Source organism: Apium graveolens, chromosome 3 (genome assembly GCF_009905375.1).
Source record: "Apium graveolens cultivar Ventura chromosome 3, ASM990537v1, whole genome shotgun sequence".
NCBI lineage: Eukaryota > Viridiplantae > Streptophyta > Magnoliopsida > Apiales > Apiaceae > Apium > Apium graveolens.
The window spans coordinates 74,452,608-74,524,696 of NC_133649.1; the positions used below are offsets into that span (position 1 = coordinate 74,452,608).

General features: G+C 30.6%; 1 protein-coding gene and 2 long non-coding RNA genes across 3 annotated transcripts; 2 read left to right on the forward strand and 1 right to left on the reverse strand.

Moving 5' to 3' along the window:
- The first annotated feature begins 10,810 nt into the window (after positions 1-10,810).
- Positions 10,811-13,808, forward strand: LOC141712445 (uncharacterized). The gene is made up of 4 exons (XR_012571599.1): positions 10,811-11,148; positions 12,248-12,317; positions 12,421-12,503; positions 13,267-13,808. It is a non-coding gene; the product is annotated as an uncharacterized LOC141712445 (long non-coding RNA).
- Positions 13,809-33,728: 19,920 nt separating this feature from the next.
- LOC141714341 (structural maintenance of chromosomes flexible hinge domain-containing protein GMI1-like) lies at positions 33,729-40,300 on the reverse strand. The gene is made up of 18 exons (XM_074517865.1): positions 40,237-40,300; positions 40,074-40,160; positions 39,925-39,969; positions 39,686-39,806; positions 39,496-39,563; positions 38,385-38,501; positions 38,206-38,296; positions 37,925-37,959; positions 37,708-37,783; positions 37,418-37,603; positions 37,112-37,270; positions 36,921-36,942; positions 36,709-36,829; positions 36,490-36,624; positions 36,021-36,094; positions 35,296-35,338; positions 35,102-35,164; positions 33,729-33,836 (listed from the first exon to the last, which is right to left on the reverse strand). Exons 1-18 carry the CDS (start codon positions 40,291-40,293, stop codon positions 33,729-33,731), a joined length of 1,608 nt encoding a protein of 535 aa, XP_074373966.1. The 5' UTR covers positions 40,294-40,300.
- Positions 40,301-67,957: 27,657 nt separating this feature from the next.
- LOC141712446 (uncharacterized) lies at positions 67,958-71,395 on the forward strand. Its single transcript, XR_012571600.1, has 4 exons — positions 67,958-68,635; positions 69,757-69,826; positions 69,930-70,012; positions 70,776-71,395. It is a non-coding gene; the product is annotated as an uncharacterized LOC141712446 (long non-coding RNA).
- Positions 71,396-72,089: the final 694 nt, after the last annotated feature.

Sequence of the window (72,089 nt, forward strand, 5' to 3'; positions counted from 1 at the left end):
GCTTCAGAAACTAGGATCAATGTAACCATTTACAACCAGTTCCCTATCTTCTCCATACACCAAAAATAAATCTTTAGTCCTCTTTAAGTACTTAAGAATATTCTTGATAACTATCCAGTGACCCTCACCTGGATTAGACCGGTATCTGCTCGTCATGCTAAAAGCATACAAAATATCAGGACAAATACATATCATGGCATACATTATAGATCCAATTGCTGAAGCATATGGAACTTTTCTAAGATGACCCTTATCATCTAATAATTTAGGGCAGTTATCCTATGAGATCATTATCTTATGATACATCGGGACGTATCCCCTATTTGCCTCTTGCATTCTAAAATGATGCAATATTTTGTCAATATTTGTACTATGACTTAGGCCAATTAATCTCCTTATCTGTCTATATATATCGTGATTCTCAATATTTAGCTAGCATCGCCTAAGTCTTTCATCGAGAAACTATTTCTCAACCAAGTCTTAACAGCCTGTAGAGAAGTTATGTCATTCCCTATTAATTATATGTCATCTATATAGAATAATAGGAATGTCACATGGTTCCCACTAACCTTCTTGTAAATACACGGTTCATCTGTATTTTGAATAAAGTAAACTCTTTGACTGTTTCATCAAAATGAATATTCCATCTCCTTTAGGCTTGCTTTAACCTATAAATAGATAAAAGCAACTTACAAACCATCTTAGCAAACTTTGGATCGACAAAACCCTCAAGTTGTATCATATATACATCCTCTTCAAGGCTCTCATATAAGAAAGCGGTTTTGACATCCATTTGCCAAATCTCGTAGTCAAAGTAAGCAGTTATTCCTAACAAAATCCTAATGGACTTGACCATAGCAACTGTTCAAAAAGTTTCATCATAATATATATCATGAATTTCTTTGAAACCTTTTGCCACTAGTCGCGCCTTATATGTATGTACTTTACCATCCATGTCAGTTTTTTACTTGCACCCTATAGGTTTTACTCCTTAGTGTGGATCAACAAAAGTCAATACTTTATTTTGATACATGGATTCCATCTCGGATTTCATGGCCTCCATCCATCTCTCGAAGTTTGGACCGTTCATAGAATCTTGATAGGTGAGAGGCTTATCATTATCCCTAAGCATCGCATTACCATCTCGAGTCAAAATAAATCCATATTTTTTCTCGGGGTCATGGTGAATCCTACTTGATCTATGAATAAACCGTGTTTCCTGAACATGATTAATTTCTACAGTTTGATGTACATCCTAATCTTGTTCCAACTGTGGTTCAATTTTATCATGTGGTTCTCGATTTTCACCAAGATGTATTGTCCTCCCACTAATTTTCTTAGAAAGTAGTTCTCCCTCAAAAAATACATCCGTCCAAGCAACAAACACTTTGTTCTCAGAAGAATTATAAAATTTTATACCCTAGTCTTACTTGGATATCCCACAATATAGCATCATCTAATTTTGGTCCAAACTTGTCAGAGGCTAAACGTTTTACAAATGCTTCACGTCCCTAAATTTTTATAAATGACATGCTATGAAGTTTATCAGTCCATATCTCATATGGAGTCTTTTGAACCGCTTTTTTTCGGAAATCAGTTAAACGTGTAAGCAGCCATTTCTAGAGCATAACCCCAGAAACTTATTGAAAGATCCGCTTGACTCATCATCGATCGCAACATGTCCAATAATGTACAGTTTCTTCTCTCAGAATCTCTATTCAATTGAGGTGTTCCAGAAGGAGTAAGTTTTGACACAATATCACACTCCTTCAATAAACTCTTGAATTTGAGGCTTAAGTATACTCCTCCACGACCTTATGGTAAAAATTTTATATTTTTCTCTGTTTGCGTTTCTACCTTATATTCTTTGAACATTTCAAAAGAATCAGAAACCAAATTTTAAGATATTTTTTTAATTATAATTTGATTTAAAAATGCTACATATAAATAACATACTATTTAAAGTTAAAAAAAATTATATTTTAAATACTTGAAAATATATTTTTAATTCTTTCTTATTAAAACAAATTTAAGATATATTTTAATAACAATTTGATTTAAAATATATATAAATAAAATACTATTTATAATTAAAAAATTGTATTTTTCATTATTTCGTATTTGTGACTACATTCGGTAGTAGATGTGCTTTGGTTGCTAATTAAATAGCGCGCCAAAACTTTAAACAACTTATAAAATAAAAAAATTATTGGCGACGGACCTCGATCGCAGAAAGCCACTGGTCGCCGCCTTTATTTGGTCTCCGGTTTAGCTATTGATTAAAGTCCTTGATATTGTTGCTGGTGTGGCATTTTCTGCAACCAACGTTGGTCGCAAATAAAAATCAATAGCTAATAAATTACCTCCAGTTTTTCACGGTTTTTTTAATGGAATGATTTAATATTTCTGTCCTATTAGCGACCACCGGCCGTCGCTAAAGTCCGGCTAACGACAACTTTGGCCGCGGTCGCTGAAACCCGTCGCTGATCCAAAAAAATAGCTACTGATTTTGCGGTCACTGATAAACTTGGTCGCAGATAGACATTTTTATAATATTAATTATAATATACTCCTCGTTACTGTTCTTTATTACTTGACATCCCATGTCATGCTGTGTATATATTCTCCTTTTCATTGATAAAAGAAATATAAACAAACTATAAAAAAATTATAAAAAAGCAAAAATATAGCAAAAAATATTATACTTATAATCGCGTACCTGCAAATAAAATAAGATTTCCCTTTGTAAAGCAAATAATTGAAGGAAAAAAGAAATAAAAAATAAGTCAGGCTTCTAATATTATTTTTTATTTTTATAATTAAGCATGCAGGTATTACCCATTTCTACTGTATAATAAAAAAATAAAGAGATTGTGAATTTAAGCATAAAGTTATTATATGGTAATGAGCTAATTACCCAAGTCTTAGAATAATATTAAATTATAGTATAAGTTTAGTTACCCAAAATAAAGAAACAAGTATATATGTAGCTCAGTGCTGATGTTATCAAAATATAATGAAATGGGCATTTAACTCAATTGATTGGGGTCATATGCTTGCACACATGTCACTACAAGAAAAACGGCTAAATACTACCGGCTCAAAACCGGTCGTATTTAATTAAATACGACCGCCATCGGTAGTATTTAGCTAAATACGACCGATTTTAGTCCATGTTATACATATGGGAGTGATATTTAGTAGTCGGTTGTATTTAGTATGAATACAACCGTCTAAATATGACCGGTTAAATTGTACCGCTAAATTCAACCGTCCAATTCAACCGACACCTGTCAAAATTGATTTTACACTTAAAATTTGAAAATCCCGCCCAAATAATTAAAATTTCTGAAATATTTTAAAAAGCCCGCCCAAATATTAAACTCGACCGTATCTTATCAAATATAAGATATTAAATTCGACCCCATCCAGACGAATTAAAAAACTCCATAATGTTACTTATTACATAAACCAGCAAAGCCATGAATTTCAAAAGGGAAAGTTAGCGACCGAAAGCTTGACCGATTTCGCGGAGGAGCCTCTGCCATCTCCGTCGTCCCACGACGGCTAAAAGACCAAGTCTGACCAGCTGACTTAAATAGTTATTGGAGAGAGAGGAGATAGGGGGGGCTAAATACATGAAAACAGAGGTGGAGAAGCTTCTTAAAATCTAAGGAAAACAGAGTTTGTAAAGGAGCTCCCACCATTCCCACCTCTCCCGACTTTAGTTGCACATCATCTTTCAAGGACACACATCAAAACTACAAATTGGAGAGAGAGATAGTAAATTACAAAATAGAAGAGAAGCAGCTGAACTCTAAATTAGGGTTTTATTAAGACAGAGAAAGATGTGCTTTTATTGATGTTAAACATCCTATTCAATCCAACAGTATAATATATAGCCTTTTGAATAGGCTTTGCAAATTTCCCAGACCAATTAAACATATTACTATTAAAATAAATTACTATATAATATAATATATATATATTAACATATAAATTATTATTATTAAAATTAGGATATTAAAAATAAATATTATTTAAAATATAAAAATGCATCTGATTTTTCCTCTCTTCCTTTTCCCTTTATAACATTGCCATTACCCAACTATTATTAATATAAAATACATATTTATTGAATATGTTTATATTTTATATTTGAATTTAAAATATGGATATCAATAGATATATATTAGTCATATAACCAAAGTTTCATATCCAAATAATTTTATTTGATTTGCCATTTTAATAGTCAAGCTTCACTGTAACTAGTACAACTAACTAGCGTTTATTCATGAAACGATGTTTGGATTTTTTAAACAATATTTTTCGACGATCCAACCGTATGGATGTCAATATATATATATATATATATATATATATATATATATATATATATATATTATTGATATAAGCAAAGTTTCAGATCAAAATTATTTTATTTGGTTTCCATCTTACCGGTCAAACTTCAGTTTGACTAGTCTAGCTAACTAGTGTTTAGTCCTGAATTTGTGTTTCAATTATTTTAAAAATATTTTTCATCGATCTAACCATATGGATGTCAATAAATATATATATTAGTGATATAACCAAAGTTTCATATCAAAATAATTTTATTTGGTTTGCCATCTTAACAGTCAAACTTGAGTTTGACTAGTCCAACTAACTAGTGTTTAGTCCTGAATTTGTATTTTGATTATTTTAAAAATATTTTGCATCGATCTATCCATATGGATGTCAACTAATATATATATTAGTGATATAACCAAAGTTTCATATAAAAATAATTTTATTCGGTTTTCCATTTTAACAGTCAAACTCTAGTTTGACTAGTCCAGTTAACTAGTGTTTAGTCCTGAATTTGTGTTTCCATTAATTTAAAATATTTTTCATCAATATAGATGTATGGATGTCAATAAATATATATAGTAATGATATAACAAAAGTTTCATATCAAAAAAATTTTATTTGGTTTGCCATTTTAACAGTCATATTTCAGTTTGACTAGTATAGCTAACCAACGTTTACTCCTGAATTTGTGTTTCAATTATTTTAAAAATATTTTTCGTCGATCTAACCGTATGGATGTCAATAAATATATATATTAGTGATATAACCAAAGTTTCATATCAAAATAATTTTATTTGGTTTGCCATTAAAGAGTCAAACTTCAGTTTGACTAGTAGCTAACTAGTGTTTAGTCCTGAATTTGTGTTTCGATTAATTTAAACATATTGTTTATCGATCCAACCATATCGATGCCAATAAATATTTTTAAAAATTGGTATCTTCACCGTTCTCTTCCTTTTCCTTTTTTAACATTGTCATTACCCAACTATTATTAATATAAAATACATATTTATTGAATATATTTATATTTTAAATTTGAATTTAAAATATGGATGTCAATAGATATATATTAGTCATGTAACCAAAGTTTCATATCCAAATAATTTAATTTGATTTTCCATTTAAATAGTCAAGCTTCACTGTAACTAGTACAACTAACTAGCGTTTATTCATGAAATGATGTTTGGATTTTTTAAACAATATGTTTCGACGATCCAACCGTATGGATGTCAGTATATATATATATATATATATATATATATATATATATATATATATTAGTGATATAAGCAAAATTTCATATCAAAATAATTTTATTTGGTTTGCCATCTTACCGCTCAAACTTCAGTTTGACTAGTCTAGCTAACTAGTGTTTAGTCCTGAATTTGTGTTTCGATTATTTTAAAAATATTTTTCATCGATCTAACCGTATGGATGTCAATAAATATATATATTAGTGATATAACCAAAGTTTCATATCAAAATATTTTATTTGGTTTGCCATCTTAACAGTCAAACTTCAGTTTGACTAGTCCAGCTAACTAGCGTTTAGTCCTGAATTTGTATTTTGATTATTTTAAAAATATTTTTCATCAATCTATCCATATGGATGTCAACTAATATAAATATTAGTGATATAACCAAAGTTTCATATAAAAATAATTTTATTCGGTTTTCCATTTTAACAGTCAAACTCTAGTTTGACTAGTTTAGCTAACTAGTGTTTAGTCCTGAATTTGTATTTTGATTATTTTAAAAATATTCTTTATCGATCTATCCATATGGATGTCAATAGATATATATATATATATTAGTGATATAACCAAAGTTTCATATCCAAATAATTTTATTTGGTTTGCCATTTTAACAGTCAAGCCGCAGTGTAACTAGTACAACTAAATAGCGTTTATTCATGAAATGATGTTTCGATTTTTTTAACAATATTTTTCAACGATTCAACCGTATGGATGTCAATATATATATATATATATATATATATATATTAGTGATATAAGCAAAGTTTCATATCAAAATAATTTTATTTGGTTTGGCATCTTAACAGTCAAACTTCAGTTTGACTAGTCCACCTAACTAGCGTTTAGTCCTGAATTAGTATTTTCATTATTTTAAAAATATTTTTCCTCGATCTATCCGTATGGATGTCAATTAACATATATATTAGTGATATAACCAAAGTTTCATATCAAAATAATTTTATTTGGTTTTCTATTTTAATAGTCAAACTTTAGTTTGACTAGTCAAGCTAACTAGTGTTTAGTCCAGAATTTGTGTTTCGATTAATTTAAAATATTTTTCACCAATCTAACCGTATGGATGTCAATAAATATATATAGTAATGATATAACCAAAGTTTCATATCAAAAAAAAATTATTTGGTTTGCCATTTTAACAGTCATATTGACTAGTATAGCTAACTAACGTTTAGTCCTGAATTTATGTTTCAATTATTTTAAAAATATTTTTCGTCTATCTAACTGTATAGATGTCAATAAATATATATTAGTGATATAACCAAAGTTTCATATCAAAATAATTTTATTTGATTTGCCATTAAAGAGTCAAACTTCAGTTTGACTACTAGCTAACTAGTGTTTAGTCCTGAATTTGTGTTTCGATTAATTTAAACAAATTGTTTATCGATCCAACCATATCGATGCCAATAAATATATATATATATATATATATATATATATATATATATATATATATATATTAGTGATATATCCAAAGTTTCATATCAAAATAATGTTATTTGGTTTTCCATTTTAACAGTTAAACTTCAATTTTACTAGTCCAGCTAACTAGCGTTTAGTTCTGAATTTGTGTTTCGATTATTTTAAAAATATTTTTCACCATAAATATTTTTACATGTGATGAATGTTATCCTTATATATAAATATATAATCTACATTATACTAAAACAAAGTATAGATGACATCATCATATCTAATGTGTTAAGTTCTCATTTAAGAGTTTTAATCATCAAATCATATGTGTGAAACTCTCGTTAATTTTGTTGATATCATCTTCCACTAACAATCATCTCCTCATTTAATTTATTTTCAATCTTTCTTTTTTTTATTACCTCCACTAATTATATTTGTTACCCATTTCTCATTCTCTTTCTTCCTTTCTTATTAAAAATTTTCAATAGTTCCATTTTCTTCACTAATTTTTTCTTATTCAAAATTAATTTTATTTACACAAATATTCATCATTATAATTTTTATATTTAATAAAAAGTTGATAGCCAATATTTGTAGTTTGGAAAATATTATTTTTAAAATTTTTGTATTTATAATTTTATTCTTCTCTCATTATTATGTATTCAAAATATTATATTAATATATATAATTTAAATTAAGCTATTTTAAAATATCTTTTTAGAAAATATTTATATTATAACCGGGTATTGGCCCGGTAACTAATCTGGTTTTTTATTATATATAATACTATTTAGATTTTTAACTATTTTTTTGTATTTTTTCCTTTACTAAATACAACCGCTTGCAGTCACTTTAATTATTTCAACCGATTTCGATTGAAATCATTTTTTGCCATTTGAGCAAATTGAAACAAAAAGAGCGGGAAAATATCCCGCAATTTTGGTAAGGTTAATTTCGCCCGCTAGCAGTTGAATTTAGGAGCGTTCAAAAATTCAGTTGGCGGCTAAATTCCCTCCATTTTTGATGGAGTCAAATTCAACCGCACAAAAAATCCGGTCGCATTTATTACTAAATTCAACCGTGGGCGGTTGTATTTAGCCGTGCCCAAGAAACAACCGAAATCGGTCAAATTTAGACCGGTTGAATTTATTCGGTTAAATTTAGGCTTATTTTCTTGTAGTGTGTGTCATGGGTTCAATTCTTCAGGCCAACAATATATAATATATTAGTAACAAAATTTGTCGTCGTAACTAAATTATTCCCTAGCGGAATTACACTAAAATGAGCAAATCCGCACTTAAGTAGCAAATTTGAGCTATGTTGTTGAAATATGGTTTCAGTTTGTATTTTTTACATTATATAAGTAAATAGATTTTGGTAACTAAATCTAAAACAAAATTTTTTACCAGAACTAAAGATTTCATATGGCAGATTGCTGATATATATATATATATATATATTATAAATCAACAGTTGTCTTTTAAATAGTTTGACAATACTTTGGGGCACAACTCATCATACTCCTGCTGTGACTTAGCAAGTTTGGCTCTGAGTTCTTGCTCCTGTAAAAAAAATTGGACTTATGTAAGTTTTACTCAAAAGTTATGTACATTTAACATGGTAACTGAATTACTGGCATCTATCTCTATTAATTGATTTTTCTGTTTTTGCTAACATGCTAAGAAATATATACCCTTAAAATAACAGCTTCCTCACTTTCTAATAGTCAAGTAACCTACATAGAATAAATATTGAGATTAAAAGTTTAGCAGATTAAGAAATATCATCTAAAGAGGAACAAAACTTCAAAAATCTATTAAATTTGATATACAAATAAAGTAAAACTTACAAATTATAATTTATAGCTGAATTTAAACACACTTGAGGAGTTTATGCCTCATGTGTCAATGGCCACTAATATTTGGGAATCATAATTGGGTATATGATGCCCAAATATTAGCATCTAAGCTGATATCACAATGAGAATATAATCACTTTTAAGATGACATGAGTTGAATAGAGAATGTATATCCATTTCAACATATTGAACTAGCATTCACTATTGTAGTAGTCACTGCATTTGGCATCTAAATAAACAAATTCCAAGGTTAACGTCGAACAATCGGTTAACATGGTTAACATAATTAACATTGGCAGTGTAATTAACGTTGCAATAATATGGTAGAATTTGATATGTCTACTCTAATTAGTGGAGGAGGTTAAATTAGTAGTGGGGAATATTTTTCATGTAACTCCACTTTGCTTTTCACATTGTTGTATATATATATATCTACAACATAATAAGTTAACATGCCCTTTATTTAATACCATATATACTACAACAAAATAGGCCAATTACGACGGCCAACTTACGACGGAAAAAAATGCGCGCCCAACTTACGACGGAAAAAAGTAAAACGCCGTAATTATTTACGATGAAACCCAAAACCGTCGTAAGTTTAGTATTTTTTAATAAAATTATGCACGATACAATTAAAAAAAAATTATTTGAAGTTGCGACGCTTTAAAAATTTCGTCGTAAGTTAATTTTTTTTATTAAAATTTTAAATTGAAATTGATTAAAAAAATATTTAATCTAAATTTACAATGAAATATTTGCGACAAAAAAAATCGGATCGTCAAATTTACGACGGAAATTGAAATTCGTCGTAAGTTATCAAAGAGGGAAATTTAACTTTTTCCCAAAAAATTTGGCGGGAAAATAAAAATCATTTGAATTTGTGACGATTTGAACATTTCGTCGTAAGTTAAGTATTTTTATTAAAATTTTAACTTGAAATTAAATAAAAAAATATTTCATCTAAATTTACGACGAAATATTTGTGATGGAAAATATTGAAACATCTAATTTACGACGGAAATTCAAAGTCGTCGTAAGTTATCAAAGAGGGAAATTTAACCTTTTCCCCAAAATTTTGGCTGTAAATTTGACTTTTCTCAATTTTTTGATATGAAACTTTGGTTATATCACTAATATATATATCTACTGACATCCATACAGTTGGATCATCGAAAAATATTTTTAAAAAAATCGAAACACCAATTCACGAATAAACACTAGTTAGTTGTACTAGTCAAACTAATGATTGACTATAAAAATGTCAAACCAAATAAAATTATTTTGATTTGAAATTTTGGTTATATCATTAATATATATAACTATTTACAACCATAAGCAAAACATTAGCTAAATTATAGAAAAAAAATATCAGCTATTTAACACATGGGCCCATAAGCCTATTAATCATCTTAACCCTGTTTCCTCTCCACCTTACTCTTCCCCTAAACTTTGAATCTCCCCTTCTCAGCCTCCTTTACCTTCCTTCTTAATGCCATAAACAACGACGCTCCAAATACCTCTTCACCATAAATAACGACGACGGCACCCACCTCACTCAACTCGCCACCCACCTCAAAAGCCCCTTCCGATTCAATCCCACCTCCCAAACTACGCCTCATGCGTAGCTTCGGTGGCCACATAGTCCCTCTCCCTCACGACAAATCACTCTGTTACGTCGGTGGCGACACGCGTATCGTTGTCGTTGATAAACACGAGCTTGTCTGATTTGGTTTCAAAGGTGGGTAAAATTGTAATTAGTGGTGGTTTGAGTAATGGGGTTATGTTGAAGTATCAGTTGCCTAATGAGGATCTTGATTCTTTGATTTTGATTATAAGATATTAGGATTTTGGAGAATTTGGTTGAGGAGTATGATCGGTTGAATTTGTCGAATCTAGGGAATTTTTCGGGGGGGGGGGGGGGGGTTAGTAGAATTAGGTTGTTTTTGTTTCCGGCGAGAAGTAAGATGAGTGGTTCGAGTATTGGAAGTTTGTTTGGGAGAGGTCAAGTCGGAGGATTGATTTTTGAATGCTTTGAATGGGGGGAGTAGTGTAGGGGGTTATCGGTGAGTAATGCAGTTAATTCGTTGAAGGGGGATGGAGTTGTGTGTAGGGGTGTTTTTCCTGATGATGAGAACTTGGAGGTGGCTGTCAAGTGGTTTTCAAGGGAAAGTCTGAAGGGTGAGGATGATTTCTTGGCCGAGCTTACGATTATTAATCTTCTATGACACAAATATCTTGTTCGATTGCTTGGTGAGTTCTCCGAAATTTCTATTATTCGTTCTTGATTTCATTGAGAATTTTACATGTTTATGCTAGTTCTTAGTATTGCTTCCTTTGTTTGTGAAGGGTAAGAAATTGTTAGGATTAACATAGGAAAAAACAACTTATTTTCTGATCTTTTAGTTATTAGAATTGTGTTTGGTAATAGTTCTTTTTCCCCAACTAACATAAGGAGAGGTGTGTTTGCAATTAGGCTTTTCTTTTATGACAAGATTTGCCGATAACTTATCCTCATCTTAATTACAAGGGCAACATTCTATTTTTGTTCGAGTTATTTATGTTTATTTATACAGGAGTATGTGCTTCTAGAGTCTAAATCATGTAGTTGTTGCCTTGCTAAATGTGGATCTAGAGTTATTATAATCCTCCTCAATTCTTTTGGCATATTTGGAAACTAGCATTTAGGATGACTTATGGACCAAAATGTGAGAGTCAGTAATGGTGGCTAGGTGGAATAAGATGACAAAGAACCAAGCTGGACCGATAATATATTTGCAAAAAGCAACCAAAAACATTGGATACTTATCAAAAAGAACACATTAGATGTGCATTGATGGCAGTGTAAAATAAGACTTGAAAAATATAGATAACAAAAGAAAGAGTTCTTAATTGGAATATATAAATTTAGCTAATAAATGTTGGATAGAGACTTTCGTTTCATTTAGTTTGTGATGGCTGTTCTGTTTAGACAGAACAATATCGTCTCTGTTCAATAAGTTGAAAGTGAATTTGTTAACTTTCTATTTTACGTACATTTGCATTATGCAGTGTATCTAAAAAACAATGTATCTAAAAAGAACAAGTTAAGGGATGAATGATCCATTCTCGATATTTGAGCTCACAGTCCCTGTGAGTGCCAAGAGAATATACACCTACGGTGATTGTACAATTGCTGAATTCATAATAACAGAGTTACTCATTACATGTGGTCTAGTGACATGGATATCTGAATTTAACAGATCCTTGGTTACTACAATAATTTAAAACATAAATATATTTATTGTTCCTACTGGATGTCGTTGCTACTTTTAAGAATAATAATTTGGTTTCCACGTCCATATGTCACCAGATTTAATCCATATGTGCAAGCTAGAAGCAGGATTGACCAACTGAAGCGGTTGGGCCACAGTGTAGATAAGGTATGATAATTGTATTTGCATTCAAAGTATTTGAGGTTATAGAGATGCCTTTTGTCATAGTATCTTTAAGTCATAAAAACTTTGGCATGGCAATTGTTTTCAGGGACTTTAAGCGGGATGATTTCCGTACTGATTCGATCCCTTCATCAACCCTTGATCTAGAAGGCCACATATCAACAGTAAATGGTACACATCTATTTCCCTCAACTTCAAGCTGCTTTTTAAGATATGTATTTAGATTGAAGGATATTAACAGATTAAAGCAGAAATATGAAACGAACCTGAATATTTCAGTTAAAGAAATCACCCTTGAGATATGACTGTACTTTGAATGATATAAGCTTAAGTCTTTTTTGTGGTATGGTTAATAAGATCAATTCAGTGTGGAAGATCTCTTGTTTTATTTCGCTTACGTCAAAGTGTTAATCAGCGTAATACTTTTGGAAAATTTATAAAATAGTCCAAGAAGGTTTTAAAAACTCTTACCAATACGGTTTATTTACACATACATATATATATTGTGTAGGTGATGAGAATACAATAAGAAAGTGTATACCCTGTAAATGTTTTCAAGTTTAAATAGCTAATTCGTCATGCTTAGCCCCTAGGGAAAACTTTATCTAGTAGTAGGATGGGGGTAGGATTCGGCTAGGCCAAACAGGCCTCTGCTAGGCAGACTCTAGCCGAATCAATCCAGCCTTTTGGTTCATGTTTATTGTAGCCATGTTCTAGCGTATAGACCTAGCCTTATAGTTAGGATTGCTTTAAGGGTGTATGCTGCTTTTTTAAATAAGGTAAAGAAGCCTGATTAATGTTATGGTGGGTGGAAATTTTAAATATCTTATACCCCCGCCTCAAAGTCTATTGGTCCGTAGGCGCATGTTTGACATGATCTAAATAAGTGTTTAATGTCTACGTACACACATTAATGTTTTTCCCTCAAATGTAGATGCAAGCATTAAGCAGGCTGATTGGGATGTTTCGAAACTTCGGGATAAACGTTGTCGTGATATCGAGGTGCAAGCAGGTTCTATTAGTAATGAAAAGTTATCGGAACTAATAGCTAAGTATGAGGTAACTTACCTGGGATTCTATGGAAGCCACGGTTATTTGGCTTCTTCTTCTCTTATGTTGCTGTTGAAAGGTATCAGTGTCTTGTCAAAAGTTTATCAAACTTTTTCACTTTGCATAAAAAGCTTGAATTAGCTCCGTCTAAGCCAGTACAATTGCTTCTTGAATCTGGTGCAATAAAAACATGGGAGTCAATAAGGAATCTTTTAAAGCATGAAACTGGTGCTACCGTGGAAGGTCTTCGTGCTGCTGTTATTGGTTTTGAGTTGGACCAGTCAGCGTTTGACGAAATGGTGCAAAACTTGCGTGCCTATGCCAGAAGTGTGGTGGAATAGAAAGCAAGAGAGGATACGAAATTTCTACTTCTCTGTATACAAATTATTATGCCTAAATAAATGATTTGATTACAAATTTCTAACTTATTTAAGTGTAAATTGAATTTGGTTTGGTCAGTGTTTGTAGTTTGCTTTCTACTTTTGGATGTGAATTTTACGGATTTATGATATAACTAATATAAATTATTGTATTTTGACTTATATCATTAGTTTTATATTTTGATTTTGTGAGTTTGTGATTGGTAGCCAGAAATTAAATTAGACTCTGGCAGGTTTAGAGGTTGTGTTGAGTTTGTGATTGCATTAGAGTTTGCAGGTTTAGAATTTAAATTGGAAGCCGAAAATGTCTGAAACTGAAAAATCAAAATTTGGCTATTCTGGAAATACAAACTTACGACAGTTGTTCATAACATATTCCGTCATAAGTTGGCCCTAAAACCTAACATACGACAGTTTTTTCTGTCGGAAGTTACTAATTTACGACGTAAAGTTGCGTCATAAATTTACGCTTTATTTTATCAATTATGGGACCCATAAGAAAATATCCGACGATTCCTCCGTCGTAAGTAACTAACATACGACGATATTATTCGTCGTAAGTTTATAACATACGACGATATTTTCCGTCGTAAGTAGATTTATTATTTTATTGAGTATGTGGGCCCCCTTCTTCCTTACTTGCGACGCAATTTTATCTTGTGACCAGAAAAAACGAACTTACTACTCGACCAAAAATGACGATTTTTTTCCGTCGTAAATGGCTCAATTACGACGATTTCAGTTAAAAAAAACCGTCGTAAATGGCCAAATTTGTTATAGTGTATAGCTAAGTTAATAATTTATCGATGTAATAATCTTCAAAATACAATTGATCAGTTTAACTTATTCAAATATTCCAATCATTTGTTCCATTTACGGAGATTTGAGCCTTTGATTTTTTTTCCATATTTGTATGTCTCTCTATTTTGCGGTTGAAGTCCATTGTTAGAAGGCTGTAGCATATAAGCCAGGATAAGTTAGAATTTCCAAAGCATGATAGCACAATATATGTATTTGAACTTGGAAAAAGATACTTGGAAGAAGAAAATCATAAAATTATATCCTGCTATATCATCTGCAATATTTTTCTATAGATAAATTTAAGAAAGCTTTATAAAGATTTCATAGACGATTTTTTCACTAGAAAATAAGTTGCTGATAGAACCTAAACATATTTCAAAGTATTGCATGGCTTTTAAAAAGGTTATTTATAGTTATATATTATTGGATCTTATTATCAATTTATAATATATATGCTCTTTGTTGGTGATATAGCATAATATAAATAATTCAATAAAATACACATATTTTATAAGTATTCAAGTTTTGGAGACTACAAATTTGTTTTACCGTCTCTTCCCTTAAAAAAGGGAAAATGCCAATATCTAAGCACCGATGGCGTACCTACTATTTCTAGTAGTGGGATGCAGATTAGTTGGATGTGGTGATTTTAGGAGGAGCATTAGATTAGATTAATCTAATGGCTTAAATTAGTTGGTAATTTCTATTTTAAATTTGGTTTCTATTTGATCATTTGCCAATATAGATATATAAATAGAAAGTTAAATCAAGTATAAATCAAGGAAACGACGATGGTAGTGCAGTAAAAAGAGTGAAGAGATATAATGATCCAAAATCATATATAATTGAGGATGTAGAAGGAGAGAGAAAGCATGGGATCATATTGTTTAAAAAAACGAGGATGAAGAAACTATAATAATGAAAGGAAAAAAAAGACATCGCATATTTGAGATAAATTGGTAAAATGTGTGTTTTATAAATTCTATAATTTTAATTATATTTCATATTTGAATATGAGTTTATAGAATCTAAGGTAGAACTCAAGAAAAGTTTCATAAGCTAATCATTGATTTGTGTGTATTTTATTATGAATGTAAATATTCAATATCCTATTTTAAAATTAAAACAAAAGATGGTAAGTAAAAAATAACAAGATTCGGTATTTTACATTATTTTCTCGTAATCTGAGGAAAACTATTATAAGATAACCTTAGGATCCTTATTTTTTTATTTTATTGTAAAGTTTATCGATAATTATGGATCGGCGGTTCCGTGCGTAGCACATATAAAACTGTATCTTTTTAGTAGGTGGGGTCAAAGGTAATCTAGACTATTAAAGTGTAGAATCTTCTTTCCTGAACTTCAGTGAGATGAGAAATAGGTGTACAATTCTCTTTCTAACAGATCTATATTTTAGAAGTTAAGTCATCCTATATATTCAGAACAGATGGGGGACTTGCTTTTGCATATTATATCATTGAAACATCCATGAACAAGTAACATACCTTATGTATATTCAACATCGCATTACCGATCACCTTGAATGAATTCACTTCAGTGATTGCTCCATTTAAAAAAAAAATTTATCATTTATCATTTTATGTTGACGGAAAGAGAGACATCAGAAATTTCCCGTAGTAAAGAATTTAGAAACAATTTTAGACAAAGATATATCAATCCTCTTTTACAAGGACATCGGTTTTTACCCGATGTCTAAGTTCTATTTTCTAGAAGTGCTTGCAATATATGAGAGACTGGTAAAATATATATTGAAGGCATCCCAGAACTACAAACAGGGGCTAGGACAGTACCAGGCCAGTATAGGTCCGAGCCTTCCCTGAAATTGGGCCAATTTTTTTACCTATTTTCTACTTACAGTCCAAGTCCTTACTATCCAAAGCTCTAAACTTATATCAATTCATGGGTATTAAAACATAGTTCAAGGCCCATTAGGTTTGATTGTCAAATAAATGGGTCAAAGCATAGTCACTAACAGCAAGTTATGATACTAATCTAGTTATGTTTCTAGTTTTTGTTTGTTGCATCACAATTTTATTTTAAAGCTTGAAATCAACTTTTAAAACAGAACAAATATTATAGAATTTTCTTACAGAAAAAATTTGGCCCCTCCTCCTTCTGAGTATTGGCTCCGCCACTGACTACAAATGAGCCGTGCAACGAGTAGATATAAATTTACACAAACTACTTTGGAGCTCGGCATGGATAATTGCTAGTTTGTGTAGTAGATGGCTTATGGCAACCAAAAGTTATCATCAACCAAATAAATGATAATCAAAGAAAATGGATATAGCAAGTAGGCAATGAGCATTATCCAAACTGGGAACCTGGATAAGAAAGATGAAATAAGGCTCATTATAGCGCAAAAATAACTACAATCATCACTTCAACGGAGAAATGCCATATCAAATAACGAAAGTACGCAAGTGACAGAAGAACAAAATATCCAAGAACATTGTACATTGTTCATGAATAGCCCATCATAGATTTGCATTCACAAATTAGCATAATTAATTACTTTGTCAATCTTATAGGGAAAAACACTACATAAGGATTAGAACATCATATCCCAGTGATAATATTGTGTCACACTATTTTTATCTTTTTGACTTGTAAGATACTTGATGATATAATTAACAAAAAAAAAGTGACACAAACCTCAGAAAAAGTCAAACGGGTATTTTTTTGGTATCTTCTTCCTTAGTGTTCGAATTGATGAAATAGCTGTTCTAGCACTTGTAGCCAGCCAAACTAACACAGAAGCAACAAAAAATGATGGTATATTTGCAAATGTTGCAAATTTCTGAATTTTGTGTATCAGGGGCTCGACTAAAACTGCAAATATAACTATTCCAACCACTAGAGATACAACCTTTACCCAAGCTCTTATAAATCTATCCATCTGCACATTATTATACTTAAGAAATAACTGAAAAATATATCATTTAGAAACTATCAGCAGTGTGACTAGCTGAATAGCCTTGATAATAGATTTGATCTCATCATTTACTTACTTTATATTGTTGAGTATTACTGCTAGTTATTTTTCTCCATTTTTTGAGTTTCAAATATTTTTATCAGAGCCTCATGTTCAGCCATTTGCACCTTATCTGCACAATTATCTGAGAGCAATGCCTTCAATTTAGACTGCGTTAAAGATTTACTCTTGTCCACATCAAGTTTTTTAAATAACCTGAAAATATAATTTAATTGTTGGTTATTCATTTACAAGAAAGATATTAGAAAAAGTTAGACAAAGTATTAGAGCAACAATCAAGTGTTTGATTGTGAAGAGACTAAAAGAATGTATAGTTGACTAATTTAAGATAGAAGCTATGCAAGCTTACTCTATGATGGCGGACTCTTTAGATTCTCCATCTTTCATATTTCGAACGGGCTGACGAATTTTCTTCATCACATTCTTCAATTTCTTTGGTTCTTCTAGAACCAAATTAATTGCTAAAAACCATGTATAATAGCTTTATAATAGAAAATCTCAAAGCCAAGAAAAAAATATTAACATAAATAATGAAACATGCAAATGAACACACTATCTTCAAAAATCACTTAATTTTATATTAAAATCAAGTATGTCTTGCTACAAATTTATGGGTTCCTTGTTGATAAAGAACTCAGCTTCTTTTTTCAGAGAGTTACAAGATTTTCTAGATCTATTTGTTACAACTAAAATAAAGCATCCAGTGTTTACTTTATAGAACAGTAAACACGGGTTTTACACAACATGCAATAACATGTACTAAACCCTACTTTAAGTTAACTAAAACTTTCTATTTCTGGATCAGTGTATCTTTGTAAATCGTGCATGTATTTGACTTTACTTTTTCAGTTAATTTTGGCCTTTGATCTTGTACTCTTCAAGCTTCTTTTTGTAGACTTTTCAAATCAGTGATTAATTTGTTCGTTGATTGATAATCTTGGATCTTTAACTGGTCTGTATTTTGTACTTGAGTTTTATATCGAGATCTCCAGTTTATTATATAGGAAACTCGACATCTCGATAAGTATAATGGCTTATCGAGATCTCTTATTACTCTATAATTGTTTTGACTTATCGAAGTCTCTGAGTTCTTTATAAGATAATTTGACTTGCCAAGTTCTCTGAATTTCTGTATGTAGAAAAGACTTGTCGATACCTCTGAAATCTCTATAGGCATATTGACTTATCGATATCTCTGAGATCTCTAATGAGAGTTTGACTTGTCGATATCTCCAATCTTCACATCTTAAATATGACTTGTCGATATCTCTGCGTTCTCTATTGCAGATATAACTTATCGATATCTCCAATCTTCATATGTTCATTTTGGCTTGTCGATATCTCTGAAACTTCTCTATAAGCTATTTTTGATTTGTCGATAAGTCATTCTAGAGTTCTCGAATGACTTCTCTATATGACTTGATCTGTGACTTGTATATTTCTTGGCTTAGAATGTTTTTCTTAAAATAATTTTATTCAACTCCAAGCTTCTTCACACTTTCTCTGAGGCATGATCTTCATGATCTTCTTCTAGAGTTTATTCTTAGGCTTGAGACTGTTTACAGAAAAATACTTCAGTCTAATCTATTGACATTTTTATAGACTCAAGTAATAAAATACAAAATACAAACTTAGATTGTCATACAACTTACTTAGGGCTTGCAATTTGACTTAATCTTATCACTACAAGAAAAACGTAATCAGACAACACCGATCAGACAACACTCGACCAAAAAAGTGTTGCCCGAATTTTTCATACAACGGTTTTTCTGCAACCAAAAAATTGGTGTTGGCTGACGTTGATTACTACAAGCAATTAAAAAATGTTGTCTAGTAAAACAAATCAGACAAGTGTTTTCGAAATCAAGGTATTGTGCGAATGGGAAGGCTTTAGCATTAATACAATGCTTTAAAATCCATTGTCTAGTTGATGGAGACAGACAATCCTTTCTAAAGTAATGTTGTGCAAATGAGTAAGTTTGCACAACGAGTTTTAGAATGCATTGTCTAAAAATGATTGAGATAACGTCTAGTTTAACAGTTGTGGAAATGAGACAAGTGTTTTTTTATTGGTTATTTAAGCTTGAATCGCACAATGTACAAATTAGGTGTTGTCTAAATGATACCTCATAGACAAGTGTTTTACCTATATTGTATACCACCTATATCAGACAATGGTCAAATTCTTAAAATAGTTGTCTTTCTTACCAAATTTAAAAACATGTTGCATAACAAAATGTTCAAATAAACCGTTGTCTGATTTATTACAGTAAAAATAGTAAACAATTTAAAAAACAATTCCAAACAATTAATTTTAAATTTTTTTAAAACTACAAATTCTAATTAAATCCACTTTCATCCAGATTAAATATTTAAATTTTATATTTCAAAATAGTTTAATTATATACTTTATAATTAACAAAAAAAATAATCACAAGTACTTCAAATTTATATTGTTAATTGTTCAATTCAAACAAGTGTTTTTCGACAAAACACGTTGTATTAATCTACCTTATACAAGTTTTTTTAAAATAAAACACTTGTAACAGTCAGACAACCATTATCGATATTTATAATCTGTTGTAAAATTTATAATTCTTCAACAATCTTAAAGAAAAAATCGTTGTAGAATTCCAACAACGGTATTTCCTAAAAAACGCTTATGTAAAGTAACTTACCACAACAAGATTCTAGAAAAAACCGTTGTTTATACTTTTACTAGTTTTTATTTTTTTTTCGGAATAATTATATGCCACCGTTTATTAATTTATACGAGTAACCAATAACTTACACCAAATTAATTTGTGTTTATTAAGATTTGAAATCACCTTTTTCATAGAATTTTGAATTCTTTTACCTATTAGTATTAGACGTTAGACGAATATTAATAGCGTCAACAGATAATCACATTGATGAGGACATAACGTGTAGATTAAGTTAAAAATGTAACTCATAATATCTATTTGTTGGTTTTGTGGACTTCGTACGGACGTTAATAGCGTTAACTTACGAATATTACTCATAATAACATAAAGCAGCACATAATCTAAATACTAACTTACAGATATAAGTCATAATAACAATATTAGGATTTAGTTGACATTATCTACGAATGTTAATAGTGCTACTTTTCAGATATAACTCGTTATAATATTATTCAGCGTATCATATGTGTGCTAACCTACAAATATACCTAATAATTACACTTCAAATTTACATTGTTAATTGTTCAATTGACACAAGTATTTTTCGAAAAAGTACGTTGTATTAATCTACCTTATACAAGTATTTTTAAAATAAAACACTTGTAACATTCAGACAACCGTTATCGATATTTATAATCTGTTGTAAAACTTATAATACTACAACAATCTTAAAGAAAAAACCGTTGTAGAATTCCAACAACGGTATTTCCGAAAAAACACTTATGTAAAGTAACTTACCACAACATGATTTTAGAAAAAACCGTTGTCTATACTTTTACTAGTTTTTAAATTTTTTTCGGAATAATTATATGCCACCGTTTATTAATTTATATGAGTAACCAATAACTTACACCAAATTAATTTTTGTTTATTAAGATTTGAAATCATCTTTTTCATAGATTTTCTGAATTCTTTTACTTATTCGGATTAGACGTTACACGAATATTAATAGCGTCAACTAGATTATCACATTGATGAGGACATAACATGTAGATTAAGTTAAAAATATAACTCGTAATATCTATTTGTTGGTTTTGTAGACTTCATACAAACGTTAATGGCGTTAACTTACGAATATTACTCATAACAACATAAAGCAGCACATAATCTATATACTAACTTACAGATATAAGTCATGGTAACGATATCCGGATTTAGTTGACATTATATACGAATGTTAATAGCGCTACTTTTCAGATATAACTCGTTATAATATTATTCGGCGTATCATATGTGTGCTAACCTACAAATATACCTAATAATTACACTTCAAATTTACATTGTTAATTGTTCAATTCAAACAAGTGTTTTTCGAAAAAGCACGTTGTATTAATCTACCTTATACAAGTATTTTTAAAATAAAACACTTGTAACATTCAGACAACCGTTATCGATATTTATAATCTGTTGTAAAATTTATAATACTACAACAATCTTAAAGAAAAAACCGTTGTAGAATTCCAACAACGGTATTTCCTAAAAACACTTATGTAAAGTAACTTACCACAACATGTTTTTAGAAAAAAACTGTTGTCTATACTTTTACTAGTTTTTAAAAAAAAATTGGAATAATTATATGCCACCGTTTATTAATTTATACGAGTAACCGATAACTTACACCAAATTAATTTGTGTTTATTAAGATTTGAAATCATTTTTTTCATAGATTTTTGAATTCTTTTACCTATTTGGATTAGACGTTACATGAATATTAATAGCGTCAACTACATTATCACATTGATGAGGACATAACATGTAGATTAAGTTAAAAATATAACTCGTAATATCTATTTGTTGGTTTTGTAGACTTCATACAGACGTTAATGGCGTTAACTTACGAATATTACTCATAATAACATATAACAAAAAATAGTTTCATACATATTAAATTGTTGTACGGATATTGATATATATTGATTTTATTCATGTAAAAAAATAATTTAAATTTTTTAAATATATCTTGTATGAAATTATAACAAAAATCTAGTAGAAGGTGTACTTTCTCAAACAAGGTTCCTTCACGATATATCGATTTACAGGATTAATTTTTTAAAATAATTTTTCGACGATCCAACCGTACGGATGTTAAGATATATCGATTTTAGTCATAAGAAAAAATTATTAAAAAATTTGAAATTCATTTTGCATGTCAGGATTAGAAAAATCTGTTAAAAGTATCCCTCACGACAACGAGACTCGTTCCCGATTTACAAGATTAATTTTTTAAAATGATTTTTGAACGATCCAACCGTACGGATGTTAAGATATATAGATTTTAGTCATAATAACAAATTATTAAAAAATTCGAAATTTATTTTGCATGTCAGGATTAGAAAAATCTGGTAAAAGTACCCCTCCCGACAACGAGACTCGTTCCTGATTTACAGGATTAATTTTTTAAAATGATTTTTCGAGGATCCAACCATACGGATATTAAGATATATCGATTTTAGTCATAAGAAAAAATTATTATAAAATTTGAAATTCATTTTGCATGTCAGGATTAGAAAAATCTGGTAAAAGTACCCCTCCCGACAACGAGACCCCTCCCGACAACGAGACTCGTTCCCGATTTACGGGATTAATTTTTAAAATGATTTTTTCGATGATCCAATCGTACGGATGTTAGGATATATCAATTTTAGTCATATGAAAAAATTATTAAAAAATTTGAAATTCATTTTGCATGTCAGGATTAGAAAAATCTGGTAAAAGTACCCCTCCCGACAAGGAGACTCGTTCCCGATTTACAGGATTAATTTTTTAAAATGATTTTTTGACGATCCAACCGTACGGATTTTAAGATATATCGATTTTAGTCATAAGAAAAAATTATTAAAAAATTTGAAATTCATTTTGCATATCAGGATTAGAAAAATCTGGTAAAGTACCTTTCCCAACAACGAGACTCGTTCACGATTTACAGGATTAATTTTTTAAAATGATTTTTCGACGATCCAGCCGTACGGATGTTAAGATATATCGATTTTAGTCATAAGAAAAAATTATTAAAAAATTTGAAATTCATTTTGCATGTCAGGATTAGAAAAATCTGGTAAAAGTACCCCTCCCGACAACGAGACTCGTTCCCGATTTACAGGATTAATTTTTTAAAATGATTTTTCGACGATCCAACTGTACGGATGTTAAGATATATCGATTTTAGTCATAATAAAAAATTATTAAAAAATTTGAAATTCATTTTGCATGTCAGGATTAGAAAAATCTGGTAAAAGTACACCTCCCGACAACGAGACTCGTTCCCGATTTACAGGATTAATTTTTTAAAATGATTTTTCGACGATCCAACCGTACGGATGTTAAGATATATCGATTTTAGTGATAAAAAAAATTATTAAAAAATTTGAAATTCATTTTGCATGTTAGGATTAGAAAAATCTGGTAAAAGTACCACTTCAGACAACGAGACTCGTTTCCGATTTACAGGATTAATTTTTAAAATGATTTTTCAACGATCCAACCGTACGAATGTTAAGATATATCAATTTTAATCATAAGAAAAAATAATTAAAAAATTTGAAATTAATTTTGCATGTCAGGATTAGAAAAATCCGGTAAAAGTACCCCTCCCGACAACGAGACTCGTTCCCGATTTACAAGATTAATTTTTCAAATGATCTTTTCGACGATCCAGCCGTACGGATGTGAGGATATATCAATTTTAGTCATATGAAAAAATTATTAAAAAAATTGAAATTCATTTTGCATATCAGGATTAGAAAAATCCGGTAAAAGTACCCCTCCCGACAACGAGACTCCTTCCCGATTTACAAGATTAATTTTTAAAATGAATTTTTTGAATATCCATCCGTACAGATGTTAAGATATATCAATTTTAGTTACATGAAAAAATTATTGAGATAATTTCCTATCAACATGGTAATTTTTTTAAATGATATTTTCGAAGATCCAACTGTATTGAGATATATCGATTGTAATCATATAAAAAATTATTCAAAAACTTTTAAATTTATCTTGTATGATTTTATAATGAAAATCGAATAGAATTACAACTCCGAAAAATAAGAATCTTTCTTGATTAAATAATTAATTTCTTAAAATCTTTCTTGGTTAAATTTTCATTTTTCACACAATTTTTGGTTTTCCCCCTTTAATTTTCATTTCCCCCTCCCTTCTAATTTTCATTCCCTCCATTACCTCTCCCCTTCCCCTTTTTTAGATCTGACCGGTTCTCTCTCCCCCTACTCTTCCATCTCTCTCCCACGACTCTTCTCTCTCCTCTTTCTACCTGTTTTGCTTAAAATCACTTGGATTAAGTGTGTATTATGATGGGTTTAGGTTTTTGAGTTTTCAAACCCTAACCATCTCAATCACCCAATCTTGTTTCTCTTTCAAGCTCAGGGCATGACTGATGAGTAGTTGTTTATCATTTGCAAGGTTAGGTTCTATGTTTGTTGTGCTTAATTTACTCCATGGGTTTCGTCTTTTGAGGCCTTGGAGAAGAAAGGGAATGAGATTTTCCCTGTCCAAGATGGTACAAGTAAAATTCTCAAGCACACTGAGAGCCTGGTTTCAATTAGAGGATCCGAACAACTAGATGAAATGCTAAAGGAGTCGAAACAAAAAATCCGCACAGAAAAGTAAGCTAGATGTTGATTAAGCTCAGTTTCTTTTGATATATGGTTACTGCTGTATGTTTTTTCTTTTGAAATGTTAGTGTTTTCTGGTTGCAAGTGCTTGAAAAATTAGGGATTGCAATGGATACTTAATGTGATTGGTCTAACGGTTGTGTCCGCAGAAAATTATTAGATTGTGCGACTGGAGAAGGATTTATGAAACACTCGGGTATAAAGTTGCCTGACACAAGATATGCTTGGTATCACATGAAAATAAACCTGGAGGAATGCGAGAAGTTGTGCTTAAAGAACTGCTCATGTACAGCATATGCGAAGGCAGACATTAGAAAAGGTGGACGTGGATGCTACCTATGGTTTAATGACCTGATCGACATTGAAGGATACTCTGAAGATGGGCCAGATATTTACATAAGAATGGTAACATCTGAATTAGGTAACTCCCTCCTCTGTATATTAAGGGTCTTCACTTTTTACTAATAATAGTGAAGTTTCTTGAAGTTTTCTTTTAACTATCTGGCTGCACAGAGAAAACAGGGGGAACCAGATTACACAGGAAAGTATGGATCATTGTAGTCTCTGTAGTACTATTTGTACTACTTGTTGTGATACTTGTGTTCTTATTAAAGAACAAAAGGCTGAAGAGAGAAGGTACAAATTTTAATTAAAATTACTTTAAAAAGTCGAAAATACATTCAAAGAATGAAATGACTTTTGGCCAGTAAAGAACTAAACTACCTTCTATATTAATCTTATTCTTTTTTGCAGAAAGGTTGAAATTCAGTTCAGAAAGTATTGCCCTAACCAAGATTGAGAGCGAAGAGTTGGAACTGCCACTAATTAGCTTTGATTTTATTGAAAAGGCGACAAATTCGTTCTCCCACAATAATAAGCTTGGAGAGGGAGGTTTTGGACCTGTCTTCAAGGTAATAATATGAAACATAAACAACATATGAAGGATTCATGTTAACTGATATTCATCCATTAGTTTTATATTACTTGGATATACAGATTATTAAGTATGAGCTGAATGCTGATAATGAATGCACAGGCCGACGAGAGTGATTGCAAAAGAATAATAGATTTAGAATACCACCTCAATGCTCTGTTTCTTTTGATATATGGTTAATGCTGTATGTTTTTTCTTTTGAAATGCTAGTGTTTTCTGGTTGCAAGTGCTAGAAAAATTAGGGATTACAACGGATACTTAATGTGATTGTGAGGCATTCTTTTTGAAGCACTCGTTATAACCAGGGAAATCAGTAGTTATAATGGGCATACACTAAATGAGTTTGTTGCCCAAAGGACTTCTGCATATGTCAGTCAACGGGATCGGCACACTGCAGAAATGACAGTGAGGGAGACTCTTGAACTTTCAGGACGGTGTCAAGGATTTGGATTCAAGCAAGGTAAGCCTAAAGAAAATGGTGTAGATTTTGAATATATATTTATCTTTTATCTGTCGATTAGTTTCATTTTGTAAATTTTAGATCATGAATCTAACCATATAGAATTTGATACGGATATGCTAATGGAACTTTTGAGAAGAGAAAAGGATCTTGGAATAGAACCTGATGATGATCTTGATACTTTCGTGAAGGTTTGTATTAGCGGTCAAAAGTTTCTTAATTAGATACTGTAGTTTCTTGTTTAAGTATATACGATTTCTCTGACACGGTGACACCACTGTATTATTTCTTCTAGTCAATTGCAATGGGAGAGACCAGAGAACAGGTCTAGTTGTGGATTACATTATGAAGGTAAGTAAGCGTGAATCATTTTATTTTATATACATGCATAGATTAACCAAGCTATCAAGAACTAGACATTGGACTCAAACTGCATTCAATCACTGACTAGACTGTTGTTTGGTTAGTGACTGAACTAATGACTTCTATGCTAACAGTTACGAGAAATTATAACAACCATTGCTAGTTTCCAGAAAATAGTTTGTAGAGCCGTGTTTAAGGGTTTTTGAAACTATTTTTAGGTAATCAGCTAGCTACAAAGCAGCTGAACTATTTATGAAAAAAGAAGCATAATTATGGATTACTTTACAAATCTATGTGCCCTGGTTTACAAATTGCCTTCTGTATATGTTTGTGGCCTCCTTTTATTTGGAAATTTTGAGAACCTAGCATGTAGTTTGTCAATTTTATTTTAAGTGAATTTTATGTGTACTTCGACTTTCTCTACAGATTGTCGGGATAGATGATTTGAAAAAGGAGGTTGACAAAAGAGGAAAAGATGAAGTTGTTACAAGCAGGACCTCCCAATCTTGACCAAGAGAAACTGCGAGGAAAGGTGGTATCTTTAGAGAGCAGGACATTGACAGTCTCTTCATGGAAGTGAGCCAGGTGACACTATGGGCATTTATTTATTTTCTATTATGTCTTGGTTTGATTTCACTTTATATTAAGAGATCCAGTTCTTTGTTTTTCTTATAATGCAGGAAGGAAAAGAATATTAACTTAAGAGTGGTTGTCGATTTATTTTGAAGATTGTTTTCTCCAGATTGGGAAATTGCCTATCACATGCTATAATGATATTGCAAGGACAACATAGCTCTTGCGGAAGACGCGAAGAGAAGCTGAAAAGGCCAAGTGAGCTCTGAGTAGCCAACATCAAATCCTTGTAGACTCTATATTTTCTTTAATTTGTAGTAGAAATCTTAGACTCATGAAGGCAGTGATATCAATATGCTTTTAGTTTTTATATAACTATGTTGTTGTGATTTTCGATCATGGATTAACTTTAGAACTTTTGTTTAGATTTGCAAAGTTAATTTCATTTGATTACTTGTTATATTTTGTGTAAGACAAGCTTTTAAGAACCAAGCTTCATTAAAATATCATGTCTTTAATACTAAAATAATGCATTCAAACACAAAACTTTGGTGTAAAATTAACTCTCACAACACTAGTAAACCATTGTCTATATAATATTAAGATATTGTATCAAAGGTATTCATGCAATACGTTTGGACAAATAAACAGTTGTATGTATCTGATCATGCCATACATTAAAATCCAAAACTGTTGTGTGTAGAAATTTATTACAAGAGTTCTACGAGCTCAATTTCATTCTTGTTGTCTATCTGAATACACAACAACGTTTATACAACAATAAGTGTTGTAGGATTGGTTTATACACAACGGTTTTCTGAGTTTGTGAGAACCCTTGAGTAATGTCGCTTGTTACGACAAAAACAAGCAAAAAACGTTGTCTTTTTTGCATGTAATACAACGGGCTTAATCCATAATCATTGTCTGTATAATCTCAGACAATGTTTTTTAGCCGTTGTCTGATCCAACTAACAGACGGCGGCTCAATAGTCAACGGAAAAATAGGGTATCAGACAACGGACATAAACCGTTGTTGAAGCTTGTTTTCCTTGTAGTGTGTTATAGTACAGGCATGTCATGCACAACATCAAGTTCACAATTTAAGACGCCTTGTTACCCTGCATCTTGTACTCATAATTTTTGAATAAAAACCTATCCATCATTAAACATCTCATCATGTTATCATGTTTTGATCGACCCAACCATGTCACTAATATATACCTATTTAAATTAAGTATAACTTATAACTTTAGATATAATGCATTGTCATTCTTTTATTAGTCATTTAACTATTGGTTAAACACAAGATATAATAGTTTAATTTATTAGTTTTTGCCATCTACTTATATGTTATAATTTGTTTTTAATATATATAGAAAATTTGTGAAAATAACTATGTTAATAATATACATATAATCATAAATAATTCAAATAAATAAATAAATATAAATTTATATATTTTTTTTTCAAATTTTAGTCAAATTTATGAAAAAAAACTCGATCCAAAATAATATCACAAAGATAAGTAACCAATATAGGATGTTAAAAATATTTTTGTAAGGACTACGAAGGTTGAAGATAATTTTATAAGCATTGAATTCCTAAGTCCATGACACAAATTGGTCGTGGCATTGGAGACGCTGTTAACGCAGAAACAACATCTTTCTAATATGACCTCCTCAAGTAATATATAAAAAAAATTAATGCAAGATAGTGTAACAATGTACCATTCACATATCATGAAAATATTGTTGCTTAAGGAACTACATTTCTACCAACTTAGTTTGTCATGATTTATAAAATAATGGTACATGAAGTAATGCAACTGATAACCTTTTCAAATTTTTGGTTTGTACAAAATTTCCATTATTGGGTACCTCGCACATACGATATTTATGTAACCATTTTTAAGTCTATTATATTAAATAGTAACAACACAAACTAGCTACTAATATACACTAAAACTAAATTAATCTGTAGATAAATTTTTTTATCATGTGCAATGTATACACCCTTAACAAAATCCTATATACCACCATAAACATTTTAACATCTAGGTGATCAAGTTATATAGTTGGTCAATGCAGGGTTTGAAATTGCACATAGTTGTATTTTAGCGAAAGTTAGTTAGGATGCTAACTTTATGCACCTCATCTCTGGCATTAATTGGGTCTTCCATTAAAACACTCTAAATTACTCAAAAATATGTTTATATTTAACTAACATAGCTTATACAACCATCATGCATGCGTATCTTTGCCTTGAATAGAATTTTTTGGCTAACATAAATTTGTCTGATAAACGAACTTCATAATGTAATTAAAAACGAAAGTAGACCGTAATTCAAGAACGCGATTGGTTTGAATCAATATAGTTCTCAAAATTTGAATCAGTAGCCTCCATGTTTAGAATTTCCCATCCACCATCCTCAACCAACTTTGTATATCAGGGGCTCGGCTAAAACTCCTAATATAACTATTCCAACCACCAGCAGAGATATACAATCTTTACCCAAACTCTTTTAGATCTACCCATGTGCACATTATTATACTTAAGAAATAACTGAAAAATATATCATTTAGAAACTGTCAGCAATGTGACTAGCTGAATAGCCTTGATAATAGATTTGATCTCATCATTTACTTACTTTAGATTGTTGAGTATTACTACTAGTTATTTTTCTCCATATTTTGAGTTTCAAATATTTTTATCAGAGCCTCATGTTCAGCCATTTGCATCTTATCTGCACGATTATCTGAGAGCAATGCCTTCAATTCAGAATGCGTTCAAGATTTACTCCTGTCCACATCAAGTTTTTTAAATAACCTAAAAATATAATTTAATTGTTGATTATTCATTTACAAGAAAGATATTAAAAACAGTTAGACAAAGTATTAGAGCAACAATCAAGTGTTTGATTGTGAAGAGACTAAAAGAATGTATAGTTGACTAATTTAAGATAGAAGCTATGCAAGCTTACTCTATGATGGCGGACTCTTCAGATTCTCCATCTTTCAGATTTCGAACACTACAACAAATCCGGCCATTTACGACGGCCAACTTACGACGGAAAAAATGTTGCGCCTAATTTACGACGGAAATATTTTTTTGTCGTAATTAGTTACGACGAAAAACATACTCTGTCGTAAATTGATTATTTTATTATTAAAACTATCATCAATTGAATAAAAAAAGGATGGAGTTAGCCACGTGGAGGAACAACGCCATTCAGCTTACGACGACAGTCTAATTCCATCGTAAGTTAATTATTTTTATTAAAAAATTAACTTGAAATTAAATAAAAAATATTTAGGCTAAGTTTACGATGAAATATTTATGACGGAAAAGATCGGATCGTCCAATTTACGACGGAAATTAGAATTTGTCGTAAGTTATTAAAGAGGGAAATTCAACTTTTTCCCCAAAATTTTGGCGATAAATTTGATTTTTCTCAAATTTTTGGGAACCGGTAATTTATGACAGATTCCGTCGTAAATTAGCACATAATTTTTGATATTTTCAATTTTTATGAAATATTATTTTATGATCCAACCATATTAATGTCAGCATTTATTTGTTTGGGTGACATTTTAGAAATTTCAAAAAAAAAAATATTTTTATAAAAATTATTTAATGTGAAACATTGGTTATATCATTAATATATATATATTGTCATCAAGACTGATTGGATTGATAAAAAATATTTTTAAAATAATCGAAACACAAATTCAGAAGTAAACACTAGTTAGTTGTATTAGTCAAACCGATGCTTGACTTTTAAAATGACTAACCAAATAAAATTATTTGGAAACGAATTTTGGTTATATCACTAATATATATATATATATATATATATATATTGACATCCATACGGTTGGATCGTTGATAAATATTTTTAAAATAATCGAAACACCAATTCAGGATTAAACACTAGTTAGCCGTACTAGTCAAACTGATGCTTGACTATTAAAATGGTAAACCAAATAAAATTATTTTGATATGAAATTTTGGTTATATCACTAATATATATATATATATATATATATATATATATATCTATTAACATCCATACAGTTGGATCGTTCATAAGTATTTTTAAAATAATCGAAACATAAATTCAGAAGTAAACACTAGTTAGTTGTACTAGTCAAACTCACGCTTGGCTGTTAAAATGACAAACCAAATAAAATTATTTTAATACGAAATTTTGGTTATATCACTAATATATATATCTATTGACATCCATACGGTTGGATCATTGATAAATATTTTTAAAATAATCGAAACACCAATTCAGGATTAAACACTACTTAGCCGTGCTAGTCAAACTGATGCTTGACTGTTAAAATGGCAAACCAAATAAAATTATTTTGATATGAAATTTTGGTTATATCACTAATATATATATATTGACATCCATTTGATTGGATCGTTCAGATGTTTTTTTTTAAATAATCGAAAAATAAATTCAGAAGTAAACACTAGTTAGCTGTACTAGTCAAACTCATGCTTCACTGTTAAAATGACAAACCAAATAAAATTATTTTGATATGAAATTTTGGTTATATCGCTAATATATATATCTATTTACATCCATACGGTTGGATCGTTGATAAATATTTTTAAAATAATCGAAACACCAATTCAGGATTAAACACTAGTTAGCCGTACTAGTCAAACTGATGCTTAACTGTTAAAATGGAAAACCTAATAAAATTATTTTGATATAAAATTTTGGTTATATCACTAATATATATATCTATTGGCATCCATATGGTTGGATCGTTCAGAAGTATTTTTAAAATAATCGAAACATAAATTCAGAAGTAAACACGAGTTAGTTGTACTAGTCAAACTCATGCTTGATTGTTAAAATGGCAAACCAAATAAAATTATTTTGATATGAAATTATAAATAAGTTTTTTGAAGAGAATAAGAAAGTTTATATTTTAGTAACATAAATAATAAGCATGAGCTGGTTGAATTTAGAAATAGACACCCCTGAACACTTAAATTCAATGTATTGGTACTATAATTACTAGCTTAAATCCCGTGCGATGCACGGATTTCCGTTAATATTTAAAGTTTTTATTTATCCCGTCATTATATAATTTTAAAAATTATTCATATAAATATATAAGAATAATAAATTTATAAAAAATAGTAGAATAATATGTGGTCGTAGTTTAGTAGGATAAATATACTATATCTAATAATTTAACAATTCAGTAGTTTAGCGGATATATAACACTATTTTTTTATTTTTTTAATAATAGGATAAACTTTGGTTATAGTTTAGTAGTTTAATAATTTAGTAATTTAGCGGATATATAACACTATTTATTATTTTTTAAATAACCAAAATTAAGAAATAATATTATAATATAGATATAAATACTACTACGAACAAATGTTGAGGTTTGTGTGTGGACACATGGCAATATTTCATTTGCCCACAGCATATCACTTGGATTGATATTTTGGAATCAATTTACAACCCTTCATTACCAACTGCCAGAGTGAGGAGCAGCTATCTAGACGGTTCTAAATGAAACATAACTCTACCCTCTCCACCACTCCCCTCAATTATTACATCCATCTCTCTCTCTCTCTCTCATTCTTCTCCCACCTCTCTCTAAAACCCCCCACTTTCTTTATCTAAAACTAACTCAGCATGTTAAACTCTGATGGACTCACACGCACAATTATCAGCACACTATAACGAGGCGGCGTCCGTGTCCGGCCGGCGAAGGACGGCCGTGTCCGGCGAATTTGCATGCTCATCATCTGTGTTTCAATTAAATTATATTCTGGGTTGTACTTTTTTACGAACCTTGTAATCTTATTGTGATTTGTCGCTACTGCAAATTGTATTAAACAGAAACGTTGTTGATGGTTAAAGTAATTGTTGTGGTGATTGCACGTATTGTCCATCTCTGTATTCCATTTACAGTTTATAAAAGATTTTCACGTTCCTGATGGTTAAATCTAGTAACTTCTGTATCTCCGGGACATTTAGTGTAATGATTAACTGTGCTTTGTTGGTCAGAAGTCAAGATTTTCCGGCGTGAACTCTTTGAATGGTTAAACTCGTTCATGATTCATAGATTTATAGTTATTTGACATGTTAAATTGCATTAAAATGATGTTTTTGTTGAGTTTGGTGCTGCCGGAAGTTGCCAAAACGATGCTCAAAGGAATCTGTATTTTCCAGATTTCGTCGTTTTTTTTAATTCTTATTTCCATTAATACGACGCTTTTTCCGTCGTAAGTTCTAAAAATACGACAATATTATCTTTCGTAAGTTCTAAACATATGACAATATTTTTCGTCGTAAGTATATTTATTATTTTATTGAACACATGGGCCCTACTTTCTAACTTGCGACGCAATTTTATCTTGTGACAAAAAAACGAACTTACTACTCGACCAAAAATGACGATTTTTTTCCGTCATAAATGGCTCAATTACGACGATTTCAGTTCAAAAAACCGTCGTAAATGGATAGATTTGTTGCAGTGGAACCTGCTTAAGAATTTTCTTCTTCACATTCTTCAGTTTCTCTAGTTCTTCTAGAACCAAAGTAATTTCCTAAAAACCATGTATAATAGCTTTATAACAGAAAATCTCAAAACCAAGAAAACAATATTAACAATATAGAAGATTTAAAACTTCTATGTTGTTAATATCAAAACTTTTATGACCCGAGTTTCGAGTTTGATTTAAGGTTCGGTTGAAACTGAGCTCGTGCTCGATCCCGAACATTTTTAATAGAGTTCATACTCGAACCCGAATATTTTTAATCGAGTTCAAGACTGGTAGTTTTCAACCGGGCTCGGCTCGATTATACTCTTGGTTGTTGTACACAAGTATAAAGTTAGTATATGGAAGTGAGTTAAATACCCAAGTCTCGATAATTAATAAATTAATATTACACAGTAATATATTATCAACAAATTAATATGGTAATATAATATCAATAAGTTATTTATTTAATGTATATAAATTCTTTATAATATGGTAATATACTTTTCCATATTTATTTAAATACGGGGACAAAATAGTAATTACAAATTAAATGTTTCCAAAGAAAAACTTGAGTCTATCAATATTTTTAAGACCCGAGTTTCGAGTTTGAGATTTAAGGTTTGGTTGAACTCGAGTTCGTGCTCGAACCTGAACATTTTTAATCGAGTTCGAGTGTCACAGTTTTCGACTAACTCGACTTGATTATACCCTTGACTGTTACACTAGTATAAAATTGGTATATCAAAGTGAGTTAATTACCCGAGTCTCGATAATAATTAATATATTATTATATGGTAAGATATTATCAACAGTTAATATGGTTATATATTGTCAACAAGTTAATTATTTAATTTATAAAGTTTTTTATAAATTAAAAAAATTATAATACCGCTCTTGCACATGAGTATAAAGTTATTATTTGCTAATAAGCTAATTAACCAAGTCTTAGAATAATATTAAATTATTGTATAAATTTAGTTACCCAAAATGAAGAAACAAGTATGTAGCTCAATGCTTATGTTATCAAAATATAATGAAATGGGAATTTAACTCATTTGATTGGGGTCATATGTTTGCACACATGTGTCATGGGTTCAATAGCGTAATACAGTAAAATGAGCAAATCCACACTTTAGTTGCAACTTTGAGCTATATTGTTGAAATATGGTTTCAGTTTGTTTTTTACATTATATTAGTAAATAGATTTTGGTATCGAAATCTACAACAAAAATTTCCACCTGAACTAAAGATTTCACATGACAGATAATTGATATATATATATATACATTTATAAATCAACAGTAGTCTTTTAAATAGTTTGACAATACTTTGGGGCACAGCTCATTATACTCCTGCTGTGACTTAGCAAGTTTGTCTCTGAGTTCTTGTTCCTGTAAAAAAAAGGAGGTATGTAAGTTTTACTCAAAAGTTATGTATATTTAACAAGGAAATTGAATTAGTGGCATCTATCTCTACTAATTGATTTTTCTGTTTTTTCTAGCATGCTAAGAAATATATATACCCTTAGAATAAGAGCTTCCTCACTTTTCTGATAGTCAAGTAACCTACATAGGATAAATAAGGAGATTAAAAGTTTAGCAGATTAAGAAATATCATCTAAAGAAGAACAAAATTTCAAAAATCTATTAAATTTGATATACAAATCAAGTAAAACTTACAAATTGTAATTTATATCTGAATTTAAACACACGTTTATGCGACATGTGACCAGATAACCGACTAATATTTGGGCATCATATTTTCGTATATGATGCCCAAATATTAGCATCTAAGCTGTGATCACAGTGACAATATATTCACTTTTAAGACAACATGAGTTGAATACAGAATATATATCCATTTCAACATATTGAACTAGCATTCACTATTGCAGTAGTCACTGCATTTGGCATCTAAAAAAACAAATTCCAAGGATGACGCGGAACAATCGGTTAACATGGTTAACATAATTAACGTTGCAGAACTTTATATGTCTACTCTAATTAGTGGAGGAGGTTAAATTAGTAGTGGGGAAGATTTTTCATGTAACTCCACTTTGCTTTTCATTTTAGTCAATGCAGTTCATGATTTTCACATTGTTGTATATATATATCTACAACATAATAAGTTACTAAGCCCTCTATTTAATACAATATAGCTAAGTTAATAATTTATCGATGTACTAATCTTCAAATACAATTGATCAATTCAACTTATTCAGATATTCCAATCATTTGTTTCACCTACCGAGATTTGAGCCTTCGATTTTCTTCCCACAAATAAGTCTCTTTATTTTGCGTTTGAAGTCCATTGTTAGAAGGCTGTAGCATATAAGCCCATGATAAGTTGGAATTTCCAAAGCAGGATAGCACAATATATGTATTTGAACTTGGAAAAAGATACTTGAAAGAAGAAAATCATAAAATTATATCCTATATCATCTGCAATATTTTTCTATAGATAAATTTAAGAAAGCTTTATAAAGATTTCATTGACGCTTTTTTCACTAGAAAATAAGTTGATGATAGAACGTAAACATATTTAAAAGTATTACACGACTTTTAAAGAGGTTATTTATAGTTATATATTATTGGATCTTATTATCAGTTTATATTATATATGCTCTTTGTTGGTGATATAGCATAATATAAATAATTCAATAAAATACACATATTTCATAAGTATTCAAGTTTTAGAGAGTACAAATTTGTCTTACCGTCTCTTCCCTTAAAAAAGAAACATTCATCATGTTTGGGGGAGAATCACGCACACCGGAGATAACATGTCGAGGTTGATCTTCTAATTGGTTGCTAATTTTTTTATTCCATCCAAAAGAGTCAACCTCTTCAACCTAATGTGAAAATAACCATTAGCAAAATAGTCTCTCAAGAATGAATACCACCAATGTTAAAAGCGTTAATTAAAGATATCAAACCTTTCCGGAGTCAATAGCTCTCAACGGTAATATAACAGCTTGACGAATATTAATTATAATATACTCCTCGTTACTGTTCTTTATTACTTGACATCCCATGTCATGCTGTGTATCTATTCTCCTTTTCATTGACAAAAGAAATATAATAAACTATAAATAAATTATAAAAAAGCAAAAATATAGAAAAAAATATTATATTTATAATCGCGTACCTGCAAATAAAATAAGATTCCCCTTTGTAAAGCAAATAATTGAAGGAGAAAAGAAATGAAAAATAAGTCAGGCTTCTAATATTATTTATTGTTTCTATAATTAAGCATGCAGGTATTACCCATTTTTACTGTATAATAAAAAATAAAGAGATAGTGAATTTAAGCATAAATACAATTATTCAATTACTTACCACCTGTAGATCCAGGAAAACCTTCTACTAGAATGTAATCTATGGTGGCATATGTATTTGTCTTTTGGAATTTTGCAGAAGCTCCTTTCCAAATTTTGATCTTCTGCCCTGATTGCCACAATTTTCCTTTCCTGCTTACTTTTTTGCAAACCCTTACAACTACATATATACATAGTAGAGAAATTGCTATAGTTAAAAAAGTATTGGTTAAATTATAGTAAGAAGTAGCCATAAATATTAACCAGAAAAAGAACATGAATCTTGGTAAATTAAATAATAAAATAATTATCTTGCATGCACCCTCACCATGGGGAGTAATACCAAGTAACCATTTATTTGAAGGATTAACATTGGCCATTACAGTTTCTTGGTCGTTGCAGACAACTTCCTCGTCAAACTTGGTATGCATGTTCAAGATCCAGTCTTTATACAGCCTCTCCAGTTGGGGAAGTGACCATATATTTTCTTCTTTAAGAATTTGGACATGTAGCCCTGTAAGTCCATGAGAAAAGATAAGAAAAGCTTTATTGCATTAATTAAGATAGGTAAAAGATGAGACGGGATGTACAATTGGTTGATTGTTTCAACACTAATACCTTGGTGGTCACGAGGCAGTTGAGCACCAAAGCTCTTCAAGGCATTCGTGTACGGATCTTCATGCATCAAGTCAGTCTAGAAAACAAAATCACTTAAGATTACATTAAAATATAAAAACAATTATCTACCAAATTGCCGTATACAAATTTTTATGTCAAATGTACTACATAATTAGTAGCAAACATGGCTGTACGGTGTACCTATTTAATTACATACCTTGCATTGTGTTGGGAAAAAACCACCATCTGTCTCTGCAATCAGAATTGGGGTAATTTAAAACCAGCTCTCTTTTTGTTGTTATAATTTGTTTTATGTAAGCAGGACCTTAGAGTTATAATTAAAGTTTACCTATAATATGACTAAAGTTAAAACTAAAGTTACTGAACATTACATAGTTTGTACACCCTCGTGTGTATATGTAAAACTATCCATATCCAAACTCTAAGGTTCTACACTGATATTTTAATTATGTATATAAATATTATATGTTTTCTTACCGATGAAGCATTTAACTCTAGAGTAGCATCTTTTTAATCTATATGCTTCATCACCAGTATTGAGCTTGGGCTCCATAAATGGAAGTAGTGCCTGAGTTGAGTTATGATGGAGCAAACTGTTCGGTCATCATATATAAAACAAATTTAAAAATGATCAAATATAGGAAGGTATAGCTTACCCAACAAGCATTTGGAAGTAAACGCCCAAGCCGCCTCACAGATACACAACTAAAGCCTTCAATACCATATCCACTCACATCCAGCTCTTTAATAATCCTATCAGTATTTTCTTCCCCCTTCGTAAATAATAAATACACATGCTGGATTTATAAAATAATATAAAATAAATATATACATATGTACGATGTCTCATTTAATCAAAAAGAGGTAGCAAAAGTCTTTTGCACAAGTTCTCTATGTATGCATTTTGAGTAAAGTGATATAGGGTTGTCAATGGATGGGATTTGTATTGTATCGGTCTTGATTCATATCGTGATCAATTTAATTTTACCTAATTCAGATTCGGATCGGATATTAATCAGATTTCTTATAGGCCGATCCATATTCGGATCTGTTAGGATCGCTGGTAATGGATTAGAGTCCAAGTAGTTTATAATTTTAAAAAAAAATTATATAAAAAATACCATGTATCAATTTAAACATGTATTATAATAATTGAATTATAAATACAAATATATTAACAAGAATCATGATAACAAACATGACTAATAAAGCAAAAGTTCCGCAGAGATTAAAACTTAATAAGGCGACTTCAACTTATATACAAGCACTTTGTAAATCTTGTTTACAACAAGCAACGTGGGTGCCAATCTAATTCAATGTAATACCTCTCTCATAAACTTTAATACTTGAAAGTTAACACCTAAACAAGTTGTACAAGTGATAATCAAAAAATTAAGATACATATAATATGTTATATATATATAATATATTATATTATATGTGAATAATATTATATATATAAAAAATAAAAAGTCGGATGAGATCGTTAACCGATCGGATCGTTCTAAATACATATATGTGTTACTTACGGATCGGATCATTATCGGATCAGATTTTTTTCGGACCGGATTTTATTTTTAATGATCCATATCCACTCTTTAATAAAATTTCAAATATTATTCTAATAGTCAAATGAATAATCTTTAATTGTTCTTTTAACAGTAGGTTAATAAATATTGATGATAAGCAATTTAAAATGAGATAACTTACTATATAAACATGAGATACAACTAAACACTAGGATTTCATAAGTATATACATATCTACCTGGATTATTGGAAAGTATACAAATGTCATTCTTGCATTTCCTTTCCTAGATGTGCATGATGGTGATCCTGAACAACCAACATTCTTAATTACTAAATGTCATATTTGCACTTGCTAGCAATTACAATATTTTAATTTCTAAGAAACCTATTAAGACTGTAGCCTACACTTGAACACAAGAAATACTTACCAGCAACTTCTGGAATGGATGATAAGCAAAGCTGCAATTTGAATTCTGGGCCACTGCAGGCGTGCAAGTTAGTGATGGAAACCTTTCCACCATCTATATAAGCTAAATTTTGGCCATTCACCTGGAGAACAATAAGGAATTATAATCCAATAAATGCTAAATGGTTTCAAAAGATTTAAATTATAAATCTCCAACAAATATAATGTTAAAATGTTGCAATAAGATTAATAGGTTTGTACCTGAAACTCAACTGGCTTGACCCTAAGAGCACATGTTTTATCAATCTGTCCAGTGGTAACTCAACATATGTAAGCATAAAAAGCTAGGTAGATCTACTAGCTCTTTATTATTTTTTCTGAATAAATATGTATAGTAGCAAGAAAGTAACCTGGATGTAAGGGAAATAGATATCCTTAAGTCTGCACAGGAGTTTATGTAACCCTACACCTCCCATATGAAGATCAAAAATTTGCACCTGTCAGTTTAGTGTTAGTATGGAGGAGATATTTGGAGGTGCTTATTTACATATATACGCAAACTGCAGCAGTTACCTTTGTAAATCTTCCCCTGAATGATTCTATCAGATCCTCTTCTGAGGTGCTTGGCATTCCACCGTCAGTCTAAATTTTTTATGGAAGTCAATTGAAGTTGAGAGTGTGTAACTAGCTAGAAAAAACATAAAATTAAACATCATAAAGATTAAATTCATAAATCGGGTGATATTACCATCTTTATCAGAGCTCCACTTGAATCTTGTAGGGAGCCATCACTTTCGATATCAATGATACATATTTCCCCAGAGGCCTTTGTGTTTGAGCATATTCTGGCACGCCTAATTAGAAGCAGATAGGTAACAGACAAATTTTAAAACCTAATCAAGATTTTCGTGTCGAATTTAGTCTTTTTTTCTTGCAGTGTCAATATATAGAATTTTGTTGCCGAAATATACAGATATGACAATAGGCACAAAGAGCAATAAACTGAATTTCCAGTTGCTTACCTCCCTAAATGCATAGAGGAAACAGCTACTCCATATCCAAACTTGCCAAATAAAGGCTGCACTTATCAAAGAAATTGTCAATACACCCGAAATGTTATTAAAATGAAAATATAAAAAATGAATAGCTGACCGTCAAGTACAGATCACTGTCCCCTACTGATTGTTGGTTAAGTTCCTGCTCTCGAGAGGCACTTAGGCCCCTGAAATTAGTAGAAGATAAAAAATTAGGTATCAAAAGAGTACGACATATAGAACATTCTGCAGTCAATGTTAACCAGAAATCCCTTGAAAGGTACATGTGCAACTGCTATACTATAAATAAAATTATAGACCAAACCTTTTGCATGTGTCCACTCAGATATTATACGAAATAGAAACATTTGCATATATATATATATACACATATCAACATCTTACCACTGCACAATAGAGGTCTCCTGGCTAGAATCTATGCTGGTTCCATTGTGAAAAATAGAGATAATTTCTTTGTTGATGTCAATACTGCAAATAAAATTTAGGTCACCATGGAGTATAATATATGTTTAGGTGATATTTAAACCACTTAAACCTATCAAATCTCGGTTCACTTAAACTACCATTGAAATGCAAACTATATATAATAGATCTTCAAAAAATTTGAATAAGCAAGTTAAAAATTGATGAAAACAAACAATTAGGTGTTTAATTAGTACTCCTTCGTCACCTCAATTATGTCCAACACATGTTTTAAGGTGCATATAACATATAGTTCTATAACTTAAAAAAATATATATGAAACTATTTAAAGAAATGAGGGGTGCAGAGGGATTTAAAAGATACACATATGCTACTTTTTTTTTTAACAATGATATGACCTAATCACCTCTTTAGATTGATTGAGTCTTATGTAGCTAATCATTGAGATACAATAGAGGCACAAGATCAAAATATATAAACAATCACATCAAAGGGTTTTCCATACCTAATTTGTCTGAAGTTATTGTGATCTGACCATGAAGCTTGCAATGAATTATCCTGACATGTTAAAAGTTTACAAATGATTAATTATAGATTAGATTATTATAAAAAAAATTAAAAGTTTATAAATGATTAATCATAAATTAGATTGTAATAACAAAATATCACCCCAAGTATTTAGATCTAGAGATTCATACTTACAATCAAATCGGCGAGAGCGGCTTCAAAATTGTATTTTTGCTTTATTTGCTCAAATTTTGATAATTGTTTTGTCCTTTTAGGACATTTGGCCTCACTACCCTCCTCCCTATGCATCCTTTTCAAGTTAGATGAGGTGGACTCCATTTCGATCCTGAGAATTATAGGGAATTAGTGCATACATATTAATTAGCATATAAACACACACATATATATACACACACAAATTATAACAAAAATCAAACTTAACCATTACTGATTATAATTACACAAATTACCAATCTATATAGCACAAAATATAACCAATTAATTATGAACATTTTTCGCAATATACTGGATCTATATGTTTCCCAGATCTACTTGTAAAGGGATGAGATAGAAGGATTAAGTGGGGTCTTTGCTTACAATAAGGATGTTTTCCTTAACAATGGTGGTGGTTGCTATTAAAATTGTTGATATAGGGAAAAAAAATCAAACTTAACTATCACGATCTTTATATTTACACAAATTACTAATCCATGTAATGCAAAATTAAAAAAATAGTAATTACCAATTATTATTGAAATTAATAAATCTACTTGTTTTTAGGGAATTTACTTGTGATAGAGTTTCTGGATACTTGTGAAAGAACTATAAAGAAAGGGGGTTTCTTAAATTGAAGTCACCTTGTTATTAGAAGTTTGATTGAAGGTGCTATGTAATCAAAGATAAAAACATACTCTCATGTATATATCTAAGGACTTGTTTGTTTACCAAATCTACCTATTTTTTATCACATGTATTTGTTAGAGCAGATCTACATGTGATAGAGTAAATTTACCTGAAAATATACAGCTGTATGTTTGTGCCAAGAGAGATGAAATTGATTAGATTGCTTCACAATGTAAATAAGGAGGTGGTTGTGATGAAAAAGGCCTATGTGCCAAGAGAGATGAAATTGATTAGATTGCTTCACAATGTAAATAACGAGGTGGTTGTGATGAAAAAGGCCTATAGAAGATAGGAGATAAGAGAGGTAGGTGGTAGAGATTTTTGTTTGAAACTAAGATTGATGATAAAAATAAAGATATAAATATGGATATTAATGTAAATTGTGAGTGTGTGGATATGAACATGAATGTGCTCAATGTGTGTCTGTCTCAATATGTGTGTGTGAGTGTGTGTTGATATTAAGTTACTTTTTGGACATGAGTTGGTACTTTTAAGATTCTCTTCATATTATTAATAAATATTCTCCTTTTTTCTTCTATTATTTATTAATTATAATAGAATGATACACCTTATTTTATGAATATGTATACATTTGGCTAGTTGTTTATATGTAGTTGATTAACAAAAAGCATGATTCCTATAAACATTTGAAAAATATTACTTTTATTTTGAAATCATAGTTTGAATATTGCCTACAACATAAAATAATTTAATTTTAATATTAATAACTTTAAAGATACAAATAAAAATATATGGTTCAAATCTTATCAAACCAATAACATATTCTATTTTATTATCTTCCACAATTTATTTCATTCTAGTAGAAACTCCGTATTAAAAAATAAGTTAAAACTTGATAAATATTAAAGTAATCTATGAGATACTAGCTAGTAATAATATAAAATAAAAGGTTAATTGGGTAAAGAAAATTTAAAGTTAAATTTATAAAAGATTTATTTAGATTTTAAATGAAGCCTATATTAATTTTGAGGTGTGCAGACTTAACTTTCACATGAGACCTTGAATCCTTACCAGCTACCAGTGCTACATCTTCAATGATAACATTTCCAGAAATCAATTTGCCATATCCCATTGTGAAACCTTTGCTATTGTCTCCAAAAGTCACTAATGGGCAAAGTGTGATAGGAGGGCCATATCACGTGTCATATGTCTTGAGAATCCACTGTATATGATCCATATGACTTTCTTTCCTTTGCCCTGTCATATGTTTGATTGCATTTATTAACGTGACTTTCTTTCGATGTTCGATTTTTTCGTGACAAGGGAAGAATAGATAAAATAGGACTCATGTACTATACCAATAGACATCGAACATTCAACATTCATATAATGTTCTCAGGACACCCTTATCTTCTAATAGATACAAAATATACTTTTCATCATTATTTAATAAGTCAAATATTTTCATCTTATTTTCCTGACTTATATTCAAATCAAATTGATATGGCTTATACAATACTAATTAAAATTACATTCACGTCAAACTCATCAAAAATTAAAGCATTAGTTTTGAAAATTGGAGAACTCAACTTATATATTCTCTGAGTTAAGTTTTGATGTTGCAAAATATCTACTAATTAATAATCATCGAAATACGATTTTGATGCACCTTTAACATGATGTTTTTCATCGTTCCTATCTTTATAAACATCATCAAGACTCTTCTTGGGTGATCTTTGCCATCCTCGTTCTTGTCTGTTTGTTTAAGTACATCAAATTCATCACACTATGTAGTGCAATATTTAGAACCTACTATATCACACCTTTCTCCAACTATCTCTACACTTTTTAAATCTTTCAAAGAAATTTCCGCATTTACATAATCGAGCACTTCCTTGTCACCCACTTTCAATAAATTATCCAATTTTGGTTAAGGACATTCACGAACATATTATTCACATGATCAAGTGTTAGGTAATAAATACAACACGGGGGGTGAATGTGTTTTGGATTATTTTTAAGCTTTTTGAGCTGTTATGGATGTGGTGAACAAAGTAATCTACCTTGTAGAGATAAAGTGTTTTAAGAGAAATAATGAAACATGCACATGAACACACTATCTTCAAAACTCACTTAATTTTATATTAAAATCAAGTATGTATTGCTACAAATTTCTGGGTTCTTTATTGATAAAGAACTCAGCTTCTTTCTCGAGAGAGTTACAAGATTTTCTAGATCTATTTGTTACAACTAAAACAAAGCATCCAGTGTTCACTTTATAGAACAGTAAACACAAGTTTTACACAGCATGTGATAGCATGTACTAAACCCTACTTTAAGTTAACTAAAACTTTCTATTTCTGGCTTAGTGTATCTTTGCAAATCGTGCATGTCTGTGACTTTACTTTGTCAGTTAATCTTGGCCTTTGATCTTGTACTCTTCAAGCTGCTTTTTGTAGACTTTTCAAATCAGTGATTGATTTGTTTGTTGATTAATAATCTTGGATCTTTAACTGGTTTGCATTTTTTACTTGAGTTTTATATCGAGATCTCCAGTTTGTTATATAGAGAACTCGACATCTCGATGAGTATAATGGCTTATCGAGATCTCTTTTTATTTTATAGTTATTTTGACTTATCAAAGTCTCTGAGTTTTCTATAAGATAATTTAGCTTATCGAGATCTCTGAATTTCTACGTGTAGAAAAGACTTGTCGATATCTCTGAATTCTCTATAGGCATATTGACTTATCAATATCTCTGAGATCTCTAATGAGAGTTTGCCTTGTCGATATCTCCAATCTTTACATCTAAAATTTGACTTTGAGATCTCTGAGACTTCTCTATAAGCTATTTTTGACTTGTCGATAAGTCATTCTAGAGTTCTCGAATGACTTCTCTATATGACTTGATCCATGACTTGTAGATTTCTTGACTTAGAATATTTTTCTTAACACGGATTTATTCAACTCCAAGCTTCTTCATACTTTCTCTGAGGCATGATCTTCATAATTTTCTTTCAGAGTTTATTCTTAGGCTTAATACTATTTACAGAAAATTACTCCAGTCTAATATATTGACATTTTTACAGACTCAAGTAATATAATACAAAATGCAAACTTAGATTATCATACAACTTACTTAGGGTTATCAATTTGACTTAGTCTTGTTATAGTACAGGCATTTCTTGCACAACAAACTCCCCCAATTTGTGAGAAGATTGCTTATTACAAATCCATGCCTGGTAACAAGACTAACCTCAAGCTATAATGAATAATAAAACTTTACATAAAAATTGACAGAAGTATAACTTTTATACATTGAATGATTTCTTGAGTTTGATAGATACATTCATTAGTCAAATTTCTTATCTCCTGTTTCTTCTCTAATGAGGTTCTTTAACTTTACAAGTACTTCCAGTTCCTTTATGATTGTTGTCCCTCTTAGAGCTTCTACAAGTTTCAGTTTATCAGCTAATGGATAACTGTCCAAGTAACCAGTCCTAATTCTTGAGAATCTGCCAATCTTGATGTTTAGAAATTATCCATCCTTGGTTATTCTGCTCATCCCCTTTGCCTTGAGATATTCAGATCTTTGTATATACATTTCTATATCCTCAATATACTTTCTTTTCCACTCCTCACTTTCAGCCTTATATCTTGCTCTTCTTTCCTCCCTTTCTACCAACCATTAAACTAAAATAGATCTCCATGCCTTTATTGCAGTATCCTTGTCCTTCAGTAAGCTTATCACCCTTTTGATCTCTGTGGGTGAAAATGTGTCCATTAATTTTTTGCCAAGAAATGTGAAGGTTTCATCCTGATAGTAGATTCTTTCTTCCCTTAGTGTTACAACCCAAACTCTGACCATTTCTTCAGCTAATTCTTGAAAGTAGTCTTCATTTGAGATGCACTAGTTCAGAGATAGGAAATTATTTTGATTGAAACAGTTCCAGATGGCCCCCTCAGTTACTTGCAGTTCTTTGATTTTCTCCCAACAGATTTGTAATGAATTTTGGTTGGTGGCTTAACAGAAGGTAGGTTTGAAGATTTTCTTTAGAGATGTTTGGCATGAGGTGATTAGTATTTTCAGTAAGGTGTTAGCGCTTTGTTTGTACAAGAATTCAGGCTTTGTGGTTTGAGGTGGTTTAATATTTGATTTTGTTGGCTTAGAGGGTTGAGCTTGGTTGATTTGGATTGGTAGGGATTGCTTTTGTGGTTCTGAGGTGTCTTCCTTCTTCTTCCTTCTTCTCTCCTCCCCTCTCTTCTTTTTTTCTCCCTTTTTCTCATCTTTCTTCTTTTCTTTGCTACCAGTTGCCCTAGAAGTTTGACTTGAATTTGAGCCAGAAGGTGGTTGATCATCTTGCTTCTGCTCATCATTATCCTTGTCATCCTTTAAGTTGTATTGTAGGTTTGGCAACATGGTATCAGCATTCCAAGGTATCTCTCAAGAATTTTGATCATCTCTTCATCTTCATTTTTCTTGTACTTTTTGCATTTTAGATGAGATTGAAGAGTCATTATCAGCCTCATGTTTTCTCTAACATAATTCTTAAGAACAGTGAAGAGTTTACATTTCTTAGACTGAGGACAGAGATAGGCTTCAGGAAAAGTATCTATCTGAGCCTTCTTGAGTTCATGAAGCAATTGGGTGTCCTCTGGAATAACTATATGTACCTTGTCAATCACTACAACCAACTCAGATTCTCTCAATTTTTGAATATTGGAGAGAGACACCTATAGACATCTATCTAGTCCATACACTACAAGAAAAATGCCCTTAGACATCGGTTATAAACCGATGTCTTTTTTCTTTTAAAACCGATGTCTTCGCATGTGTAGAGAAAGGGGGGGTCTTTAACATCGGTTTTAGCCGAAGTTAAAGATGTACACAGACATCGGTTTTTTGAGCAAACTGATGTATAATTAGCCCTTTTTTGAATAAAATGTTTAAACTAGATTGTCAAAAATGGTATTTAGGAGGTTAAATACCATTTTAAACATATAACAGGGAAGCACTTTTAATTAATAGACATCAGATTCCTAAACAAATCGATGTTTTAGTCCTTATTTTACATCAGTTTATTTCCTAAACTGATGTTAGACATGTATTATAACATCAGTTTTAGTTTAAGAAGCGGTGTGAAACTTCTACTTTAATATCGGTCTTATTTTGTTTTACTTTTATGTACTTGCACAAACCGATGTGTTTTAACATTGTAGACATCGTTTTCTTTCCAATAATTTGATTTCATTTGTTGGTTTAGATATCATTTTTAGTTTGAGTAGGTCATGTGTTTTTAGTTGATTCACATCAATTTTATAACAAGGACCGATGTTTGAGTTTTTATTTTTAAAAAATAATCCTGTGCATTTGTGCATTTTTAGTTTGAGTAAGTAATTTAGACGGTTCTGTGTAGTAAGAATGTAAGTGTATGAATGCTGGGATTGGTGTATAGGTTTACAAATGCTGGGGGTTGTACATTTGGTAATGTAGATTCTGTAGTTTTTGAATGATTGATGCAGATGATGGGGTTGGTGTTGGTGATTTTTGGATGATTGATGCAGATGATGGGGTTGGTGTTGGTGGTTTTCGGATGATTGAATGGTTAAATATATGAATGATTGACTGGTTGGATTTGTATGGATGCTTGTTATTCCAATGTTTTAGTTTTGGTTATGTAGTAAAGGACATCGGTTTTATTTATAACAAATGTCTATTAGTAACGAGTACATCGCTTTATTAAAAAATTAGTGATGTAAAACTTTACACAATTTGGTCTATAAATTTCTTACACATCACTTTCAATTAAGAAAAGCTGATGTCAAAAAAGATAATGTATACTGATGCTCCAGTATCTTTATCTAACTTGGTGGTAGTGGCCATGGGAGTTGATGCAGTAGAACTGTCTTGCATTCCAAATTTCTTGAGTAGATTTCTGGTGTACTTGGATTGACTGATAAAAGTACCTTCTTCAGTTTGTTTGACTTGAAGTCCCAGAAAATAACTCAACTCTCCCATCATACTCATTTGATATTTTGACTGCATTAACTTGGAAAATCTTTCAAAAAGTTTTGTATTTGTAGAGTCAAAGATGATATCATCAACATATATCTGTACCAAAAGCAAGTCCTTTCCATGGTTGAGGTAGAATAAAGTTTTGTCAATTGTACCTCTGTGAAATCCACTTTCCAGAAGGAATTGAGCCAGAGTCTCATACCATGCTCTAGGAGCTTGCTTAAGGCCATAAAGTGCTTTGTCAAGCCTGTAGACATGATTTAGAAATTTTGGATCTACAAAGCCTGGAGGTTGTTCAACATATACCTCTTCTTTCAATTTTCCATTGAAAAAAGCACTTTTCACATCTATTTGAAAGACTTTAAACTTCTTGTGAGCAGCATAAGCCAAAAAGATTCTTATGGCTTCCAATCTAGCAACTGGAGCAAATATTTCATCATAGTCAATACCCTCATGTTGAGAGTAACCTTTAACAACCATCCTTGCTTTGTTTCTTATAATTATGCCATCACTGTCAGTTTTATTTCTGAACACCCATTTTGTACCAACAATTGATTTGTTCTTTGGTCTTGGTACTAGGGTCCAGACTTTATTTCTGTCAAATTCATTTAACTCTTCATCCATTGCTTGCACCCAATCAGCATCTTGAAGAGCTTCTTCCACTTTCTTTGGTTCAGTCTGAGATAGAAAGGAATGATAGAGACATTCATTTTTTGTTGTTGTTCTAGTTCTGACACCTGCCTCAGGATCTCCAATTATTAACTCAGGTTTGTGTGATTTAGTCAACTTCCTTGCAGATGGAAGTTGATCTCTAGAACTGAATCCTCCCCCATGATCCATGCTGTCTCCATTAGAATTTTCCGATGCTACCCCTGAAGTTATGCTCTCTGAGATTCCAGAATTTGAGTTGGATCCTTCAGGTTTTGAAGAATTAGAGTTTCCAGAATTGTCAGAAATTGGCTCATCAGAACTTGATGAATTAGAACTTGAAGAGCCAGTGACTGGTTCTGATGCTTCTTGAGAGCCTTGAGATGTGGTATGATCATCAGCTTGCTCCCCCTGAACAGGTGCATTTTCCTTTGGAGCAGTTACCACAGTTTCAATTGTTAGTGTAGGTGCCCTAGAGGCAATACATTATTCTTTTATCTTTATGTCAGTTGATCATTCAATAAATGTATTCATTATGACCTTAATTACTGCGATATTTTGTTAGCATAATAAATGTCCTTAGAATCATGATACAAATTGTATAGTTTAAGTACATGACTTGAACTTGAGATTATATAATATATCATATTCTTAAAGGTCCCTAGTCGAGTATTATTATATAGGACAATAATAATACATAGATAGACTAGTATGTTGTTTGACAAGATAACCACATCTCATTGGTTATAAGTATGGGGATACTAAAGTCAATACATAGGTACATGTGAGAGTACATGGTACTGGACAGACCCACAGTGAGATTCTTCATGTTTAATAAAGTCATAAGAAAGACTCACAGTGATAATGGTGTAACGATCCTTTGACTTGAAATCATTATATTTCTATACGAGGATTAATATACTTTGACTACATTAAAAGTTACTTTTGATCGGGTGATGATAAAAGTGGACATCGGGTATATCATGAGTCGTATGAGAAATATGAATGATAGATAAAGGATTTAACCCTCCTATAATTAGGAGAGATATTATTGGCCTCTTGATTGAGTGAGATTATAAAAGCATGGCCATGCTCAAATAATGATTTGTCTCGATAATCTACTCATGGATCAAGTAAACCCGGATTAAATATTGAAGAGGATGACTAAATACATGCCTCGAGTTTAATCTATAATATGTATGGTTAAAGGGATTATATTACACGAAAAATATTAATCACGAAAGGTTTTATCTAATCACGATTTAATTATTGTTTAATTGGGTAACAATGATGTATTACTAGATACCGCTCATTGTTTATAATTTTATTAGAGAATAAAATTATTGCCAATTAAATAATAGCCTATAGGGTCGCACAAATAGAGCACTTAATGGAATAGTTAATTTAAATTATGGATTTAAATTAATTGATGATTGTTTGAATTTTATTATAATTAAGTAAGACTTAATTGAGATAATATAAATTCGAATTAAAAGGAATGTTTTTGCCCATAATAATTAAGTATGACTTAGTTATTAATTAAATAATAGAAATTCGATTATGGGCCTTTTTAATCAGTCATTATAAATAGATAATGAGAGGTTAAAGAGGCTTGTACGTTTTTTAAGAAAACCCTAGCAACAAAGAGAGGCAGAGGCAATTCAGATCGTCAAGAAGGAGGCTAGTACATCCATTCCGTAGTCAAGTTCGTGAGACGTTCTTGAAGGTGCTCGTGTGGATACCATAGAGGTGTTTCTCCGAGAGGTAGACACAAAGTGTGATAGCTAGGATCTCCGTTGAGTTCGTGAAAGTTAATCTCTTGAAAGGTATGATTCGTTATCTCCATAATCTGCCCATAATTATACATGGATCCTGTTTTTGGGTTTCGAAATTTTGTTTTATTTACGTTTATCCGCTGCATTTTATGCCTTCGGAACCCAACAATGGCATCAGAGCTACGTGTATAAGGGGCTGATTTGGTTACGTGTTTACTGTATTTTTACAAGTATGCATGTGTGATGAGTCTGCCATGATAACAGTTATGTTATATGAGTCTGCCATGATAACAGTTATGTTATATGAATGATATGATGAATCTGTTAATGATCTATATGATGATACTAGTATGTTTAAAATCTGCCATAACTCATATGTATGCGATCTCTTAAAATATATATACTGATACACGTTTTTGGTAACTGGGATATGGATCGTGTGTATACTGATACATGCTTCTGGAATAGTATTCTGATACATGTTTTTCTAGTATTCTGATACTTGATTTTGCAAAAATTTCCGCCATCGGGGGGCTCGCTGCCCCCCCCCCCCGACCCCCCCCCCCCCAGCGACCTCACAGCGGAGGTCGATCCGCGTGCTTAGGGTTTCGTTTTAAATTTGTGCTTATGACATATGCTTTACTTATTTATTATTCTTCATTGGATCATGATAAGTGATAAATAGTATGTCATCTTTATATGATCGATCATGTTCTTTAATGGTTACTTGAGCATGGTGCATAGTTATGGCCTTAAGACCTTAGTTGTAATGGTTTATTCTTTTGGTTTGTAATAAATACGACTTGCATGTCGTTTTCTATTTGTAGTTGTTTTATCTCGAATGTAACTCGAGTTCTTTTGTAAGTTGATTAGTATAATTCTTAATGTAACATCCAAGAAGGACAAGGGAAAGAGGAGGCATCCTATGGAGGCCAAGGAGACAATGGAAGCAATAGAGAAGACATATGTAATAGTTATTTTTACACCATAGATTGACCTTGATCTTTTCATTAGCCTGAAAAGATCACATAGGATTGGGCCATAACTATTGCACATTTACTTTACGTACTTTTCATATGATGTATAAATAGTATGTGTAGAGTAGAAAATGCATGTTTTAATTAGATTAATGATGCATGTATGTATTAGATACATCACCCATGCCATGCCTTTAAACAAGATAAAATCTGTAACGACTCAAGATTTAAAATTAACAAACGATCATGAGATTCTCGTGTTTATGAAACACGGAATAAAATACGAATTTTCTTTATTTCAGACATGAGGCGATTTTGTCAACAACGGGTTCATAGAACTTGTAAGGCTGTGGGTTTTAAGCGAGACCGATGTGACTCCTCCACTACCTGGAAATCAAACCATTGACGAGTATTGATTTGAAGTATTTTATTCAAGGAAAAATTGGGAATCTCTTTATGATGGGATCATGATCGTTCTAAATTAAAAATCCCTAAGTAAAAATATTAAGTTTTAATCAGATGCTTTCCAATGAATGAACACTCATTAAATCCTAGATCGATAAGGGGAAGGGCTGTCAGTGGCAGGGGACTCCTATCTATCATGGTGAAATGCGACGAATATAAACGGTTATATTCGGACGTTGTATCATTGGGTCTAACTTAACTGAGTCATCATAATAAGGTGAATATAAACGGTTATATTCAACTATTATGAACTTAGAAGCATAGAGTTTGGTTAAAAATCTATTAGATAGATAAGATCAATTGTTGTTCACCAAATTATCCAAGAATTATATATGATATAATTGACAACTGTTGTCTACCTAAATAATCATGTTTTAAGGATACCAGTGGTTGACTTAGAATATGACGAAATATGGATCTTGGCTCACTAGAAAGATTTATGGGATATACTTTCCGAATTAATAGTTAGGGCAATTAATTTGATAAAAAAAATAGTGGGAGATATATTACGAATATATCATAATCATATGAACATAAAATTTTAACTCAGACAATCTAATGTTTATTTTGCGCTTTTATTATTGTAGATACTGAGTAATGGCAAACAACACAAACACACTATCCGTACGTTCAGTCCTTGAGAAGGACAAGCTAACAGGAGGAAACAACTTCCTAGACTGGCAGAGGAATTTGAGGATTGTCCTCAGGCAGGAGCGCAAGCTTCATGTCATTGATATTCCTCCTCCAGGCCCCCTTCCTGAGGGTGCTACTGCTGATGAACGAGCAGCACGCACAAGGGATGAGAATGATGCAAATGATGTTGCATGTCTTATATTGGCAACTATGAGTGCTGAGCTTCAAAGATAGCATGTGCATATGGATGCATATACTATCAATGAGCACTTGCAAAGCATGTTTGCAAGCCAAACTCATCAAGAAAGGTTCAACACGAGTAAGTCACTTTTTAATTGCAAACAAGGGGCGAGTGAACCAGTTGGCCCACATTTTCTGAAGATAATTGGTTACATTGAGTACCTTGAAACTTTGGGTTTCCCGATTGGTCCGGAAACTGGTATTGACCTAATCATGAATTCTTTGAACAACAAATTCACTCAGTTTATTGTGAACTACAATATGAATGAATTTGACAAAACACCTACTGAATTGTTGCATATGTTGAGAACATATGAGACCAACTTGAAGACACCTGAACCTGCTCCCATACTGATGGTGGGAAATAAAGGTAAGGCCAAAGGGAAGGGCAAATGGAAGGGTAAGAAGAAGATTGGATCTGATTCTACACCCAAGCCAAAGTCAGGTCCCAAACAGGCTTTAAAGCCTAAAGGTGGTGTGGCCAAGGGTGAATGTCACTACTGTAAGAAAGATGGTCACTGGAAGAGAAACTGTCCAATTTACTTGGAGGATCTGAAGAAAAAGAAAGCAGTTCAGATTTCTGGATCAGGTATTTATGTTATAGAAGTCAATTTGTCTATTTATGTTATCACAGTGAGAATTACATGTGACACAATAGACATGTAGAATCTCACTTTGGGTCTGTCCAGCACCATGTACATTTACATTTTCCTGTGTTTTTGACTTTAGTATCATATATAATACCTATGATCAATGAGATGTGATCATCAGTCAACAATCACGCCAGTCTTAATGCATTTTTATTGTCTGTTAATAATAATACTCGACTAGGGACCTTTAGATATATTGATACTGTTCTCAAAATTTCATTTCTAAGTCACGTAAATTAAGACATAATAAATTATAAAGGGAATAATCGATAAAACATAAATATTTATAATCCAAATGTCTTAAACTAAAATATTATAATGTTTTCTCTAGGGTTCAAACACTATCAATCTCCCACTTGCACTAGAGCCAATCACCCATGTATCCAATACTCATGAAACTTGTATGACCATCGTGCTTTTTCTGTGACAAAGCCTTAGTCAGTGGGTCTGCAATATTACCATTACTATGCATTTTACATATATATCTTATTGATCATTAATCTCATTAATAAGGTGATATCGCCTAAGCACATGCCCAAATAGTCTCCTTGGCTGTTTCGAAAGCACCAATATAGTTGGCTTCCATTATAGAATCATCAATATTCTTCATGTGAACTATTCAAGATAACAACACTTACATTTAGACAAAACACAAACCAGACACATAATCATCCTTGTTTGTCCAAAAATTAGGTTCAGAAACTAGGATCAATGTAACCATTTACAACCAGTTCCCTATCTTCTCCATACACCAAAAATAAATCTTTAGTCCTCTTTAAGTACTTAAGAATATTCTTGATAACTATCCAGTGACCCTCACCTGGATTAGACCGGTATCTGCTCGTCATGCTAAAAGCATACAAAATATCAGGACAAATACATATCATGGCATACATTATAGATCCAATTGCTGAAGCATATGGAACTTTTCTAAGATGACCCTTATCATCTAATAATTTAGGGCAGTTATCCTATGAGATCATTATCTTATGATACATCGGGACGTATCCCCTATTTGCCTCTTGCATTCTAAAATGATGCAATATTTTGTCAATATTTGTACTATGACTTAGGCCAATTAATCTCCTTATCTGTCTATATATATCGTGATTCTCAATATTTAGCTAGCATCGCCTAAGTCTTTCATCGAGAAACTATTTCTCAACCAAGTCTTAACAGCCTGTAGAGAAGTTATGTCATTCCCTATTAGTTATATGTCATCTATATAGAATAATAGGAATGTCACATGGTTCCCACTAACCTTCTTGTAAATACACGGTTCATCTGTATTTTGAATAAAGTAAACTCTTTGACTATTTCATCAAAATGAATATTCCATCTCCTTTAGGCTTGCTTTAACCTATAAATAGATAAAAGCAACTTACAAACCATCTTAGCAAACTTTGGATCGACAAAACCCTCAAGTTGTATCATATATACATCCTCTTCAAGGCTCTCATATAAGAAAGCGGTTTTGACATCCATTTACCAAATCTCGTAGTCAAAGTAAGCAGTTATTCCTAACAAAATCCTAATGGACTTGACCATAGCAACTGTTCAAAAAGTTTCATCATAATATATATCATGAATTTCTTTGAAACCTTTTGCCACTAGTCGCGCCTTATATGTATGTACTTTACCATCCATGTCAGTTTTTCACTTGCACCCTATAGGTTTTACTCCTTAGTGTGGATCAACAAAAGTCAATACTTTATTTTGATACATGGATTCCATCTCGGATTTCATGGCCTCCATCCATCTCTCGAAGTTTGGACCGTTCATAGAATCTTGATAGGTGAGAGGCTTATCATTATCCCTAAGCATCGCATTACCATCTCGAGTCAAAATAAATCCATATTTTTTCTCGGGGTCATGGTGAATCCTACTTGATCTATGAATAAACCGTGTTTCCTGAACATGATTAATTTCTACAGTTTGATGTACATCCTAATCTTGTTCCAACTGTGGTTCAATTTTATCATGTGGTTCTCGATCTTCACCAAGATGTATTGTCCTCCCACTAATTTTCTTATAAAGTAGTTCTCCCTCAAAAAATACATCCGTCCAAGCAACAAACACTTTGTTCTCAGAAGAATTATAAAATTTTATACCCTAGTCTTACTTGGATATCCCACAATATAGCATCATCTAATTTTGGTCCAAACTTGTCAGAGGCTAAACGTTTTACAAATGCTTCACGTCCCTAAATTTTTATAAATGACATGCTATGAAGTTTATCAGTCCATATCTCATATGGAGTCTTTTGAACCGCTTTTTTTCGGAAATCAGTTAAACGTGTAAGCCGCCATTTCTAGAGCATAACCCCAGAAACTTATTGAAAGATCCGCTTGACTCATCATCGATCGCAACATGTCCAATAATGTACAGTTTCTTCTCTCAGAATCTCTATTCAATTGAGGTGTTCCAGAAGGAGTAAGTTGTGATACAATATCACACTCCTTCAATAAACTCTTGAATTTGAGGCTTAAGTATACTCCTTCACGACCTTATCGTAAAAATTTTATATTTTTCTCTGTTTGCGTTTCTACCTTATATTCTTTGAACATTTCAAAAGAATCAGAAACCAAATTTTAAGATATTTTTTTAATTATAATTTGATTTAAAAATGCTACATATAAATAACATACTATTTAAAATTAAAAAAAATTATATTTTAAATACTTGAAAATATATTTTTAATTCTTTCTTATTAAAACAAATTTAAGATATATTTTAATAACAATTTGATTTAAAAAATATATAAATAAAATACTATTTATAATTAAAAAATTGTATTTTTCATTATTTCGTATTTGTGACTACATTCGGTAGTAGATGTGCTTTGGTTGCTAATTAAATAGCGCGCCAAAACTTTAACTAACTTATAAAATAAAAAAATTATTGGCGACGGACCTCGATCGCAGAAAGCCACTGGTCGCCGCCTTTATTTGGTCTCCGGTTTAGCTATTGATTAAAGTCCTTATATTGTTGCTGGTGTGGCATTTTCTGCAACCAACGTCGGTCGCAAATAAAAATCAATAGCTAATAAATTACCGCCAGTTTTTCACGGTTTTTTTAATGGAATGATTTAATATTTCTGTCCTATTAGCGACCACCGGCCGTCGCTGAAACCCGTCGCTGATCCAAAAAAATAGCTACTGATTTTGCGGTCACTGATAAACTTGGTCGCGGATAGACATTTTTATAATATTAATTATAATATACTCCTCGTTACTGTTCTTTATTACTTGACATCCCATGTCATGCTGTGTATCTATTCTCATTTTCATTGACAAAAGAAATATAAACAAACTATAAAAAAATTATAAAAAAGCAAAAATATAGCAAAAAATATTATACTTATAATCGCGTACCTGCAAATAAAATAAGATTCCCCTTTGTAAAGCAAATAATTGAAGGAAAAAAGAAATAAAAAATAAGTCAGGCTTCTAATATTATTTTTTATTTTTATAATTAAGCATGCAGGTATTACCCATTTCCTACTGTATAATAAAAAATAAAGAGATTGTGAATTTAAGCATAAAGTTATTATATGGTAATGAGCTAATTACCCAAGTCTTAGAATAATATTAAATTATAGTATAAGTTTAGTTACCCAAAATAAAGAAACAAGTATATATGTAGCTCAGTGCTGATGTTATCAAAATATAATGAAATGGGCATTTAACTCAATTGATTGGGGTCATATGTTTGCACACATGTCACTACAAGAAAAACGGCTAAATACTACCGGCTCAAAACCGGTCGTATTTAACTAAATACGACCGCCATCGGTAGTATTTAGCTAAATACGACCGATTTTAGTCCATGTTATACATATGGGAGTGATATTTAGTAGTCGGTTGTATTTAGTATGAATACAACCGTCTAAATATGACTGGTTAAATTGTACCGCTAAATTCAAACGTCCAATTCAACCGACACCTGTCAAAATTGATTTTACACTTAAATTTGAAAATCCCGCCCAAATAATTAAAATTTCTGAAATATTTTAAAAAGCCCGCCCAAATATTAAACTCGACCGTATCTTATCAAATATAAGATATTAAATTCGACCCCATCCAGACGAATTAACAAACTCCATAATGTTACTTATTACATAAACCAGCAAAGCCATGAATTTCAAAAGGGAAAGTTAGCGACCGAAAGCTTGACCGATTTCGCGGAGGAGCCTCTGCCATCTCCGTCGTCCCACGACGGCTAAAAGACCAAGTCTGACCAGCTGACTTAAATAGTTATTGGAGAGAGAAGAGAGAGGGGGGGCTAAATACATGAAAACAGAGGTGGAGAAGCTTCTTAAAATCTAAGGAAAACAGAGTTTGTAAAGGAGCTCCCACCATTCCCACCTCTCCCGACTTTAGTTGCACATCATCTTTCAAGGACACACATCAAAACTACAAATTAGAGACAGAGATAGTAAATTACAAAATAGAAGAGAAGCGGCTGAACTCTAAATTAGGGTTTTATTAAGACAGAGAAAGATGTGCTTTTATTGATGTTAAACATCCTATTCAATCCAACAGTATAGTATATAGCCTTTTGAATAGGCTTTGCAAATTTCCCAGACCAATTAAACATATTACTATTAAAATAAATTACTATATAATATAATATATATATTAACATATAAATTATTATTATTAAAATTAGGATATTAAAAATAAATATTATTTAAAATGTAAAAATGCATCTGATTTTTCCTCTCTTCCTTTTCCCTTTATAACATTGCCATTACCCAACTATTATTAATATAAAATACATATTTATTGAATATGTTTATATTTTATATTTGAATTTAAAATATGGATATCAATAGATATATATTAGTCATATAACCAAAGTTTCATATCCAAATAATTTTATTTGATTTATCATTTTAATAGTCAAGCTTCACTGTAACTAGTACAACTAACTTCATGAAATGATGTTTGGATTTTTTAAACAATATTTTTCGACGATCCAACCGTATGGATGTCAATATATATATATATATATATATATATATATATATATATATATATATATATTATTGATATAAGCAAAGTTTCAGATCAAAATTATTTTATTTGGTTTCCATCTTACCGGTCAAACTTCAGTTTGACTAGTCTAGCTAACTAGTGTTTAGTCCTGAATTTGTGTTTCAATTATTTTAAAAATATTTTTCATCGATTTAAGCGTATGGATGTCAATAAATATATATATTAGTGATATAACCAAAGTTTCATATCAAAATAATTTTATTTGGTTTGCCATCTTAACAGTCAAACTTGAGTTTGACTAGTCCACCTAACTAGTGTTTAGTCCTGAATTTGTATTTTGATTATTTTAAAAATATTTTGCATCGATCTATCCATATGGATGTCAACTAATATATATATTAGTGATATAACCAAAGTTTCATATAAAAATAATTTTATTCGGTTTTCCATTTTAACAGTCAAACTCTAGTTTGACTACTCCAGTTAACTAGTGTTTAGTCCTGAATTTGTGTTTCGATTAATTTAAAATATTTTTCATCAATCTAAATGTATGAATGTCAATAAATATATATAGTAATGATATAACCAAAGTTTCATATCAAAAAAATTTTATTTGGTTTGCCATTTTAACAGTCATATTTCAGTTTGACTAGTATAGCTAACCAACGTTTACTCCTGAATTTGTGTTTCAATTATTTTAAAAATATTTTTCGTCGATCTAACCATATGGATGTCAATAAATATATATATTAATGATATAACCAAAGTTTCATATCAAAATAATTTTATTTGGTTTGCCATTAAAGAGTCAAACTTCAGGTTGACTAGTAGCTAACTAGTGTTTAGTCCTGAATTTGTGTTTCGATTAATTTAAACATATTGTTTATCGATCCAACCATATCGATGCCAATAAATATTTTTAAAAATTGGTATCTTCACCGTTCTCTTCCTCTTCCTTTTTTAACATTGTCATTACCCAACTATTATTAATATAAAATACATATTTATTGAATATATTTATATTTTAAATTTGAATTTAAAATATGGATGTCAATAGATATATATTAGTCATGTAACCAAAGTTTCATATCCAAATAATTTAATTTGATTTGCCATTTAAATAGTCAAGCTTCACTGTAACTAGTACAACTAACTAGCGTTTATTCATGAAATGATGTTTGGATTTTTTAAACAATATGTTTCGACGATCCAACCATATGGATGTTAATATATATATATATATATATATATATATATATATTATAGATATAAGTAAAGTTTCAGATCAAAATAATTTTATTTGGTTTGCCATCTTAACAGTCAAACTTCAGTTTGACTAGTCCAGTTAACTAGCGTTTAGTCCTGAATTTGTATTTTGATTATTTTAAAAATATTTCGCATCGATCTATCCATATGGATGTCAACTAATATGTATATTAGTGATATAACCAAAGTTTCATATAAAAATAATTTTATTCGGTTTTGCATTTTAACAGTCAAACTCCAGTTTGACTAGTTTAGGTAACTAGTGTTCAGTCCTGAATTTGTATTTTGATTATTTTAAAAATATTCTTTATCAATCTATCCATATGGATATCAATATATATATATATTAGTGATATAACCAAAGTTTCATATCCAAATAATTTTATTTGGTTTGCCATTTTAACAGTCAAGCCGCAGTGTAACTAGTACAACTAAATAGCGTTTATTCATGAAATGATGTTTCGATTTTTTAAACAATATTTTTCAACGATCCAACCGTATGGATGTCAATAGATATATATATTAGTGATATAAGCAAAGTTTCATATCAAAATAATTTTATTTGGTTTGGCATTTTAACAGTCAAACTTCAGTTTGACTATTCCACCTAACTAGCGTTTAGTCCTGAATTAGTATTTTAATTATTTTAAAAATATTTTTCCTCGATCTATCGATATGGATGTCAATTAACATATATATTAGTGATATAACCAAAGTTTCATATCAAAATAATTTTATTTGGTTTGCCATTTTAATAGTCAAACTTTAGTTTAACTAGTCCACCTAACTAGTGTTTAGTCCTGAATTTGTGTTTCGATTAATTTAAAATATTTTTCATAAATCTAACCGTATGGATGTCAATAAATATATATAGTAATGATATTACCTAAGTTTCATATCAAAAAAATTTTATTTGGTTTGTCATTTTAACAGTCATATTTCAGTTTGACTAGTAGAGCTAACTAACGTTTAGTCCTCAATTTGTGTTTGAATTATATTAAAAATATTTTTCATCGATCTAACCGTATAGATATCAATAAATATATATATTAGTGATATAACCAAAGTTTCATATCAAAATAATTTTATTTGGTTTGCCATTAAAGAGTCAAACTTCAGTTTGACTACTAGCTAACTAGTGTTTAGTCCTGAATTTGTGTTTTGATTAATTTAAACATATTTTTTATCGATCCAACCATATCGATGCCAATAAATATTTTTAAAAAATTGGTATCTTCACCGTTCTCTTCCTCTTCCTTTTTTAACATTGCCATTACCCAACTATTATTAATATAAAATACATATTTATTGAATATGTTTATATTTTATATTTGAATTTAAAATATGGATGTCAATAGATATATATTAGTCATATAACCAAAGTTTCATATCCAAATAATTTTATTTGATTTGTCATTTTAATAGTCAAGCTTCACTGTAACTAGTACAACTAACTAGCGTTTATTCATGAAATGATGTTTGGATTTTTTAAACAATATTTTTCGACGATCCAACCGTATGGATGTCATTATTTATATATATATATATATATATATATATATATATATATATATATTAGTGATATAAGTAAAATTTCATATCAAAATAATTATATTTGGTTTGCCATCTTACCGCTCAAACTTCAGTTTGACTAGTCTAGCTAACTAGTGTTTAGTCCTGAATTTGTGTTTCGATTATTTTAAAAATATTTTTCATCGATCTAACCGTATGGATGTCAATAAATATATATATTAGTGATATAACCAAAGTTTCATATCAAAATATTTTATTTGGTTTGCCATCTTAACAGTCAAACTTCCGTTTGACTAGTCCAGCTAACTAGCGTTTAGTCCTGAATTCGTATTTTGATTATTTTAAAAATATTTTTCATCGATCTATCCATATGGATGTCAACTAATATAAATATTAGTGATATAACCAAAGTTTCATATAAAAATAATTTTATTCGGTTTTCCATTTTAACAGTCAAACTCTAGTTTGACTAGTTTAGCTAACTAGTGTTTAGTCCTGAATTTTTATTTTGATTATTTTAAAAATATTCTTTATCGATCTATCCGTATGGATGTCAATAGATATATATATATTAGTGATATAACCAAAGTTTCATATCCAAATAATTTTATTTGGTTTGCCATTTTAACAGTCAAGCCGCAGTGTAACTAGTACAACTAAATAGCGTTTATTCATGAAATGATGTTTCGATTTTTTTAACAATATTTTTCAACGATCCAACCGTATGGATGTTAATATATATATATATATATATATATATATATATATTAGTGATATAAGCAAAGTTTCATATCAAAATAATTTTATTTAGTTTGGCATCTTAACAGTCAAACTTCAGTTTGACTAGTCCACCTAACTAGCGTTTAGTCCTGAATTAGTATTTTCATTATTTTAAAAATATTTTTCATCGATCTATCCGTATGGATGTCAATTAACATATATATTAGTGATATAACCAAAGTTTCATATCAAAATAATTTTATTTGGTTTTCCATTTTAATAGTCAAACTTTAGTTTGACTAGTCAAGCTAACTAGTGTTTAGTCCTGAATTTGTGTTTGGATTAATTTAAAATATTTTTCACCAATCTAACCGTATGGATGTCAATAAATATATATAGTAATGATATAACCAAAGTTTCATATCAAAAAAAATTTATTTGGTTTGCCATTTTAACAGTCATATTGACTAGTATAGCTAACTAACGTTTAGTCCTGAATTTATGTTTCAATTATTTTAAAAATATTTTTCGTCTATCTAACTGTATAGATGTCAATAAATATATATATTAGTGATATAACCAAAGTTTCATATCAAAATAATTTTATTTGATTTGCCATTAAAGAGTCAAACTTCAGTTTGACTACTAGCTAACTGGTGTTTAGTCCTGAATTTGTGTTTCGATTAATTTAAACATATTGTTTATCGATCCAACCATATCGATGCCAATAAATATATATATATATATATATATATATATATATATATATTAGTGATATATCCAAAGTTTCATATCAAAATAATGTTATTTGGTTTTCCATTTTAATAGTCAAACTTCAGTTTTACTAGTCCAGCTAACTAGCGTTTAGTTCCGAATTTGTGTTTCGATTATTTTAAAAATATTTTTTACCATAAATATTTTTACATGTGATGAATGTTATCCTTATATATAAATATATAATCTACATTATACTAAAACAAAGTATAGATGACATCATCATATCTAATGTGTTAAGTTCTCATTTAAGAGTTTTAATCATCAAATCATATGTGTGAAACTCTCATTAATTTTGTTGATATCATCTTCCACTAACAATCATCTCCTCATTTGATTTATTTTCAATCTTTCTTTTTTTTATTACCTCCACTAATTATATTTGTTACCCATTTCTCATTCTCTTTCTTCCTTTCTTATTAAAAATTTTCAATAGTTCCATTTTCTTCACTAATTTTTTCTTATTCAAAATTAATTTTATTTACACAAATATTCATCATTATAATTTTTATATTTAATAAAAAGTTGATAGTCAATATTTGTAGTTTGGAAAATATTATTTTTAAAATTTTTGTATTTATAATTTTATTCTTCTCTCATTATTATGTATTCAAAATATTATATTAATATATATAATTTAAATTAAGCTATTTTAAAATATCTTTTTAGAAAATATTTATATTATAACCGGGTATCGGCCAGGTAACTAATCTGGTTTTTTACTATATATAATACTATTTAGATTTTTAACTATTTTTTTTGTATTTTTTCCTTTACTAAATACAACCGCTTGCAGTCACTTTAATTATTTCAACCGATTTCGATTGAAATCATTTTTTGCCATTTGAGCAAATTGAAACAAAAAGAGCGGGAAAATATCCCGCAATTTTGGTAAGGTTAAATTCGCCCGCTAGCAGTTGAATTTAGGAGCGTTCAAAAATTCAGTTGGCGGCTAAATTCCCTCCATTTTTGATGGAGTCAAATTCAACCGCACAAAAAATCCGGTCGCATTTATTACTAAATTCAACCGTGGGCGGTTGTATTTAGCCGTGCCCAATGAAACAACCGAAATCGGTCAAATTTAGACCGGTTGAATTTATTCGGTTAAATTTAGGCTTATTTTCTTGTAGTGTGTGTCATGGGTTCAATTCTTCAGGCCAACAATATATAATATATTAGTAACAGAATTTGTCGTCGTAACTAAATTATTCCCTAGCGGAATTACACTAAAATGAGCAAATCCGCACTTAAGTAGCAAATTTGAGCTATGTTGTTGAAATATGGTTTCAGTTTGTATTTTTTACATTATATAAGTAAATAGATTTTGGTAACTAAATCTAAAACAAATTTTTTTACCAGAACTAAAGATTTCATATGGCAGATTGCTGATATATATATATATTATAAATCAACAGTTGTCTTTTAAATAGTTTGACAATACTTTGGGGCACAACTCATCATACTCCTGCTGTGACTTAGCAAGTTTGGCTCTGAGTTCTTGCTCCTGTAAAAAAAATAGGACTTATGTAAGTTTTACTCAAAAGTTATGTACATTTAACATGGTAACTGAATTACTGGCGTCTATCTCTATTAATTGATTTTTCTGTTTTTGCTAACATGCTAAGAAATATATACCCTTAAAATAACAGCTTCCTCACTTTCTGATAGTCAAGTAACCTACATAGAATAAATATTGAGATTAAAAGTTTAGCAGATTAAGAAATATCATCTAAAGAGGAACAAAACTTCAAAAATCTATTAAATTTGATATACAAATAAAGTAAAACTTACAAATTATAATTTATAGCTGAATTTAAACACACTTGAGGAGTTTATGCCTCATGTGTCAATGGCCACTAATATTTGGGAATCATAATTGGGTATATGATGCCCAAATATTAGCATTTAAGCTGATATCACAGTGAGAATATAATCACTTTTAAGATGACATGAGTTGAATAGAGAATGTATATCCATTTCAACATATTGAACTAGCATTCACTATTGTAGTAGTCACTGCATTTGGCATCTAAATAAACAAATTCCAAGGTTAACGCCGAACAATCGGTTAACATGGTTAACATAATTAACATTGGCAGTGTAATTAACGTTGCAATAATATGGTAGAATTTGATATGTCTACTCTAATTAGTGGAGGAGGTTAAATTAGTAGTGGGGAATATTTTTCATGTAACTCCACTTTGCTTTTCACATTGTTGTATATATATATATCTACAACATAATAAGTTAACATGCCCTTTATTTAATACCATATATACTACAATAAAATAGGCCAATTACGACGGCCAACTTACGACGGAAAAAAGTAAAACGCCGTAATTATTTACGACGAAACCCAAAACCGTCGTAAGTTTAGTATTTTATTAATAAAATTATGCACGATACAATTAAAAAAAAAATTATTTGAAGTTGCGACGCTTTAAAAATTTCGTCGTAAGTTAATTTTTTTTATTAAAATTTTAAATTGAAATTGATTAAAAAAATATTTAATCTAAATTTACAATGAAATATTTGCGACGAAAAAAATCGGATCGTCAAATTTACGACGGAAATTGAAATTCGTCGTAAGTTATCAAAGAGGGAAATTTAACTTTTTCCCAAAAAATTTGGCGGGAAAATAAAAATCATTTGAATTTGTGACGATTTGAACATTTCGTCGTAAGTTAAGTATTTTTATGACGAAATATTTGTGATGGAAAATATTGAATAAAAAAATAAAAAATATTTGTGATGGAAAATATTTGAACATTTCGTCGTAAGTTAAGTATTTTTATGACGAAATATTTGTGATGGAAAATATTTGTAACTTGAAATTAAATAAAAAAATATTTCATCTAAATTTACGACGAAATATTTGTGATGGAAAATATTGAAACATCTAATTTACGACGGAAATTCAAAGTCGTCGTAAGTTATCAAAGAGGGAAATTTAACCTTTTCCCCAAAATTTTGGCTGTAAATTTGACTTTTCTCAATTTTTTTGCAAATAATAATTTATGAAAGATTTCGTCCTAAATTAGCATATGATTTTTGATAATTTCAATTTTTAAAAAATATCATTTCATGATCCAACAATATTAATGTCAACATTTATTTGTTTGGGTGACATTTCAAGAATTTCAGAAAAAATTAAATATTTTGATAAAATAATTTAATATGAAACATTGATTATATCACTGATATATATATATATATATATATATATATATATATATATATATATTGTCATCCATACGTTTGGATCATTGAAAAATATTTTTAAAATAATCGTAACACTAATTCAAGATTCGACACCAGTTAGTTGTACTAGTCAAACTGATACTTGACTGTTAAAATGTCAAACCAAATATAATTATTTTGATTTGAAATTTTTGTTATATCACTAATATATATCTATTGACATCCATACGGTTAGATCATTGAAAACTATTTTTAAAATAATCGAAACACTAATTCAAGATTCAACACTAGTTAGCTGTACTAGTCAAACTCATGATTGACTGTTAAAATGTCAAACCAAATAAAATTATTTTGATATGAAATTTTGGTTATATCACTAATATATATATTTATTGACATCCATACGGATGGATCGTTGAAAAATATTTTTAAAATAATCGAAACACTAATTCAAGATTCAGATCTAGTTAGTTGTACTAGTCAAACTGATACTTGCATGTTAAAATGTCTAACCAAATAAAATTATTTTGATATGAAATTTTGGTTATATCACTAATATATATCTATTGACATCCATACGGTTGGATCGTTGAAAAATATTTTTAAAATAATCGAAACACTAATTCAAGATTCAAGTGTACTAGTCAAATTGATGTTTGACTGTTATAATGTCAAACCAAATAAAATTATTTTGATATGAAATTTTTGTTATATCACTAATATATATATATATATATATATATATTGACATCCATACCGTTGGATCGTTGAGAAATATTTTTAAAATAATTGAAACACTAATTCAAGATTCAACACTAGTTAGTTGTACTAGTCAAAATGATGTTTAACTGTTAAAATGTCAAATTAAATAAAATTATTTTGATATTAAATTTTGGTTATATTAGTAATATATATCTATTGACATCCATACGGTTGGATCGTTGAAAAATATTTTTAAAATAATCGATACACTAATTCAAGATTCAACACTAGTTAGTTGTACTAGTCAAACTGATACTTGACTGTTAAAATGTCAAACCAAATAAAATTATTTTGATATGAAATTTTGGTTATATCACTAATATATATATATCTATTGACATTCATATAGTTGGATCATTGAGAAATATTTTTTAAATAACGGAAACACTAATTCAAGATTCAACACTAGTTAGCTGTACTAGTCAAACTAATGCTTGACTGTTAAAATGTCAAACCAAATAAAATTATTTTGATATGAAATTTTGGTTATATCACTAATATATATATCTATTGGCATCCATACGGTTGGATCATCGAGAAAATTTTTTAAATAACCGAAACACCAATTCAGGATTAAACACTAGTTAGTTGTACTAGTCAAACTGATGCTTGACTGTTAAAATGTCAAACCAAATAAAATTATTTTGATATGAAATTTTGGTTATATCACTAATATATATATCCATTGACATCCATACGGTTGGATCATTCAGAAATAATTTTTAAATAATCGAAACACCAAATTCCAGGATTAAACACTTGTTAGGTGTACTAGTCACCCACCTCAAAAGCCCCTTCCGATTCAATCCCACCTCCCAAACTACGCCTCATGCGTAGCTTCGGTGGCCACATAGTCCCTCTCCCTCACGACAAATCACTCTGTTACGTCGGTGGCGACACGCGTATCGTTGTCATTGATAAACACGAGCTTGTCTCATTTGGTTTCAAAGGTGGGTAAAATTGTAATTAGTGGTGGTTTGAGTAATGGGGTTATGTTGAAGTATCAGTTGCCTAATGAGGATCTTGATTCTTTGATTTCGATTATAAGATATTAGGATTTTGGAGAATTTGGTTGAGGAGTATGATCGGTTGAATTTGTCGAATCTAGGGAATTTTTCGGGGGGGGGGGGGGGGGGTAGTAGAATTAGGTTGTTTTTGTTTCCGGCGAGAAGTAAGATGAGTGGTTCGAGTATTGGAAGTTTGTTTGGGAGAGGTCAAGTCGGAGGATTGATTTTTGAATGCTTTGAATGGGGGGAGTAGTGTAGGGGGTTATCGGTGAGTAATGCAGTTAATTCGTTGAAGGGGGATGGAGTTGTGTGTAGGGGTGTTTTTCCTGATGATGAGAACTTGGAGGTGGCTGTCATGTGGTTTTCAAGGGAAAGTCTGAAGGGTGAGGATGATTTCTTGGCCGAGCTTACGATTATTAATCTTCTACGACACAAATATCTTGTTCGATTGCTTGGTGAGTTCTCCGAAATTTCTATTATTCGTTCTTGATTTCATTGAGAATTTTACATGTTTATGCTAGTTCTTAGTATTGCTTCCTTTGTTTGTGAAGGGTAAGAAATTGTTAGGATTAACATAGGAAAAAACAACTTATTTTCTGATCTTTTAGTTATTAGAATTGTGTTTGGTAATAGTTCTTTTTCCCCAACTAACATAAGGAGAGGTGTGTTTGCAATTAGGCTTTTCTTTTATGACAAGATTTGCCGATAACTTATCCTCATCTTAATTACAAGGGCAACATTCTATTTTTGTTCGAGTTATTTATGTTTATTTATACAGGAGTATGTGCTTCTAGAGTCTAAATCATGTAGTTGTTGCCTTGCTAAATGTGGATCTAGAGTTATTATAATCCTCCTCAATTCTTTTGGCATATTTGGAAACTAGCATTTAGGATGACTTATGGACCAAAATGTGAGAGTCAGTAATGGTGGCTAGGTGGAATAAGATGACAAAGAACCAAGCTGGACCGATAATATATTTGCAAAAAGCAACCAAAAACATTGGATACTTATCAAAAAGAACACATTAGATGTGCATTGATGGCAGTGTAAAATAAGACTTGAAAAATATAGATAACAAAAGAAAGAGTTCTTAATTGGAATATATAAATTTAGCTAATAAATGTTGGATAGAGACTTTCGTTTCATTTAGTTTGTGATGGCTGTTCTGTTTAGACAGAACAATATCGTCTCTGTTCAATAAGTTGAAAGTGAATTTGTTAACTTTCTATTTTACGTACATTTGCACTATGAAGTGTATCTAAAAAACAATGTATCTGAAAAGAACAAGTTAAGGGATGAATGATCCATTCCCGATATTTGAGCTCACAGTCCCTGTGAGTGCCAAGAGAATATACACCTACGGTGATTGTACAATTGCTGAATTCATAATAACAGAGTTACTCATTACATGTGGTCTAGTGACATGGATATTTGAATTTAACAGATCCTTGGTTACTACAATAATTTAAAACATAATGCAATATAAAATCACAATATTATATATTTATTGTTCCTACTGGATGTCGTTGCTACTTTTAAGAATAATAATTTGGTTTCCACGTCCATATGTCACCAGATTTAATCCATATGTGCAAGCTAGAAGCAGGATTGACCAACTGAAGCGGTTGGGCCACAGTGTAGATAAGGTATGATAATTGTATTTGCATTCAAAGTATTTGAGGTTATAGAGATGCCTTTTGTCATAGTATCTTTAAGTCATAAAAACTTTGGCATGGCAATTATTTTCAGGAACTTTAAGCGGGATGATTTCCGTACTGATTCGATCCCTTCATCATCCCTTGATCTAGAAGGCCACATATCAACAGTAAATGGTACACATCTATTTCCCTCAACTTCAAGCTGCTATTTAAGATATGTATTTAGATTGAAGGATATTAACAGATTAAAGCAGAAATATGAAACGAACCTGAATATTTCAGTTAAAGAAATCACCCTTGAGATATGACTGTACTTTGAATGATATAAGCTTAAGTCTTTTTTGTGGTATGGTTAATAAGATCAATTCAGTGTGGAAGATCTCTTGTTTTATTTCGCTTACGTCAAAGTGTTAATCAGCGTAATACTTTTGGAAAATTTATAAAATAGTCCAAGAAGGTTTTAAAAACTCTTACCAATACGGTTTATTTACACATACATATATATATTGTGTAGGTGATGAGAATACAATAAGAAAGTGTATACCCTGTAAATGTCTTCAAGTTTAAATAGCTAATTCGTCATGCTTAGCCCCTAGGGAAAACTTTATCTAGTAGTAGGATGGGGATAGGATTCGGCTAGGCCAAACAGGCCTCTGCTAGGCAGACTCTAGCTGAATCAATCCAGCCTTTTGGTTCATGTTTATTGTAGCCATGTTCTAGCGTATAGACCTAGCCTTATAGTTAGGATTGCTTTAAGGGTGTATGCTGCTTTTTTAAATAAGGTAAAGAAGCCTGATTAATGTTATGGTGGGTGGAAATTTTAAATATCTTATACCCCCGCCTCAAAGTCTATTGGTCCGTAGGCGCATGTTTTACATGATCTAAATAAGTGTTTAATGTCTACGTACACACATTAATGTTTTTCCCTCAAATGTAGATGCAAGCATTAAGCAGGCTGATTGGGATGTTTCGAAACTTCGGGATAAACGTTGTCGTGATATCGAGGTGCAAGCAGGTTCTATTAGTAATGAAAAGTTATCGGAACTAATAGCTAAGTATGAGGTAACTTACCTGGGATTCTATGGAAGCCACGGTTATTTGGCTTCTTCTTCTCTTATGTTGCTGTTGAAAGGTATCAGTGTCTTGTCAAAAGTTTATCAAACTTTTTCACTTTGCATAAAAAGCTTGAATTAGCTCCGTCTAAGCCAGTACAGTTGCTTCTTGAATCTGGTGCAATAAAAACATGGGAGTCAATAAGGAATCTTTTAAAGCATGAAACTGTGCTACCGTGGAAGGTCTTCGTGCTGCTGTTATTGGTTTTGAGTTGGACCAGTCAGCGTTTGACGAAATGGTGCAAAACTTGCGTGCCTATGCCAGAAGTGTGCCAGAAGTGTGGTGGAATAGAAAGCAAGAGAGGATACGAAATTTCTACTTCTCTGTATACAAATTATTATGCCTAAATAAATGATTTGATTACAAATTTCTAACTTATTTAAGTGTAAATTGAATTTGGTTTGGTCGGTGTTTGTAGTTTGCTTTCTACTTTTGGATGTGAATTTTACGGATTTATGATATAACTAATATAAATTATTGTATTTTGACTTATATCATTAGTTTTATATTTTGATTTTGTGAGTTTGTGATTGGTAGCCAGAAATTAAATTAGACTCTGGCAGGCTTAGAGGTTGTGTTGAGTTTGTGATTGCATTAGAGTTTGCAGGTTTAGAATTTAAATTGGAAGCCGAAAATGTCTGAAACTGAAAAATCAAAATTTGGCTATTCTGGAAATACAAACTTACGACAGTTGTTCATAACATATTCCGTCATAAGTTGGCCCTAAAACCTAACATACGACATTTTTTTCTGTCGGAAGTTACTAATTTACGACGTAAAGTTGCGTCATAAATTTACGCTTTATTTTATCAATTATGGGACCCATAAGAAAATATCCGACGATTCCTCCGTCGTAAGTAACTAACATACGACGATATTATTCGTCGTAAGTTTATAACATACGACGATATTTTCCGTCGTAAGTAGATTTATTATTTTATTGAGTATGTGGGCCCCCTTCTTCCTTACTTGCGACGCAATTTTATCTTGTGACCAGAAAAAACGAACTTACTACTCGACCAAAAATGACGATTTTTTTCCGTCGTAAATGGCTCAATTACGACGATTTCAGTTAAAAAAAACCGTCGTAAATGACCAAATTTGTTGTAGTGTATAGCTAAGTTAATAATTTATCGAT

Excerpts from the sequence above, each read along its gene's own strand:
- LOC141714341 (XM_074517865.1), bottom strand. The coding sequence starts at position 40,293 with ATGCCAAGCACCTCAGAAGAGGATCTGATAGAATCATTCAGGGGAAGA. Across the intron at positions 37,960-38,205 it reads TAGAGTTAAATGCTTCATCG|AGACAGATGGTGGTTTTTTC; the intron begins GTAAGAAAACAT and ends TTCTGATTGCAG. Across the intron at positions 35,339-36,020 it reads AATCGAAGGCTCAAATCTCG|GTTACTTGACTATCAGAAAA; the intron begins GTAGGTGAAACA and ends TATCCTATGTAG.